Consider the following 72089-nt stretch of genomic DNA (forward strand, 5'->3'; position numbering starts at 1 on the left):
TTGGTTGGCGAACGAGGAGTCGCCAGCCAATGAGGGGGCTCTTCACGAGTGCTTCGCCAACCAATCAGGTAGCGGTATTGACCTACCTTCCCCTACCATCCTAGGTTCCGCAAATTCGCGTTCCGCCCAGGCACTGCACGGAGAGACAGGGGAGAGCATCGAGACTGCAGCTCGTACAGCTGTTATTATGGTGATGTAATGTTGCTCCAGCGTCGGTGACTCCGGATGGCTGTGTGTGCCAGGCTCTGCGGAGTGGGCCAGTCGCGGCGGTGCAGGAGGCGACAGAGACAGAACCAGGGTCAGGACCAGGGGAGCGACGACTCGGACATGGACATGGAGGACGAGGAGGGAGAGGAGCGGATCGTGGGGAGGAAGACAGAGTCAGACACGGGGGTGGGCCCAGGCCCAGACAGCCCCTCTGCCGCCGGGGCAGGGCCCAGTGTGGCCCGTGAACATGTCAACAGACTTGGGTCCGGGGACACCAGAGGACCGCCGATGTCACCAGAGTCCCTGTTGGATTTGCCTCCGGAGCTTTTGGTGGAGATCTTTTCGTCGCTGCCCGGCGTGACGTTACCCAACCTGGCGCTGGTCTGCAAGAAATTCAGGCAAATCCTGAACACAGAAACCATCTGGAGGAGCAGATGCACGCAGGGTAATTATCATAAAAGAACAACGATTCTATTATATACATATTGATAGATTTGCTGATAGGTTGTTCAAAAGGGACAGTTTGCTGATGGGACGTGGGACGTATTGCTCTCTGGCCAGTGACTGTTGGTGCACATTGGTCTCGTGCTTTGGTCTCGAGAAAATCATTATAGGGAATTTAACTGAAAGCTTTTCTATCTGTCAAATGGTACCGAGAGGGAAACGTGGTTCCAATGAATGATCGGTGTATGCTAAATGATTAGCCTAAATAAAAATGCACACAGTTATTGTGACTGTCTTTAAAGCCTAACGTCAATATTCATCTAGTCATGTTGCCCTCCCCCTGCCTGTCCACCATTCCAGCTAAATGGTTGAAGTTATAACTTACCTGAGTGTAATCTGACTGCATTATGTTATAAGTTGGCACTGGGCCCCTCTTTTTGCCTATAGCCTTACAAGGTTCATTGTGCTTTCTGTTCAGATTGAACAAGTGCATACTGGTTGTTACTCTGGATCCAATTCAATTCAGTGCAACACAACATCTTATATATTACCTGATGGGAAATTAAGAAATGCATTGACAGATCACACATATGAATCATCTGTGTATAATACAGTGCACACACAGATATAATCACATCCCCAGAAATGCATCATCCCTTACCATATGAGATCTACCACCACCACCAGTCAAATACCCTCTTGGCTCAGGAGCTTACATCTTACTGCATCCATCTGTTTACAACTGAAGGCCGTGTTGGACAAGTTGTGTATATGACGCTTCCAACACCATATTGTTCAATCGTCACATTCAATATTTTGTGTAGAGGCTCTGTTTATTTTGAATTCGTTGTAAGGCTCATCTGTTCCAGGCCCAGTTCTCTTACAGGCCCAGTTCTCTTACAGGCCCAGTTCTGTTACAGGCCCAGTTCTTGTGGAGAAATGTGGATGACTCAAAGCCTCTCTCTCACACTCCCCCCTGGCTTTCAGTGTCACATTGTTGCCTCTCTCTCTCTCTCTCTCTCTCTCTCTCTCTCTCTCTCTCTCTCTCTCTCTCTCTCTCTCTCTCTCTCTCTCTCTCTCTCTCTCTCTCTCTCTCTCTCTCTCTCTCTCTCTCTCTCTCTCTCTCTCTCTCTCTCTCTCAGAGTTTGGCATGAGGGAGGACCTCCGCAAGATGGAAGTAGTGGGTGTGTCCAGTCGGGAGCTCTATGTCAAACGTAAGTCAGCCTAATGCTTCCTGCATCGTCCTACTCATTTGACATTTTTACATTTTTGGCATTTAGCAGACGCCTTATTCCAAAGCGACTTACAATCAATACATTTAGACTAAGGAAGTGAATCATCAATCCACCAGTCGTAGCAGGAAGAGTAATCCAGCTCAGGCCCGGGGCCATTGATAGAAGGAAAACCTTCTTCTATCACCTTTTTCTAAACCTAGGTTTTTTTGTTTTTTTTAATATAGACTGGAGAAACAGAGAAACAGTACAGTCAATAGAAGTTTTTAGGGGACACAGTAGAGGGGAAAAGCGGGTGTCTTCAGGAGACGCAGTGCTGGGGGGGCAGTAGATGTCTCAGGAGGAGCACTCACTCACTCAACCAACCAACCAACTCACTCCTTTCTCCATCATTGACGCTCTAGGTCTTCAACGTTTCTTCCCTTTAATTCATTCCCTCTGTGTATCCCCTCTCCCTTACCATTATCTTATTCATATTGATTAATGGATGGATTCAATCACGTCACCCCAGGATTCAAGCGGTACATTGACAAGTCCGGGAATAACGCCCTGCTCGCCTACCTGCATCCACTCTTTCTGGAAACCGTCAATTGACTTTGACAGTTCAAGTCAATTACCTAACATACTCTCTGCGCTCTTATTTCACTCTCTTTAATGGAATTAAAAACACCGGATAGATTTTTAGAACTGCTCTGCACCACACTCCTTTTTTTCTTTTGTTTTTATTGACTTTCAAATGTTTCCATACACACACAAAACAGAAACTGTCACGTCACGAAACAAACAACAACGAAATAAATAAATACATAAAAAAACAAGCACTCAACACCGTACACCAATTATTGCGTACCTTGTCCAGAAAGAAACTTCACTAGAGGTTCTCAAACTTTTTCAAACTCCTTTGCCCTCCCCCTCATCATATTTAGATGATGTTAGAATAATTAAGGTTCTATCTCAATTTTTGTAAAAATTGAGTTTTTTACATAATCTGATCTATTAGGTGTTTATTAATGCCTGTGTGGTGTTATTTTTAAAATTAATATGTTGACATTTTTTAGTTAGTAATTAATAAAACACAAAGGTTCCATCTCACAGAACATAATGGAATGTAAAAACTTTGACGCTCAATATCTCTGAACTGCCCTAAACGGAGATAGAACCTTATCATTCTAAGCTCACGATATACCTCATCTTCTCCAACAAAACGCAGGACGACATCTATCTCCCTCACCCACAAATGAGTTGAAGGCATATCCATCTGTTTCTAATATAAAGCTATCAACCTCCTGGCCTGTAAGAGTCCAAAATCAATTAAAGTAGAGTGCCTCGAGCTAACAACAAAGGCATCTGGATATATATACCTAATACACAGAGTTTTGCTTGGTGTGGTACCTTCAGTCCAACAATTTCAGATATCTTATCAACAATTGCTTTCCAATAGTTTTTCCTGCACCACACTCCTAGTAGGAAATACCTCAGCTGTGTCACTGTAGTCCTGTGGTAGTGCTGTCCACTCATGTGGTGTACCTGTCCACTCATGTGGTGTACCTGTCCAGGTGTTGACCCTCGGGTGAAGTCTGGGCGCTTTGTGAAGCTCCTGCCTGACTATGACCACGAGCGCGTGGACTATCGGGATGTGTACAAACACTGTATGTACTGCGTATGCTTAACTGTCTTGACACGTGGCTGTGGCTTGTAACACTCGCGATTGTGCAAGGCTTGTGCACAGGCTGAACTCACCGTATGAAGTACGCTTTGACCAGATTATTCGGCTCACCTGCTTAGCTTGAAAGGGACGTCTTGACCACTGGAGACGGGACTCGAACAGTGTGTGTGTTGTGTGCCTGTGTGTGTGAGAAGCGTGAAGTATCTAGAGCAACCTGCAGAGTGACGTCACCCGTTTTTAAGTATTGATATCACACACTTTAATCTGTTTGGGTCGTGAACTTGATGTGTGCATTCACTAACAGTGTTGTTAACACAGTGTGTTTTGCCTCTGGAGTACCTTGGAGTGGAGTCACGTATTCAACCAGTAACATGGCCTTTTGAGTTGTCATGTCCTCAGTCCAAACTCTGCTATTGCACTGTTTTATTGTTTTTAACCCTTTGTGGTACACTTGTGTTGCAGTGCTGCACCCATACAGACACATCCTGGGTCTCTGGCAGCCTGACATAGGCCCATATGGTGGGCTGCTTAATGTGGTGGTACGTACACACACACACACACACACACACACACACACACACACACACACACACAGACAGACACACAATCAAGTTTGTTGTTAGTTAGTTTCTCTTAATAAGTTACAAACACAACAGAGAGCAGTGTCACAAAAAACATGTATCGGTATCTTTCCCCATTGAAACGTGTGTTTTTGTCTTGCGCCACCCATACCTCTCCAGGTTGACGGGCTGTTCATAATCGGTTGGATGTACCTACCACCCCACGACCCTCGCGTGGAGGACCCCATGAGGCAACGGCCCCTCTTCCGCATCCACCTGTGGGAGAACAGTACGGCCTCTGTGGAGTGTATGTACGGACACAAGGGTCCTCACAAGGGAGACATAGAGGTGAGTCTGCACAGAGCACAGTGTAGGGGAGGAGGACGGGACGTTTGCCAGTTTAGATTAGATCAGAGTCAACTGTATTGTCATTGTGGAGTACAGGTAGCAGACAACGAAATCGAAAACGAAAACGAAAGCATTTAACCCGAAGTGCAAATAGTGATATCAAAACATGATATACAAACATGAGATGTAGATGAGCTGATAGTAGTAAAGAGAGTGAACTAGATACTTAGGAGCTAGCACAAAGGGCTCTGCATGACCCTATTCTGGTCTAATGATCCTCTCTTGGAGACTGTTTCTCTGACACCATCTCTTCTCTAACATGCTAGCAGAGCCTCGGACTTGAGTTGATTTGGGGATTTAAAGCTGAGATCTCTCTTCCCCAGACAGGGAAGAAGGACGAGTTCTCAACCAAATGCAACCAGACAGACCATCACCGTATGCCAGGGGGGAGACAAGAGGTGAGGGGGAGGCCGTGTGTGTGTGTGTGTGTGTGTGTGTGTGTGTGTGTGTGTGTGTGTGTGCGCGTGTGTGTGCGTGTGTGTGTGTGTGTGCGTGCGTGTGTGTGTGTGTGTGTGTGTGTGTGTGTGTGTGTGTGTGTGTGTGTGTGTGCGTGTGTGTGTGTGTGTGTGTGTGTGTGTGTGTGTGTGTGTGGGTTCTGTTGACGATCTGCAGCAGTGAGGCTGTTGTAGTGGGTGTCGTCAAAACTCTTCCCGTAGAAAAGATGCACTGTCAGCAGATGGTCAAGAATGCTCAGGACTGATACAGTACTGTATACAATAGTTCGTTCCGACCAAGTAATTTGATTGGACAAGAGGCATTCCATGAGTGCCGATATACAGTATAACAGCACTGGGACTTTTAACTATTATGTATCACTCCGCCGCACAGGTGTTCTATTAAATTACTGTTAATTAGACTACATTAACGGTCGTTATGAGCAATGTACTATCTGTTGGCGGAGCCAAAATAAATGATTAAATAAACAAACAAATCCTAATCTGTTGTCGCTTATTGTTAACTAATAAATGGTGCTGTAGAACTGTTGTGGCCTACGACCGAATCACAGCCGTGCTGATGTTCAGTATGACAGCACTCCCTCTCGTGTGATATTGCTTAAGTATGTGATATGAAAATATATTGTAATGAAGTTTGATTTCCTCACGATGGCGTGGTTGTGTTTGTGTGTAGGAGTTCAGGACGTGGCTGGAGGAAGAGTGGGGCCGGACACTGGAGGACATCTTCCATGAGCACATGCAGGAACTCATCCTGATGAAGTTCATCTACACCAGCCAATACGAGTAGGTCCTCAGTATCACATTGTTTATACTCTGGAATAAACAACGTAACAGCCCTTTCCCTACTCCCCTCTCTGCTCTAGCCTTGCGTCATCGTCACTTCGACTGAAGTGAGAGGGTTACGTTTTATCGAGTGCACCCAGAGAAACCTGCGATCTGATTGGCTATATTAATAATCCAAACGGTGCTGTGGTGTTTTGCCAGTAACTGCCTGACGTACCGGCGGATCTACCTGCCCCCTCGACTGGCCACCGACCTGCTGCAGCCGGGCCTCTTCAAGGGCACCTACGGCAGCCACGGCCTGGAGATCGTCATGCTCAGCTTCCACGGACCCCGAGCCAGGGCCACCAAGCTCACCGTGAGTCACCTGGGGGCCGTTCCACAAAGCGCGATTAGAGATAATCCAGATTAGTTTGGATAGTTCCATTCCGTGAATGTGGCTCAAATAATTCGCTGCTTGGTTGCCATGCAACCAATCCATCAGAACAAACCTGGTAGCGACCGGTCTGGTTTAAGTAAGATGTGTGTCAAAAATGTCTCACAGGCGGAAACTAAATCCAGAACAACAGTTCCGTCAAGTGTCTTTTTGGAAATATTAGTTCCCACCTTTTACCAGATAGATAGATAGATAGATAAAAAGAGGTAGTAGATAGATAAAAAGGTGATGCATCGACTTTCATCGAAAATAGCACAGTGGTGTGTTTGGCACAGGGGTTAGGGCAGCCAGCTAGCAATCCAAAGGTTGCTGGTTTGATCCTTGCCTTGGGTGACAGTTGACTTTAATTTAATGTTTTGTTTTGTTTTTTACATTCAAACGAAGCCTTCATGCAAATCGATACAATAAATACATATGTCTAAGTAAGTGAATCATCTATCCATCAGTAGTCATAAGAAATAATAATCTATGCCAAATCCGGGGTCCAGTTACAATGCTAGAAGAACATCATTTACTAGTCAGAAAGGCTTCATAGAGCAGTGTTGTTGCTTTCCAACATTGTTTTGCATTGTGATATTCCTATTAGACACCTGACCAACTAAATAAACACAGTTTGACTGATATTCTAGCCACAGCTCTGTTTATTAACTTATTCTGAGAGGCACAGTCTGGGAGAGGCTTTTGTTTCAACCATACTTTGGAACACCAGATTCAAAGAATCATTAAGTGCAGAAATTCTGCAGGCTGTTATCTTCCTGTTCTGCTTCCCTCCAGGGGGACCCTAACGTCCCTGCGGGCCAGCTGACCCTAGACGTGGACCTGAACCGGCCCGTGCAGCTGCCCGACCTGGAGCACCAGCGCAGCGTGGAGGAGCTGTCCCGTCTGGTCCTGGGGGTGCATGTGGAGGCGCAGAGGGAGGCGGAGGCGCAGGGCGCAGCCGCAGCCCCAGCCCCCCAGGGGCCAGCAGAGGGAGCTGAAGCTGGCGTTGGTGAATCTGGGGCAGAGGGGATGACAGAGGCGCCTGCCATGGGAGCCTGCTCACCGAGCACCCAGCCTGGGCCCAGCCACAGCAGTGTGCCATCCAAGCCCCAGCCCTTCGTCCTGCCTCTGGGGGTCATGGCCCGCAACGAGGTGTACCCCCGCACCTGCAAGATGTGGTGAGTCACTGTCTCCCTCCTGTTCAGGCTTCTGTTCTCGCCCAGAGGGCCTGGCGAATGTAGACGCATCGTAAGATACGAACCTGTATGCACAATGGACCTATCGCTAAGCCATGCCCCCTTGGGGACAAACAAACAACGCTTCACTGACAGTGACTGACTGACCGACCGTGACTGAATGACATTCAGTGACTTACAATGGCGGGAGTTGGCAAATTTCTGATTTACCACAGCAAGTAATAGACATGTTTTTTTTTTTAAAGATGACAAGAATATTTAGTCTAGAAGCTTTTCACCATCAAATATTAGCAAGTTGTTTGTCCGAGTTTTCTGCCTGTCGTGACTTTTGCTGTGATATGATTGGACATGTCGATTACTTACTTGTAAATCAGAAATTTGAACTCCCGCCATTTTAAGTCATTAAATGTCATTCAGTCACGGTCAGTCAGTCAGTCACAGTCAGCACTGTGAAGCATTTGAGCGAGCGTTGTTTGTTTGTCTGAGTTTTCAAAGGGGGCGTGGCTTAGCGATAGGTCTATTCAGTTTTTATAAGCATCATGTACCTGGACAGGCACTATTATGAACCCTCTTATCTACATGCATTGTAATTGATTGATTGATTGATTCTTGCATTCAACCGCTAATTGATTCCAGCTTCTACGGGACGGGCCTCATCGCTGGTCATGGCTTCACCAGTCCGGAGCGAACCCCGGGTCTGTTCGTGCTGTTCGACAAGGACCGCTTTGGCTTCATCTGGCTGGAGCTGAAGTCCTTCAGTCTGTACAGCCGCCTGACGGACCGGCTGGCCCACGCCCACGCACCCAACATGGCGCACTTTGAGTCCATGCTGCAGAACATGCAGTCTTGGACATCCTGATGGACCCACACACACACACACACACACACACAAGCTCACTTACAACCCCTTCACGCACCCCACACGCAGTATACTCAGTATACAGTACTGTACTGTATACACAAACAGTCACTGCTCTTTCACACACATATTTATTTATCTATGTATTATACCCCCTCTCCCCCTCTCCCATAACAACCTCCAATGGCTTACACACTAATATCTGAAAACCTGACTTATCCCTGTCTATTTACACACAGACACACAGCTTGACGAATTCAGTTTCCACCATTTTGTCCCGTACACAGTCGTTACCCCCCCCCCTTCTTTGCTCAGCCCCACACGACTAGTGTTTCCGCTGCGGCATGTTGACAAGTCACATGACACACAAAGGCTTCCTCAACAGATTTTTATTTATTTATTAAATCTGAGACGAGGATTTTTATCATGTCTCATTCCACAAACTCTGCTGGAACGAACTGTCTGTGCCTCCAAGTCTAAGCTGTAACACCTACACCAAACATCTGTATTGAACAGAGTGCTAATGAGAAGGAAATGGCTCTTGTTTGCTCTACAAAAGCTGTCATGATTTGAACACCCTATGGATGCATGCTGTATTTTATTATTATTTAAGTTCGGCTGTTTCTAATGATTTTATTCACTATATGATAAAAACACGTTTGGTTTACAGTAAAGCAGCACTTTGATCTTCATTTAGTTTGGTGCGTCTCAGGTGCTTCTAATCTTTGTCACCCGGTCAAGGAAAGTGAAAAAACTGTGTAGTTAGTACTGTATTATAATGGGGCATGTGCATATGAAAGTGATATGGTTCATGTATGTGTAAAGTATTGGTCTAACGGGAGTACTGAATGGATGTGTCAGCATTAGTTTCTTTTCCACATGTTTGCAAGTTGGCTTCCGCTGCCTCATCACAAACTGTAGCTGCTGTAGCCAATCCCAGGCAGACTGATATCATATTGCCGTTTGAACATGGGTGATATAAAGATATTGCTACAACCCATATAATGATGTCCATATGTAACGGTAGCCCTCCATGTACGACAGACAACTTTACTAGGTGTCATTGCAATCCATTAATGTATTAGTCTTTAAGAGTTCTTAATGCAATATAGTTAATAATGCAGAAGTGGGATTTTTAATAAGCATTGCAGCAAGGAAGCTCTTGTGTTAAATTGCGTACCTCTGGTTTGATGAAGGTTTCCTGATGCCCTGCACTGTATTCTTGTCTCTGTCAGCTAACGCGCTCTGTCTGGCTTTCTAACTGGCAAGCTCTGATTTGCCATTTCCCCCCTCTTGTTGAAAGCTCTGGCCAGTCGTAACATCTGTACCATTCACAGGCCTTCATGAATGTTCACGTTGTGGAAAGTGTCTGTGTTTGTCTCCCGTGCCCTGGCGGTGGTGCCCAGTCGCTCTCCTATTCCAAGTGCACTTTTCTGGCCAGTATAGTGGGTAACTCGAGACGCGCTGGGCTCCATTAAAAGCAGTACTTTTGTATCGGACTGCAGCTTTACTGATATTTGCAGAAACAAACTCAGTAGAGAGTAAAGAAGTAATATATATATATATATATATATATATATATTAAAAACATGATATACTATTTAATAAGTGTATTTTACACTTTTATTTTGGGACAAAATATAAACATACTTTTTTTGGCATCATAACTCAAAAGTTAATTTGTGTTTTTGTAAGCATATCGCTAATTTGTTGTAATGCTTCTAATACTTAAGCGGTGTGAATGAATCACCTTTGTAAAGTCTTGCGCTTTGTAAATTGTCGATCCCAGAGGCTTGACTCTATCGTACTATGTTTAACCTGTTTGAACTGCTCACATCTAACTATGTTTAACCTGTTGAACTGCTCACATCTGACTTCAGGGAGCTTTGCAGCTTAAGCGCTCTTCTCAATAATAAACAGAAAGTTACTTCTGTCCTGTCTGTTTTTCCTCTCCCTTTTAATAACGGCTGCTGCATGGATTCACTTGTTTTGTATGATGCCCGGCCTGAGCTAGGAGCATCTGAGATTCTTTTTTGTTCATGCTGAACTGTCGATTTTCCAATTCTCAAGGTGGTGAGGGTGCCTAATGTAGCTGAACAGTCCCCTGTCACAGACTTAACAGTTACACAGTTCTGCCACCTCTTATACATAGTGTGCACTAGAGAATAGTTTACTCCCTCACTTTATACATTGAATTAAACTTTGGCAAAGCATTACAAATATACAGTAACATTTGCACATTGGCACCTGAATGAACTAATCTCTGTCTCACTTTTCCATTATATGGTTTGTTGAAGATCAGCTATTTAAGGAGTTAACATAATTTGCTGGACATTTCAACTGGGACCATGCAACTAAAGGCATGAGGGAGCTTAAAGGTGTGGTTCATATGTTGCCTGCCCAGAAAACACGCTCGTGCAGTTTATAACACATGGGTTGGACAATTAAAACGAGACCCAGGGAAGTGGTTGTCAAACAGTAGTATTTGTGGTCAAACATAACAACACTATATGCCATTTAGCCAAGAGTCAGTAAGGGTTTTGTGATGGAGCCCTAGTGCTGTTGACTCATCATAAGCATGTTTTATTGAGCTCATTAGTGGGCCCCTTTAACATCTAGCCCAGCACCTTGGACACTTCCAGCCCTGCACCTTGGACACTTCCAGCCCAGCACCTTGGACACATCCAGCCCAGCACCTTGGACACATCCAGCCCAGCACCTTGGACACATCCAGCCCAGCACCTTGCACCACAGTTCCAGCCCTGCACCATGGATTACAACACCCATCGCCTGACCCTTGCCTGACTCGACCAAGTCCTTCGCCTGACCCCTCAAACCTGTTTGCACTAATAAAGTCCCAAACCTGGGTTCATTGACATTCATTTATTTATATAGAATCCCTTAATGGAAAATGATCTATCTCATATCCATAATTTGTATTTGCAACAATTAATTCAAGTTGATATAGCAAAGGAAGTAGCTGGAAATGTGTTTATTTGGTTTGGTTTAAAAACTAAGCATTAAAGCGAATAGGGCGAAAATGATCTGTCATATCCATAAATACGTGAAATACGAAAATGATCTATCTCATATCGAAATGCATAGTAAACGGCGAAAATGACCTGTCATATCTATAAATACTGGAAACACATAGTGGGCGGCGATTTACGTGATTTGTTGTCTTCCTTAGCCACCGTAGTAAGGCGCCGTATGGTGACGTAGTAGGCGTGGTGTGGTGACGTCACGAACCAAATATGGTCTTAAAACCGGTTGAGACTCCTTGGGCATTTTAGGGTGGCCTTTAAATGCACTTATGTGCAATAATCATGCTGTCTACTCAGCATCTGGATATACCAGACCTGTCAGGTGGATGGATTATCTCGGCAAATGAGAAGTGCTCACTAACTCAGATTAAAAAAAAAAATTGAGAACACAATTTGAGAGAAATAGGCATTTTGTGTACATAGAAAAAGTCTTACGTCTTTGATTTCAACTCGTGAAATATAGGATTTTAAAAAAAAATGCATTTATGTGTGCATTTATATTTTTGTTCAGTGTAATAATGAAGCGTCATCCAATGTATTTGGACGAAAATAATTGTAATCGATTGAATAATTCGATTCTGAGGATGGTTGTCTCTGACACATTCACGCCCACCTCCTGGAGCCTGTATTCGATGTTCTAATGCAAAAAAAAATAATGCATCCATTGGGTGCATGTAAACAAAAACCTTTTGAGCTTATTCATGCTGACGATTTTGAAGTCGGTGAAAGATGAAAGTAGATGGATTCTTGTGCCTGCTGTTCCGATTGCCATCTGTCATCACAATCCCATAATAAATGACAATAAAAGTGCATAGTTTATCAATCCTGGCAGACAATAGTACTAGCAATTTATTGAATCCCACCATTCGTGTGAAATTGTAGTTTTATTTAGGTCACACACACATTGTGTGGAGAGCTATCTAGTAAACAGTCCGATACGTCGTTATTAACTTGTAACACGTCGGTGACGTTAGAATTATAAGGTTCTATTTCCATTTTTGTCAAAATTGAGTTTTTAACATAATCTGATCCATTAGGTGTTTATTAATGCCTGTGTGGTGTTATTTTTAAAATGTTGACATTTTTGAGTTAGTAATTCATAAAATACAAAGGTTCCATCTCACAAAACATAATGTGGAATGTAAAAACTTTGACGCTCAATATCTCTGAACTGCCCTAAACGGAGATAGAACCTTATCATTCTAAACGGAGATAGAACCTTATCATTCTAAACGGAGATAGAACCTTATCATTCTAAACTCACGTTGTAACACGTGTCCTCATGGCGACAGTTCACGGGGCACCCCTTCTGATCGGATTATGTGACGGTGTCCTCGACAAAGGAAAGGGGTCGTCATCTTATTTGACCAACAAAATCGGGGACCTGCCGGTAAGGTCTTAATACAACACTCTCGTCAAGCTTGTTTTAGTCTTTGGTGCTCAGACCACCCATGTGCAGCTAGCTGACATTAGCCATGCGTTGGATTTGAGAGGCGATCTGATTTAGCTAATAAACACTCTAGCTCATGTGCTGATTACACGTGTAGCCATGTAACCCATAACCGGTCAGCCATCGTATTGGGTTGGTCATGTCTGAAGTTTGGTGTTAATGATGTAAGATGTCCCTTTCAGATGTAGCGCGTTAGCTTGGCAGAGCTCTCATGTTGTCACATGTTGTTGTCACAAAAAGCTCCCTGGTTACTAACTAGGTTAGTGTTGTGTTACCCTCCGTGTTTTTACTGTAGTACTGTCATCTATAACAGGGAGACTTATTAGCATTTCGTTTTCATGACACTAAGCAACAATCTTTACAACGCTAAAGGTGAATAGTTTCTATTAGACATGTCATATAAGACATATAAGGCTAGATTCTCATCAACGTGAGCAAGCGGGCCAGTGGCGCAATGGATAACGCGTCTGACTACGGATCAGAAGATTCTAGGTTCGACTCCTGGCTGGCTCGTCTCTTTTCATGTCGTTTCAGTTATCAATAATCAAAACCATAATTAACAGCTAAATTATCCAAACATATATGTGACTAAATGTATATATACCCAAATGTAAAAGATACGCGGTTTATTGTAAAAAGAAATTGTTCTGTCATTGCGGTCAAATCCTAGTTTAAGTTTCTTGAAGACAAATAGCCTTGATTAGATTTAATGTAGCCTATATAATATTATGTGAATGTTATTTACAAACGATGACTGATGTATAGGTTTTGTTGTTGTTGACAAAAGTCTACTTTTTTCTCTCTTAGGACAAACTGCCAGTGATATCTTGGCAACATCCCTGCTGTGGTCTTTGCAGTGGGGCCCTTTCACATGTGGTGCAAGTGTACTGCCCTCTTGAGGCCTCTCCCTATCACCGAACCCTGAATGTGTTTGCCTGCACAAGACCCCAATGCTGTGGAAAACCAGAGAGGTAGAACTCAAGCAGCTAGTGAAAAAATTATGGGGCAGCCCTTTCTGCCTATTATCACATTCATTTGATGAAAGCACATTGTAATCAATAGCAATAGTATGCCTAATAGCTTTGGTGATGCCTTTCCATTGCCTGTAGCATGTTATGGTACCTATCTCTAACTTGGAAATAGGAGAAATATGTTTTATAGTGTAATCTAGACATATCTTGAGACTCACGCTACAGCTAATTTATCAATGAGTCAACAAGTAGTGGCCCCCTAACCCTCATATGTAATGTTAATCATGTGACACGTCAAACTATTTCGATTGCAAACTGTTTATGCTTCGCTCCCAGCTGGAGGGCACTGCGCTCTCAATGCCTGGAGTCAGACGTCAAAGCCGCCACTGTTCTACAACCGGCCAGTCCCATCCAGACCACAGAGGCTGCCCTAGCAACCACAGACTGGTGTGACGGCGCAGATGACTGGGGCATGGAGGATGAGGGGGGTCATGCAAGGGACATGTCCCCGGCCCACACCCAGCCTCAGGCTCAGGAGGAGGGGGGGGCACACTCTGAGACAGTCATGCCCCCCAGCGCTGAGCTGGATGTCAGTGGCAGGCTTCAGGGCCTTAGTCTGAGGGGAGAAGAGGAGGCCGCTAAGCAGAAAGTCGATACCTTCTGTCCCTTCTACATCACTGTGGTGGAGGAGACGGACCTGATGGGACAGAGCGACTTGGAGCACGCCCAGAGGCTGTTGAAGGAGTATGAGAAGAGAGAGGGCGCGGCTGTGGGGGAGCTGGACAGGTAACGCTTCTGTTCCTAGTAACTTACCTGGATGCATGGAAGTTCAGAGACCTATCTATCTACAGTATATTAGTATACCATTAACTAGGTTACATTTACAGGGTTCCCACAGTCCTTGAAATCCTTGAAAGTTAGTGAATTTGAGGGAAATGACATGGGTCATTGAAAGTGCTTGAATTCCCCCCCCCCCCCCCCTCTCTCTCTCTCAAAAAATAAAATAACAAATATTCTAAAATGTCTTACTTAGCTCGTCAACTAGTAATTAAGTCTCTGTATTGCTTAACTTTACACATATTTCACAATATATTGTTTTGCTGTGCTGTGGTAGAGAAGGCAAGAGACCATCTAGTGTTCACACATTCAAGCCTCTCTTTTTAATTGTTGTCTGTGAGCGGATAGTTCAAACTATGCCGTGTTGGGTCCTTGAGTCTTGAAAGTCCTTGAAAGGTGCTTGAATCTGATGTCTCAGAAGGTGTGGGAAAACTGCATTTTAGTCTTTTCTTCTATTTTCTTTCAGCATCGCAGGGGGAGGGGAGGAGAAGTATGAGAAGACCAAAGCCAGACATGGAGACACAACCTTCTCCAGATTCATGAAGAAGATCTCCCTGTGTCCCGAGCAGGTATTACGGTAAAGAGCCAGACCTAGCACCAACATATACAGCAGGTATTACGGTAAAGAGCCAGGCCTAGTGCCAACATATAGACTACAGTCTCTTAGACAAGTGCTCCAGGGTAGTTTTCCTGAAAGCATTGTTGCACTATGAACATCTTAACATCCATACTTCATGTATAGCGCCGCACATGGCAGCTATGGTTTTACAGTTTGTTGTGTTCTGTCTGCACTGCTGTTTGCATTGCATTTAGAAATGCTCTTACTGTAACGCCAAATCAAATTCCTATATGTGTATGCTTAATGTGTATGCATAAATGGCAATAAACGTTATCTCATCTCTACTGTGAACTTGATGATGATCTTAGTGCTGCAAAACCTTTAGAAAACTCAGCCCTGTACTCTTGACCTCAGGTCTTTTTTTAAAACTGTATTCCATAAGTAAACACTGTTCCGTGTACACTACACTTGATACTTCATTTGTTTCCATAAGGTACTGTTGGAATGGGTCACCTCTGTTCATCTCCGACCCCCCTTCAAACATGGCCCAGATGGTGCCTGTCTGTAGTCACTGTGGCAGCCCCAGAGTGTTTGAGTTCCAGCTAATGCCTGCACTGGTCAGCTTCCTGCAGAGTTCAGATTCAAGCTCAGGTGTGTAAGTGTACCGTGGGCTAGAGTGGTATATTAGAAGAGTGGTGTCAATGTGTTTCAAATGGTTCCATATAGCTTCCTGGTTATACGTCCTGATTTACCCCCCAATTATTTTTTTATTGGACTAACAACCGGTTGCCTGGCAACATACTCTTTTGGTATGACGTAAAGGATTTATTTGGAGTTGGCCAATACAAAATGTACCCCTTTCATTGGTGCCATTCTTTTTTTGCATGTTTGTCCCGCTTAAATGTTTCAGATCATCAAACCAATTTTAATATTACACAAAGATAACCTGAGTAAATAGAAAATGCAGTTTTTAAATGATGATTTCATGTATTACGGGAAAAATGCTATCCAATCCAATGACCAAGACTCATTGCCAGTTATCCAAACGTTTGCTTGCAGTTGTTGCCGCTAAGGGTGGCCCAACCAGTTATTAGGTTTAAGGGGCGATTATTTTTCACATGGGTGATATATGTTTTGAATAACTCTTTGACTTCAATAAATGGAATGATCATTTAAAAATGGCATTTTCTATTTACTCAGGTTATCTTTGTGTAATATTAAAATTGGTTTGATGATCTGAAACATTTAAGTGTGACAAACATGCAAAAACAGATGAAATTGGGAAGGGGACAAATACTTTTTCACAGCACTGTAGAACACAATTCCATGGACCATCTTTGGTTGTGTCATTGATTGCAAAACAATATCCTTTGGTAGAGCCAGATTAGATAAAGTGACTGTCCAAGTTATCCGGTTGTTAAGTCGTGACGTGTTTCCAGGTCCAAAGTTGGCTGAGGCGCTCTCTTCGAAATGCCGTAGTAATAATAATAATAAATTATATTTATATAGAGCTTTTCCAAGGCTCAAAGACCCTGACAATATGGGGAAAACGGGAAAGTGCTCTGTCCCTTGTTGTATGAATAGATCAGAGTCTAAAAAACGATTGAACTGTCATTCTACCGCTTTAGTACACTGGTACTCTGGTGCTTTAGTACACTGGTACTCTGGTGCTTTAGTACACTGGTACTCTAGTGCTTTAGTACACTGGTACTCTAGTGCTTTAGTACTCTGGTACTCTGGTGCTTTAGTACTCTGGTACTCTAGTGCTTTAGTACACTGGTACTCTGGTGCTTTAGTACACTGGTACTCTGGTGCTTTAGTACACTGGTACTCTGGTGCAGGGAATTTCTGGTTTGGACCCGGAAATTGCTAAACGTCACGTTTGACGTCAGACTTAACAACTGAATTGTGTTTAGTGCAGGACTGCACTAAATGAAATAACATTGACCCATCTCAATGGGTTGACTCCAACTCTATTTAGAGTGTCTGACTGTCAGATGTGATCAGTTTGTTGTGCTCGGTTTGTTTCAGACATGGTGATGGAGTTTGGCATCGTGCTGGTGTACACCTGCAGAAGCAGCTGTTGGAAGGCTGGCTCAGGCTCACCTATGGAGGAGTTCATTTTTATTCAAGCAGACCCTGACCAAAAACTATTCAAATGACAGTATTACAATAACAAAATAAAGATGCAAAAAATAACACAATCGACTCATGCATTCCTCTCCTCTCATGTATTGTGTTTTGTGTCAGCATAGTTAGCTGCTCATTTCAAATGCCGGCAGCAACATGTCTTCACTGAACCAAGCTGTGCTACAACCTCTACACCTACGACTTCACCCCCGTCCACCCCAGCAACTCCATCGTAAAGTTTGCAGACGACACCACCGTGGTGGGCTGCATCTCGGGGGGGGACGAGGCGGCGTACAGGGATGAGGTAGAGCAGCTGAGCAAGCTGTGCAAGGTTAACAAGTACTTTCTAGTCTGCTCTGGATAGGCATCATGCAGTACGACTTTGTAAGAAGACCTATGAAGTGACGTTTTGCTGCAGTGCTCTCAATCCCAAAACACAACGCAGACTGTTTGTAAAGACGTAGACGCAGACTCTTAACGCTGGCTGACATTTCTCAATATTGACGTATGGACATTACAGTATATGACAGTGCATTACAGTATGGTAAAACCTGCAACATAATCACCTTACTAGTGAATGATGAATAATAGTTGACATCAGAACTCAAGTTGTTGTGCGATTATTACGTTTTCATTTCATTTGTGCTGCTGTGTACGCCGCCTCCTCCTAACTCATAACAGCGTCTGATCTCCACAACGACACAGAGCGGATAACAGCAACTGGAGATTAAAATTCAATTTCTCCGTAAGCTGACAGGCAGTAAGGGTGACGGGAGTGTGTGTGCGCGTGGGTGTGTGTTTCAGGATTTAGGGCCAGACCTCAAGTGCCACCACACCCAAAATGTGTGATAACGCCAACAGGAGATTAAAATTCAATTTATCCATAAGCGGATAAGCAGAATGATGAGAGTGTGTGTGTGTATGTGTGTGTGTGTGTGTGTGTTTGGTAATTTAGAACCAGACATCAGATGCCACCGCACCCAAACAGTGTGAGTGGCAGTAAAATGGAGGGGAGGACATTGAGGTCGGAGGTCATGAGAGTGAGAGGGGAGGGGAGGACCAGCTGTGAATGAGGAAGGGTCAGCAGAAACCATTTTATGGTCTCATTGAACCATTTTATGGTTATTTAATAGACCCCATGTGTGTCACATTATGGTACCCAGCTTGAGTAAACAATATTCATGTAGGCCCACTGTTAGCAGGTCCATGTGACAAGCAGCAACTTGCAATATGTTATAGATAAAGTTGCATGACACAGAATGACAGAATGACAGAAACAGATCAGAGAAGACTGCCCACGACCGCACACTCATGTTCAACCTCTCACCATCTACCTGCTACAGTATACCAGGGGAGGCTGGTGGAGGTAGGAAGGGCTCATTGTGATGCAGGGAATGGAGTCAGGAATGGTATTAAACATGTTCCATTCCATGCATTCTATTCCATTCCATGCATTACTATGAGCCCGTCCTCCGACTTCTACCTCCACCAGCCTCCACTACAGCATGCCCACTACTAGCATATGGTTCACATCTGTTGTTGTTTCACAGACATTTTCAGAGGGGGAGATGCTGAGCAGAGGTTTGGGATTGTGTGGCTGTTGGGCAGTGTGGGTTTTTAGGAAAATATGAATTCAATTAGGGCGGTATCCATTTGTACGCACGCCTCACGCACTCGCCCACACACGCACACACACACACACACACACACACACGCACACACACGCACACACACACACACACACACACACACACACATACACACAGACACACACACAGACACACACACCAGGGTACCCTACATGAGGCATGCAGCTGTGGAGCCGGTGGCTCCATTCACAACCACACTATTGACGTTAATCTACACCAAAGCTAACTTTGAGAGAGTTTGTCAAAGTCAAGCTACTTTAAAAATGAGACATGGGATCGGGCCTTGAAATACAATGCACTCTGAGCACTTTATAGCTGACATGATGGAAATACTTAATCATAGATAACTGTGCACAGTTCAAAATAATCCTAACTGCCTTTGTGAAATAGATATTCCTATGGGGGTTGTGTATGGGTGTATTCACAAAGCTAACAGCTGATAAAAGCAGTAAAGGGAATCCCTTATAGCTAAGCTTCTTACACCATCTAGGGGCCAAGCGCAAGATGTGAGAGAGAGAGAGAGAGAGAGAGAGAGAGAGAGAGAGAGAGAGAGAGAGAGAGAGAGAGAGAGAGAGACTGTGTGTGTGTGTGTGTGTGCATGTGCAACAAGTCAAATTTGATGGTGAATTTGCTAAATTACTCACTTTAATTTCTGTGTTGGATCAGCTTAAAAAGTTGTGTAACCTTTATACTTCTATTTCATTCAATGTCATGTGATCCTTGGTAGTGACTTCATCTCTTAATGAAAAACAAACAAAACTTCAAATGCAATGAAAACATTTTATTTACGGTATATAAAATATATAAATATATAAATGGAGTAAAAGAATACATGAATTGTGGTGGGGCAGAGACAGGGGGTTGGGGTGTTGGGGGTAAAGGATGGGTGTTGGGGGTAAAGGATAGGTGTTGGGTGGGAAAAATAAACCAAACAAAAGCATCACAGTAGATGCCTGCAACCGTGAGAGGTTTGCACAGTTCACCAGATCGGCAGCTCGGCCCCGGGGCTGTGATATGAGATTTGTGATATGTGATATGAGGTCTGGATACATTCCTCTGTCTTGTCAGCCATGACCTTAGCCTGAAAAAAGGGTGAAAAATAAAATAAAACACCTTTACAAAAAAGCTATAAACACACTGGGTATTCCTGCTATCTTTTTACAACTAGTTGTTATCACCCAAGTTGTTTTTTTTACAGTGAATACTGAGGTCATTGCATTCACATTTTTCAATGTGAATTGAAATGAACAATTCAATGAACAACAAATCCTGAAACTAACTATTGATCCATATAACAAATAAAGATGAGTAATGAGTTTGAATAAAGATCTACAATGACAATAAACAGTACAACAGTGTAACAGAGAGGGACAGTAGGAGTACTGCTTACAGATTTGTCTTTTCCTCGACCTCTTCGAATGGCACTCCAGAGGCCACAGAAGCATCCACCTCCTCTCTTTCTCCCTTTCGTCTTAGGCTTGACCAGGGTGGTGTCAAAAACTGCAGCAGACTTGAGGTCCTGGTTAGGCTGAAGCAGACTGGCTGCAGGCTGGCTGCACTTGAGGTCCTCACTTGCCTGGAGCAGGCTGGTGTCAACCACGACCACAGGCTTGACAAGGTCCTCACCAAGGTGGACCAGGCTGGTAACAGAACCGCTCTCCTCATGTTCCTCTTCCAACTCCAGCAGGAGTTGAAGAGTAGCCGAGTCCATTTTCACCATGGGCTCCCTCACCATGCTGTCAAGGCCTGCCTCACCTGAGGCTCCAGGCTGGATGGAGGTGGTCACCTGAGCCGCTGAAGCTGGCTTGAGGTGCTCGCCAGAAGGCAGCAGGCTGGTACCAGACCAGAACTGTTCATACTCCTCTCCCATCGCTAGGAGGAGTTGAAACTCAGCAGAATCCACGGTCATCTTCGTCTCCCACACCATGCTGTCAAGGGCTGCCTGGCCAGCAGTGAGCAGGTTGGCCTCCAGAGTGGGGGGTGAGGCTGGGGAACAGTCATCCAGAGTGGGGGGTGAGGCTGGGGAACAGTCATCCAGAGTGGGGGGTGAGGCTGGGGAACAGTCATCCAGAGTGGGGGGTGAGGCTGGGGAACAGTCATCCAGAGTGGGGGGTGAGGCGGGGGAACAGTCATCCAGAGTGGGGGGTGAGGCTGGGGAACAGTCATCCAGAGTGGGGGGTGAGGCGGGGGAACAGTCATCCAGAGTGGGGGGTGAGGCTGGGGAACAGTCATCCAGAGTGGGGGGTGAGGCTGGGGAACAGTCATCCAGAGTGGGGGGTGAGGCTGGGGAACAGTCATCCAGAGTGGGGGGTGAGGCGGGGGAACAGTCATCCAGAGTGGGGGGTGAGGCTGGGGAACAGTCATCCAGAGTGGGGGGTGAGGCTGGGGAACAGTCATCCAGAGTGGGGGGTGAGGCTGGGGAACAGTCATCCAGAGTGGGGGGTGAGGCGGGGGAACAGTCATCCAGAGTGGGGGGTGAGGCGGGGGAACAGTCATCCAGAGTGGGGGGTGAGGCTGGGGAACAGTCATCCAGAGTGGGGGGTGAGGCTGGGGAACAGTCATCCAGAGTGGGGGGTGAGGCTGGGGAACAGTCATCCAGAGTGGGGGGTGAGGCTGGGGAACAGTCATCCAGAGTGGGGGGTGAGGCTGGGGAACAGTCATCCAGAGTGGGGGGTGAGGCGGGGGAACAGTCATCCAGAGTGGGGGGTGAGGCGGGGGAACAGTCATCCAGAGTGGGGGGTGAGGCGGGGGAACAGTCATCCAGAGTGGGGGGTGAGGCGGGGGAACAGTCATCCAGAGTGGGGGGTGAGGCTGGGGAACAGTCATCCAGAGTGGGGGGTGAGGCGGGGGAACAGTCATCCAGAGTGGGGGGTGAGGCTGGGGAACAGTCATCCAGAGTGGGGGGTGAGGCTGGGGAACAGTCATCCAGAGTGGGGGGTGAGGCTGGGGAACAGTCATCCAGAGTGGGGGGTGAGGCTGGGGAACAGTCATCCAGAGTGGGGGGTGAGGCTGGGGAACAGTCATCCAGAGTGGGGGGTGAGGCTGGGGAACAGTCATCCAGAGTGGGGGGTGAGGCTGGGGAACAGTCATCCAGAGTGGGGGGTGAGGCTGGGGAACAGTCATCCAGAGTAGGGGGTGAGGCTGGGGAACAGTCATCCAGAGTGGGGGGTGAGGTGGGGGAACAGTCATCCAGAGTGGGGGGTGAGGCGGGGGAACAGTCATCCAGAGTGGGGGGTGAGGCTGGGGAACAGTCATCCAGAGTGGGGGGTGAGGCGGGGGAACAGTCATCCAGAGTGGGGGGTGAGGCTGGGGAACAGTCATCCAGAGTAGGGGGTGAGGCGGGGGAACAGTCATCCAGAGTGGGGGGTGAGGCGGGGGAACAGTCATCCAGAGTGGGGGGTGAGGCTGGGGAACAGTCATCCAGAGTAGGGGGTGAGGCTGGGGAACAGTCATCCAGAGTGGGGGGTGAGGCGGGGGAACAGTCATCCAGAGTGGGGGGTGAGGCTGGGGAACAGTCATCCAGAGTGGGGGGTGAGGCTGGGGAACAGTCATCCAGAGTGGGGGGTGAGGCTGGGGAACAGTCATCCAGAGTGGGGGGTGAGGCTGGGGAACAGTCATCCAGAGTGGGGGGTGAGGCTGGGGAACAGTCATCCAGAGTGGGGGGTGAGGCGGGGGAACAGTCATCCAGAGTGGGGGGTGAGGCGGGGGAACAGTCATCCATCCAGTATAGGAAGTCCTCACAGACTGCTGGGGCATAGAAATACTTCTTTCCTCCCAGTATTTCAGCATAGCACTGACGGATGTATTCGCTGTCAGGCTCTTTGAGGGAATTGAGTAGCATCATCCTCTTATATGACTCTAAAAAGAAAACCATTGTAAATTAGATTTACAGCAGAAGTACAGCATTTTTTTACTCACAAAAAAACCGAAACATTGGAAACTCTTCAGGTATCAAAAACTACAGTAGTATTGTCATTATGACCCTTACAGCGTTTTTTTCTTACTTGATGTACTTGGTATGTTTAAGTTGATAGGTAATGACAAAAACAGTGAACAGTGATCTTGGCTTCTTTTATAGACTTTCACTGATATTCCATTTCGACTCAGACTTATATTTTCAATAAAATATATAATTTTTAGACCTTAATTAAAATAATAATGTCATCATTCTCACCTGAAAAGATGTCGTCCTCACTTGCCTGGAGCAGGCTGGGGTGAACCACGACCACAGGCTTGACAAGGTCCTCACCAGGGTGGACCAGGCTGGTAACAGAACCGCTCTCCTCATGTTCCTCTTCCAACTCCAGCAGGAGTTGAAGAGTAGCCGAGTCCATTTTCACCATGGGCTCCCACACCATGCTGTCAAGGCCTGCGTCACCTGAGGCTCCAGGCTGGATGGAGGTGGTCACCTGAGCCACTGAAGCTGGCTTGAGGTGCTCGTCAGAAGGCAGCAGGCTGGTACTAGAACAGAACTTCTTCCCTCCCAGTATTTCAGCATAGCACTGAGCGATGTTATCGCTGTCCTCTTTGAGGGAATTGAGTTGCATCACCCTCTTATATGACTCTAAAAAGAAAACCATTGTAAATTAGATTTACAGCAGAAGTACAGCATTTCTTTACTCACAAAAAAACCCAAACATTGGAATTCTTCAGTCATTAAAAACTACACTAGTATTGTCATTTATGACTCTCACAACTTTTTTTTTACTTGATGTACTTGGTATGTTTAAGTTGATAGGTAATGACAAAAACAGTGAACAGTGATCTTGGCTTCTTTTATACAACAGTTAGTTCCGACCAAGTAATTTGATTGGACAAGAGGCATTTCATGAGTTACGATATACAGTAACAGCACTGGGACTTTTAACTATATGTATCACTCCGCCACACAGATGTTCTACTAAATGACCGTTAATTAGACGACATGTTTGTGTTCAGGTTACTAGGCAACAGTCCATTTGAAGTTCAGTTGCGGAACTATTTTTTGTTTATTTTTATGATTAAATAAACAAACAAATCATAATCTGTTGTCGCTTATTACTGTTAACTAATAAATTGCGCTGTAGAACTGTTGTATAAAAGCAATATCACACTCGAAGTCGTGCTGTTATACTGAATATCAGCACGGCTGTGATCATCTTCGGTACTCGGCCTGCGGCCTCGTAGGCCTACCTACGACCGAATCACAGCCGTGCTGATATTCAGTATAACACACTCCCTCTCGTGTGACATTGCTTAATTATAGACTTTCACTGATATTCCATTTCGACTCAGACTTATATTTTCAATAAAATATATAATTTTTAGACCTTAATTAAAATAATAATGTCATCATTCTCACCTGAAAAGATGTCGACCTCCATTATGTCGGCTGCAGGCTGGCTGCACTTGAGGTCCTCACTTGCCTGGAGCAGGCTGGTGTCAACCACGACCACAGGCTTGAGGTCCTCACCAGGGTGGACCAGGCTGGTAACAGAACCACTCTCCTCATGTTCCTCTTCCAACTCCAGCAGGAGTTGAAGAGTAGCCGAGTCCATTTTCACCATGGACTCCCACACCATGCTGTCAAGGCCTTCCTCACCTGAGGCTCCAGGCTGGATGGAGGTGGTCACCTGAGCCACTGAAGCTGGCTTGAGGTGCTCGCCAGAAGGCAGCAGGCTGGTACCAGACCAGAACTGTTCATACTCCTCTCCCATCGCTAGGAGGAGTTGAAACTCAGCAGAATCCACGGTCATCTTCGTCTCCCACACCATGCTGTCAAGGGCTGCCTGGCCAGCAGTGGGCAGGTTGGCCTCCAGAGTGGGGGGTGAGGCTGGGGAACAGTCATCCAGAGTAGGAGGTGAGGCTGGGGAACAGTCATCCAGAGTGGGGGGTGAGGCTGGGGAACAGTCATCCAGAGTGGGGGGTGAGGCGGGGGAACAGTCATCCAGAGTGGGGGGTGAGGCGGGGGAACAGTCATCCAGAGTGGGGGGTGAGGCGGGGGAACAGTCATCCAGAGTGGGGGGTGAGGCGGGGGAACAGTCATCCAGAGTGGGGGGTGAGGCGGGGGAACAGTCATCCAGAGTAGGGGGTGAGGCGGGGGAACAGTCATCCAGAGTGGGGGGTGAGGCTGGGGAACAGTCATCCAGAGTAGGGGGTGAGGCTGGGGAACAGTCATCCAGAGTGGGGGGTGAGGCGGGGGAACAGTCATCCAGAGTGGGGGGTGAGGCTGGGGAACAGTCATCCAGAGTGGGGGGTGAGGCTGGGGAACAGTCATCCAGAGTGGGGGGTGAGGCTGGGGAACAGTCATCCAGAGTGGGGGGCGAGGCGGGGGAACAGTCATCCAGAGTGGGGGGTGAGGCGGGGGAACAGTCATCCAGAGTGGGGGGTGAGGCGGGGGAACAGTCATCCATCCAGTATAGGAAGTCCTCACAGACTGCTGGGGCATAGAAATACTTCTTTCCTCCCAGTATTTCAGCATAGCACTGACGGATGTATTCGCTGTCAGGCTCTTTGAGGGAATTAAGTAGCATCATCCTCTTATATGACTCTAAAAAGAAAACCATTGTAAATTAGATTTACAGCAGAAGTACAGCATTTTTTTACTCACAAAAAAAACGAAACATTGGAAACTCTTCAGGTATCAAAAACTACAGTAGTATTGTCATTATGACCCTTACAGCGTTTTTTTCTTACTTGATGTACTTGGTATGTTTAAGTTGATAGGTAATGACAAAAACAGTGAACAGTGATCTTGGCTTCTTTTATAGACTTTCACTGATATTCCATTTCAACTCAGACTTATATTTTCAATAAAATATATAATTTTTAGACCTTAATTAAAATAATAATAATGTCATAATTCTCACCTGAAAAGATGTCGTCCTCCTCACTTGCCTGGAGCAGGCTGGGGTGAACCACGACCACAGGCTTGACAAGGTCCTCACCAGGGTGGATTGAGGTGGTCACCTGAGCCACTGAAGCTGGCTTGAGGTGCTCGTCAGAAGGCAGCAGGCTGGTACTAGAACAGAACTTCTTCCCTCCCAGTATTTCAGCATAGCACTGAGCGATGTTATCGCTGTCCTCTTTGAGGGAATTGAGTTGCATCACCCTCTTATATGACTCTAAAAAGAAAACCATTGTAAATTAGATTTACAGCAGAAGTACAGCATAACAGCACTGGGACTTTTAACTATATGTATCACTCCGCCGCACAGATGTTCTACTAAATGACCGTTAATTAGACGACATGTTTGTGTTCAGGTTACTAGGCAACAGTCCATTTGAAGTTCAGTTGCGGAACTATTTTTTGTTTATTTTTATGATTAAATAAACAAACAAATCATAATCTGTTGTCGCTTATTACTGTTAACTAATAAATCGCGCTGTAGAACTGTTGTATAAAAGCAATATCACACTCGAAGTCGTGCTGTTATACTGAATATCAGCACGGCTGTGATCATCTTCGGTACTCGGCCTTGTTTATTTTTAAATAAACTGCGGCCTTACCTACGACCGAATAGCCGTCTGATATTCAGTATAACACACTCCCTCTCGTGTGACATTGCTTAATTATAGACTTTCACTGATATTCCATTTCGACTCAGACTTATATTTTCAATAAAATATATACTTTTTAGACCTTAATTAAAATAATAATTTCATCATTCTCACCTGAAAAGATGTCGTCTTCCATGATGTCAAATTTCTGATATAGTTGTCGAAAAACGAATACAAATACAAACTGTTTGCAATGAAGTTATCCGTAAAGCTGTGTCTTGGTTGTCTCGCAAAGAAGAACTGAATGTTTGAGAGTTTGTCAGAACTAAAGAAGGTGCGTCTGCGTGACGTACTCTGTCAGAACCTTTTTAATTCCAAACACTAGAATGCGATTCGGCATTTCCCAGACAACGACTTCCAATTCGCCTACACGATACGTTGATGAAATGATAGGTCTAAAATCCTCTTGTCACAGTTTACAAAACAGAAATAATAGTCTATATTGCAAATAAACCCGCTAACTTTGATAATCATACAACCTATTGTCTACCTTCACCATATTTACGTTATTTATTATTTCACCAAGAACATGCTAGATGTCTCACAAGAAAGGAACATTGAAGCAAACATGTCTGTGTGTGCGTAAAACATAGGACCGTGCGTAATGGTGCGTAATGGTGCACCGCGGGGCAGCGTCTTCTTGAGCGCACTGTGGACTTTTCACGAAGGTGTCCGTTTCCTTGAGACATACTTGGAACTCCCACGTCGCTTGGAACAAGATCATTTTGAGACAGGTCTTCGAAGTGGGATGCATAAGACGCATCTTGGAAAATGTAGCCTAACCATCAGGCACGCGGGAAGGTATTTTGACTGGGGGTGCTGAGGTGCTGTCTATATACGCTACAGGGAAAAAAATTGCCAGGGGAAAAAGTATAACGATTTCTCTACCATAGGGACTGGGGTTGGAATCGTATGGTGAACAACCTCTAAGCTAAGCAGCGGGCAACAGGTCATCTAAATAATACAGCCTGTGACGTTTTGGTTCTGGTCCATACTGTACTGCGAATCGTGCAAAACTGTTTAAAGTCGAGTCAAGAGAGCGAGTGAGGTGCAACCAAGTGGAAAGATGGGGGTGGTAGGGCATTTTGTATTCCAAGGGCTGTACTGTTAATTACAATACCTTTTTGTTTGCTGTGTAATTTATTTATTTCTGGTGAGTATTGACAGTAATTAGCGATAACGCTACATGGCAACAACAACTAAAAACACTACTAACGAATCTACCACCAAGCTACAGCGAAATGTAGTTAAACTGATAGTTGAGCTACATGCAGTGGAACTACTCCACATATGAGTCTAGAATGCGCATGTTACACTGTACATACTTTGTGTTTTGTCCCCCGCCCCCACCTGTGGTGTATGTCCCCACCTGTCCTACCCGCTGTACATACCTTATGTTTTGTTGTATTGTTCTTCCCATGATAGATGTATGTTTATCTTGTAGATAGTAATAGTTATTTGTCTGTATTATCTTGTAGATAGTACTAGTTTTTTTGTCTGTCTTACATGTAACGATGAATTGAGAATCAAGGACCCCAATTGAAATAAGCCAGTGGCTTTCTTGGGTTTTTATCCTGTTAGTTGACCTTGTATGTAATATGTACTTTCATGTACCTACTTCTGCAAATCTTCTAATAACGTTTTCAATCAATCAATCAATAGCTTGACAACGTGTTGTACAGTTTACTACCGCCACCCAGTGGTGAACAACTGCATGTCAAATAGCCAAGCAGGCACTGAACTGTAGTTGGTGGACTGCACACTACTGCATCTAGTTGTAGTTGTCAGAGTCTTTCTGTCTGCATGAATATCCTGATAACAGTGTAATTGCTATTGTCGTGTATTCTTATTGGTTATGAATCAAAAAACAGTTAGTTTAAGACAATTTAATCAGACAGATATATACATTACATGCGTTCCCCATGGACTTCGGCTAGAAAGAGAACGCTCTCTCTCTCCCTCTCCCCGTTCCGCTCCAGAGGGGAGGGGCCAGCGTGCATGTGTGTCCCTGCCCAACCCCCAAAGGTCCCTGTTGGTCATCTGGTTGCCATAGAACCCTCACCGTTAGAGGGCATCATGTCCCCGCATGCCCTGGTATGTGTGTGTGTTCAAAACATACTACATATTCATACATAGATCATACATACTACAGAAATATACGACACATCCCCCCTCGGACCACCCAGAGGGTGTTCCGAAACTAAACTACCATAAAACAAAAACAAAAACACAAAACCCCACAAAACATCCCCAAAATTTTTTTTTTTTAAATAAAATTAAAAATTAAAAAATAAACAACAACAGACAGAAAAACTACACCAACACACAACACAAGAAGCACAATAACACAGACCAACCCAGGACCAGTATTAGGAACCAAAGATATCATAAACAAAAAATAAAAAACAACCAATAATAAAAAGAATTTTGAAAATAACAATCACAATTAAACTAAACACAGTTCATCATGCACAAATCAATACAGAAACTTCCAACGACCGATGTTTTCTTTGTCCTTGAAGCGTCAGGGTCAGAGGTTACTAGCACTTGTACCCAGTTGGAGAACAGCCTTTACCGCTGTCTCAGATTGATAACACTTTCATAGTCAGCAGCTTCCATTTTCGTTGCGCTAGGAACAGAACCTCTTTCCTATCCTATCCTATCTGCATAACCACTACATCACTTCTCAACTGACATCAATCACATACGATATAGAAATAAACAAACAATACACAAATAATGACATTCAGTTATCATAACACATAATTCTCCAACAGTAAGCATAGGACAAAGGGAATGCATTAATGCATAGATCTTCACCTCAGGTGAGGACTAGTCTTCTGAAAAGTTCATTAACGTGGACTGAGTGACTGATTTTCCAAAAACAGTCAATGAGGCCCTGCCTCCTAAGAAAGTCAAAAATCATGTCTGCTATAATAGGTGCTCCTATCTTAGCAAAATAAGTTTCCCATGCCCCTAAGACCGTTTCCAGCCATGCTATCATCTGCTGTCCATTCCCGTCGTTCCCTTTGATCTGCTGCTTCACTACCCTATTCATAGTCTTTAATCTTTTCCTAACTGGTCGTCGTCCGTCAGTGTCATTGAGGTTCAGGCAGCCGCCTGGTCCCCTCCCACGCTGATCAAGGTCTGGGGAGTCGCCCTCAGCATCATCTGAAGCATGGTGCAGGCACTCGCCAGCATCCCCAGTAGCACAGGTGTCCAGGCTTTGGACACTCCCAGGCTGGACCTCCAGACTGTCAGCACTCTCTGCTTCGTTGGTTTCTGGTTCATTGGCATCTGGACAGCTTTCCACTGTCCCCTCGGTTTCAGGCACTGCCGGTAATGTCACTGGCTGTAACACTGGCATTGCCACTGGCTCTGGCAACACCACAGCATCTCCTCGTAGCTCCTCCTTCTCAGGTTCTCTGGGGACCTCGGCACCTGTTGGCACAACATCCTGCCTACTCTGTACATCCACCCCCCTGTCCACCACCCGTGGCCCTATTGGGGTAGGGATATGCCCAGACACCACTGGTGTACCCACTCTGATGTTGTTTCTCCAACAGACCCCACATTGACCTAAAGCATGGTCAATCTGTTCCATCAAATATGGACTCCAAAACCCATATTTCTTGGTGATCTTGCGTCTTACCTCCCCCCTAGCCACATGTGCTAATCCATGAGCTTCCTGTATTAACATGCCTAATAAATCTGAGGGTGCTACAACCAACCCCTCATGATTCCTCCATAGACCTGTGTCATCCTGACTTGCCCCCCTTGCTAGCCAAACGTTCTTGTCTAACGTAGTTACTCTACTCTGTAACATCAATAAATCCTCAAGTGTGACCATGCCCTGTAACTGCTTTTCATGTGTGACCAGAAGACCTTTACCTGCCTTGTCTGCTCCTGTAATGGCTTTGGCTGCATCCTCTGCAGCCCTGTTACCTTGTGTGACATGTGATGAGTCAGACCTGTGTGTGGCACACTTCACTATGGCTAATTCCTTTGGCTTCATCATGGCTTGTAACAGCTTCATGATCTGTGCGTGATGCTGTATAGGCGTACCATCAGTTCTCTTAAAACCCCGCCCCCTCCATACAGCTCCATTAAAATGACAAACATTATGTGCATAGGCAGAGTCGGTGTACACTGTCACTCTCCGTCCGGTTCCCAAGTTGCATGCTTCCGTGAGGGCAATCAACTCAGCCAACTGAGCCGAGCAAGGCTGAGGAACTGCCTCAGCCTGTTCTACAATAAACTTTGAATTTTGTGCTTTAACTAAGGAATACCCAGCGCACAAAGTTTCTCCTACCCCGTAACAAGACCCATCAACCCAATATTCTATATCAGCTCCCTTTAAAGGCAAAGCTTGTAGGTCTGTTCTATGCTTAATCACTCTGGCTGTCGATGGAACCTGAGCACCGGATGGCATCGTCACCTGACAGCCGTCAGGTGTGCATTTTACTGTACAGTTCAATTGGCATAGAGCATCTCTCCCTAGCAGCCCTGTTGGCGTGTGTTCTGACACAAGTGTTGACAGAGTTGCTCTCTGTCCCTTGTACTCTAAGTCTACAAGCTCAGTTGTAGGAATCAGCTGTTTAATTCCCTCAAATCCGATTGTCTTCACATATTCTCTAGACATAGGGAGGTGCGTGGCGCCTTCAGGCTTCTTTGTCACCACCAGCTGGCACCTCCCACTCGGATCTTCCGGGCACCCCTATAGGCCAGCTGCTGGGCCTCCGTAAGGGTTCATCACTCCTGGAGCAGGTGTAGTAGGGGGCCAATATCCTCCTCCTTGGCTCCCCCCTGCGCCCCCCTGGGGCCTGTTGCAGCAGGCACAGGCTAGATGTCCATTCTGGTCGCATTGGCATGGTTCTAGCATCTCCTTCCCTGCTGCTGTCCATCCCCCTGGTGGTGGTCCTTGGCCAGGCTGTGTGTACATCTGGTATGGAACCGCTTGCACCCCTGGTGGCCCTTGTGGGTATGGATACCCCCCTTGTGGCCCCTGTGGGTAGGACTGGTAAGTAGCAGGATACCCCCCTTGTGGCCCCTGTGAGTAGGACTGGTAAGTAGCAGTCTGCACTCCAGGTGGCTGTTGCTGTGGGGCTAAAGCCTGCACTCCCTCTATGTTCCTCTCGCTTTCAGTCAATTGCAAATGAGTCAATATTCTGAGGGATTCTTCGTCTCGTGCCTTCTGTATCTGAATGTTCTTTCGATATAACTCAACTTGATGAGCTACGTGGTCTATATAAACAGCTTTGTTCATGTGTCGTAGCCCCACCACTTCTGCTAGCTTATCCTTAACTGGGGTAGGAAGCCCTTCTTGTATTTTTTCCCTGATTATGGATTTTTCTAAGGGGTTATCTTCAGCGTCTTTCCCTGTCACACTTCTCCATTGAGAGTGCACACGGGCAACATAACCCCTGGGATTCTCATCCCCCCCCAGTGGCTTCACAATGATATTGTCTGGGTGAATGTGAGTAGGGTAGGTCTCTCTGATTGCTTTCCACAGCCTGCCTCTGTTTGCTGCGAAGAGCTCTGGATCATAAACTGATGTATTGATATATCTATGAAGTCCTGCCTTCATCAATATTTCCTGCATTGTATCCAATCCTGCAATAAAAGCTAAGAGTCTTTTCAGGTCTCCCATCGCGGCCTGCGTTCCTGTCAGTATCACGTCGACCTCTCGCGTCCACGAATGTCCTCCCTCTTGAAGAACTGGGAGTTTCTCGATCACTTCAGACAAATCTGTATGATGCCACGGATGATATTCCATCTTGTTACCCCGAATCAGCACTGGACAGTTCTTTAATGTATTTGATGACATTCGGTGACAATCTCCCTCTTTCTCCGGGCGTCTTCTCCCACCTTTCCTTTCGGCTGTGGCTATCATCTTCCTGACCTGCGCGTTGTAGCCTCCATCTGCATTGTCGTCATCACTTGAGTCTTCACTGCCATCTTCGCTGTCATCTTCCTCGTCACTCCTGTCGTCCCCTTTTCCCCTTGGCTCCTTCTTCTTCTTCTGGGAATGATCCTCCAGTGCCTTAGCATATGGAGGGGGACTGGAGGCAGGACACAGGTCTGGGGATGAAATGTTCAGTTTCTGTTCCAGTGTTCTGGCCAATTCTTTTTTCTTTTCCGGTTCCATCTGAGCTATTTTCTGTCCCTCTACCTTAAATAGATCTAAAATAGCTAACTCTAACTTGCGTTTCTCTGATCTAATCTTTCCTCCTTGATGTGCTTTGTGCCCATTGATAAGTATCTCCAATGTTGCAATTAATTGTAAATTAAGGCTGCCCTCTTTCGGCCACGGCTGTTCAATGTATGCCCAACGGCTATTCCATTTCGTTGACATTTTTCTAATTTCCCTAACAAGAGGATTCATTTTTTCCACTACAGCCATAGGGGATAACGTAGCCAACATTCCACGATGTTCACTAATATCTTTTAACAGCTTCGTGGAATTCGACCCCATTCTACTTGCTCAATATGCTGACAATATTCTATATTAGATAAGGTGTACGCTTCTTACAACCCACCTTCCTATTGTCTTGTTTGCTAAACAAATGCTAGTCCAATATAACTGTATTAACCGTCCCCACAAAACCCTGCAACTCAGAATAACAGATTTGCCTCTTGTGTATGTCAGTGCAGTATTAACTTAAATCTAATCTCTGCGTAAGTACTTTATACTTAAATGTGTTTCCTAATTGTTTATGAATATGTGTCACTTAATTACTCATTCAATACTAATTACAGTTCTGGTCAACACAATTATTAAATCACAAAGGCTGATCAACACCTAAGTATTCACTGATTTACAAAAACCCTTTTACTGCTCAACTATCAAATATGTACTATTCTACTATTCCTAATCAAAAGCTGTGGACATGACCTAACTAAAATAAAATATGTAAATTACAAATATTAATTACAACCTGTAAATAAATCAACTGTTAAATGAAAGGAATGAATGATTAGTTATTAATTACAATCTGTAAAGAAATCGACTTGTTAAGTGAAAGGAATGAATGATTAGTTAGAATCATTCATTGACACTTCATTGATGTAAACCTGTAAAGTCAATTAGCTATTATCAACATATCATTAGATTGTCACAAAACAATTGATCAAAGTTTTGTGAAAACAGAGAAATAAAATGATCTGAATAATTAATTCAATCAATTTGTAATTAATTAAATTAATTAAGGTAATGTAATACATTACAATCATTTATAACCATCTATTTATTAATGTATCGGACTGTTTCATCGACCTCAGCTGTATCTCCCTGAGGATTTAGTGTTTTAAAATGTCTTGTCGTATTTAGTCCAGCAGGCGGCGCCAAGTAACCGACTTGCGTATCGATTGCGCATGCGCCAGTTCTTCCGTGTAAAGTGGAGTAGGGGAAGGAGGGGCTAGTCTTTGTCCTTCTCCTGTGAGGGGAAACCCGCTGTGGACTCCCAGATCAATCTTTACAACATAACATTGCTTTTCCACAATAATGCCATCTTCCACGACACAACAACCTCACGATTATCTTTCAATCCAGTTAAACTATTATTTATCTCATTCAAATATTCTACAATGCAGTCTCTTCACAGAGATATCTAGGCTTCTTCTTCTTCTGTGTCCGCGTGTCTGCGCGCGTGCCCGAGCGTGCGTGTTATCGCTCCGCTTACACAGGACAACACAAATGGCGTCTACGCTCTGCTGACAGTACACTGCAAATGGCCGCCCACACAATGGCGTCCCTTCAAACAGACAAAAGACCTCACATGTTCTCCACTGCTACAACACAAAACAGACTACCCAGTCCACCCACACTCCAACACATAAACACAACCTCACCGAATTTTACACAGACACACACGATATTCCAATACCGTACAAACAAACCTTACCATCAAACACTATATTTTACAAAAAACGGGCTTCAAAGTCCGGCTCTCACCACCCACCCATCAAAGATTATGAAAAGTTTGCTTCTATTCCAACAAGATTACCGTTACACAGATTCTTTTGACTATAACTTATCTGAGATTTACAGTCTATTTTAAACACACCAATCGACTAGAGAGAGATCTCTGCAGAAAATCTACCTTCTTCTTTAGATTGAAGTTTGCAAAATACTGTAAATTAAGCTATATTATCTCCGTTGCTTGCTCGCCATTACTGTCGTGTATTCTTATTGGTTATGAATCAAAAAACAGTTAGTTTAAGACAATTTAATCAGACAGATATATACATTACATGCGTTCCCCATGGACTTCGGCTAGAAAGAGAACGCTCTCTCTCTCCCTCTCCCCGTTCCGCTCCAGAGGGGAGGGGCCAGCGTGCATGTGTGTCCCTGCCCAACCCCCAAAGGTCCCTGTTGGTCATCTGGTTGCCATAGAACCCTCACCGTTAGAGGGCATCATGTCCCCGCATGCCCTGGTATGTGTGTGTGTTCAAAACATACTACATATTCATACATAGATCATACATACTACAGAAATATACGACACTATCTTCAATACATGCATTGTTTGCATTTTGTTGGTGCCCTGCCATGCAGAAACCACTGATAGTGCTATCGCTATCGCCCATTACTTTCTATTGATTAGCAGCAACTCCATAACATACAGTAGCCGACACCTTAATGTTACTAGAGGTGAGATAAAAAAAATAAAAAAAAATAATTAGAGATTAGCTTTGTAATTAATTAATCAAAATGTATTTCATTTTAATCGCATATCAATATTTGACACGAGAAGCAACAGTTTTCAATTCAAATGGATTTGGTATACGAGTGAATCAATGAATAGACATATCCATAAGTTTAAAGCAGCAAAATCCTGTTTGTTTTAGCTACACAGACCAACAGATCACACAACGTACCTAACCTAATGTTACACTAACCCTCCCCACCCTCCCCTACCCACCCAAATATCCTTGGTCAAAATAATAAACAGACCAACGGTTTAACATAAAGTCACAAGTGCCATCTAAAATGGTAACAAAAACAAACAGTACCCTTCACAGTAACAACAAACCCATTGGTCTCAGGATCCCTCTAAGCCTGCTACTTCTTCTGCTTCTTCTCGTTCAGCCAGTTGCTGAGACAAACTAGCCTGTATATATTTTCAGAGTTCAAGGCTGCCCTCTTTTTTTGCACTATGTTGCCTGCAAGGGAGAAAAGTCTCTCACAAGGGACAGAAGTGGTAGGGCGCGTGTGTGTGTATGAGTGTGTGTGCGTGTGAGTGTGTGTGCGTGTGCGTGTGTGTGTGTCTGTGAGTGTGTGTGTGTGTCTGTGAGTGTGTGTGCGTGTGCGTGTGTGCGTGTGAGTGTGTGTGCGTGTGTGTGTGTGTCTGCCCTGTGCCTCTATGCTCCCCCTTACTATGACGGCTAATTGAATTACTGTTGGTCACCTCAGGTTTTTCACCATTCGGGCATCTGTGACTGTGGCTGTGAGGGCCAGGGACCGCATTTCCCATGATGACCCAGTTCCCTCACTTTCCATTAGGTGGGCTTGTGTCATCATTGCCACCGCCACCGCCACCGCCGCCGGGCTGAGCGCTGAACTCCCAAGCTGCTGACCAGACCAGTGGAGTCTGAAAGAGATTTAAAAAGGTATAAATATGCATTAAAATGCTATGTGTGGATGGCTGCGCGGGGGAAAGTTAATAGTATCACAATCACATAAACACATTTAGACACAAAAAGGTTTCTTTAGGTCAAGATGAAGAGAAGAGGAGGAAGAGGAGGAGGAGGAGGAGGAGGAGGACAACGACTCCCCAGAAGAAAACCAAGCTGACAGGAATAACAAGGGGAAAACATGTGCAGGTTTTTTAAAAATGGCATTTTCTATTTACTCAGGTTATCTTTGTGTAATATTAAAATTGGTTTGATGATCTGAAACATTTAAGTGCGACAAACATGCAAAAACAGATGAAATTGGGAAGGGGACAAATACTTTTTCACAGCACTGTAGAACACAATTCCATGGACCATCTTTGGTTGTGTCATTGATTGCAAAACAATATCCTTTGGTAGAGCCAGATTAGATAAAGTGACTGTCCAAGTTATCCGGTTGTTAAGTCGTGTTTCCAGGTCCAAAGTTGGCTGAGGCGCTCTCTTCGAAATGCCGTAGTAATAATAATAATAAATTATATTTATATAGAGCTTTTCCAAGGCTCAAAGACCCTGACAATATGGGGAAAACGGGAAAGTGCTGTGTCCCTTGTTGTATGAATAGATCAGAGTCTAAAAAACGATTGAACTGTCATTCTACCGCTTTAGTACACTGGTACTCTGGTGCTTTAGTACACTGGTACTCTAGTGCTTTAGTACACTGGTACTCTAGTGCTTTAGTACACTGGTACTCTAGTGCTTTAGTACTCTGGTACTCTGGTGCTTTAGTACACTGGTACTCTAGTGCTTTAGTACACTGTTACTCTGGTGCTTTAGTACACTGGTACTCTGGTGCGGGGAATTTCTGGTTTGGACCCGGAAATTGCTAAACGTCACGTTTGACGTCAGACTTAACAACTAAATTGTGTTTAGTGCAGGACTGCACTAAATTAAATAACATTGACCCATCTCAATGGGTTGACTCCAACTCTATTTAGAGTGTCTGACTGTCAGATGTGATCAGTTTGTTGTGCTCGGTTTGTTTCAGACATGGTGATGGAGTTTGGCATCGTGCTGGTGTACACCTGCAGAAGCAGCTGTTGGAAGGCTGGCTCAGGCTCACCTATGGAGGAGTTCATTTTTATTCAAGCAGACCCTGACCAAAAACTATTCAAATGACAGTATTACAATAACAAAATAAAGATGCAAAAAATAACACAATCGACTCATGCATTCCTCTCCTCTCATGTATTGTGTTTTGTGTCAGCATAGTTAGCTGCTCATTTCAAATGCCGGCAGCAACATGTCTTCACTGAACCAAGCTGTGCTACAACCTCTACACCTACGACTTCACCCCTGTCCACCCCAGCAACTCCATCGTAAAGTTTGCAGACGACACCACCGTGGTGGGCTGCATCTCGGGGGGGGACGAGGCGGCGTACAGGGATGAGGTAGAGCAGCTGAGCAAGCTGTGCAAGGTTAACAACCTTCTGCTAAACCAGTCAAAGACCCAGGAAATCATCGTGGACTTCAGGAGGAAAAAATCTGAGGTCCAGCCCCTGCTCATCGACGGAGGGAGCGTGGAGAGAGTCTCAACCCTCCGATTCCTGGGGGTGCACATACAGGATGACCTGTCCTGGAAGAACAACACAGCAGCCATCATCAAGAAGGCACAACAGCGGCTCTTCTTCCTGAGAGTCCTCAGGAAAGACCAGATTGGACAGGAGATGCTGGTGGCCTTCTACCGCTGCGCAGTGGAGAGCATCCTCACCTACTGCATCTGCAACTGGTTCTCCAGCTGCACAGCCGCAGAGAGGAATGCGCTACAGAGAGTCGTGAGAACGGCCCAGAAGATCACCGGCGCCCCCCTCCCCTCTCTGGAAGAGCTGTACAACACACGCTGCCTCAGGAAGGCCTCCAAGATCTCCAGAGACCCATCCCACCCTGGGTACGAACACTTTGCTCGGCTGCCCTCAAACAGGCGGTACAGGACCATGTTCGCAAGGACAAACAGACTGAAGCTCAGCTTCCACCCCAGGGCCATCCAGGCCCTGAACACAGCAAAGACCTAGGTTCTGGGCCCTGGACAGTCTGGACGGATTGATGGCAGCTGCTGGATTGAAAATCAGGTGTAGTGCTGAGGCACAAATGTGTACATTTCAAGCCTGCAAACTGCGACACTTTGAATGAATGTGCAATAACACTATGTGCAATATGACAACCCTAGGGTACATAAGGTTGCAGAGAATAGGAAATGTTAGAATAGGTATAGCATAGCATAGAGTACAGCAATAGGTTAGAATAGGTATAGCATAGCATAGAGTACAGCACAGTGTTTTATTTGTACAGTATAGCATAGTGGATAGTGTACATAGCCTTTATTTGTGTAAACCAGCTCCTTTCCCTTCTTTTTTGTTGTTGTTGTTGTTGTTTTTTCTTTCCTAGCACCAGGGGAGCCCCCCCTCCCAAATGTCGTTGTTTGGTACCTGTACTATAGCAATGACAATAAAGACCATTCATTCATCATTGTGCATAGATATTTTGTAACACGTCTACACAAAATAACAGGTCTTATGCCTGGGGGGCATTCCATCAACGTCACTAAAGGAAAATCCAGGGTTATAAATATGGCAGATTTTTGGGGATAAACCTTTAGCAAAATAAGCCTGGATTTTCCTTTAGCAACGTTGACGGAATACTCTTCTTAATCTGGAAAGGGATGGGCTTTGAGTAATTCCACCTGTAAAAGACCAATGCTCAGTGAAAATAAAATGTATGCCTTGTCGAATGCAAACCTGGGAACACACATATACTTCTATGCAGCATGCAACTCCTAGTTGACAGATATTTGACACAGCTCTGAACAGGACAGTCAACCGTTCTCAACAGCATCCTGCTAGTCGGGTTTATGGAAGCATATAGCTGACTAAATTCAAATGCTAATGCAATATGAGATTGCAATTGCATGTTCCACTTTTGCATGCATTCTTTCAGACAATATTCAAATTCAAATGCAATTCTAATGATTTGCATTTTCATGTACCCGATGTGCACATTCGCTGTCAATATTAAAATTATAATGCAAAGCCATTTGACATTTAATTTCCAAAGTCATGCGCTGCTTTGTAGCTGACAAAATTCAAAAGTTCATTCTAATGTGCAAATGACTTTGCAATCCCAAAATAGCATATTCATTTGCCACTTTTGCCTGCGTTATTTGAGTCAATATTCAAATTGTAATGCAATAATGTGATTCGCAATTGCATTTACATGTTCTAGTAAACACATCCGCTTTGTAGCTGACAAAATTCAAACTCTATGCAATTCGGTGATACGCAATTGCATTTACATGTTCTAGGAAACACATCCGCTTTACAGCTGAAAAAATTCAAACTCTCTATGCAATTCGGTGATACGCAATTGCATTTACATGTTCTAGGAAACACATCCGCTTTACAGCTGACAAAATTCAAACTCTCTATGCAATTCTAACGCATCCGGGTACTTTGCTCTCCCGTCATGTCCACGCCCCTTTTTGGGTGATAGAAGGGGAGAAGTTTGACTGGCGGTCAATGGAAATTTCTGGTCTTTGCTACTTTAATCCGATAAAATAAGAAAACCGTAGTGCTTTTTAGATATTAGGAGCCCAAATCCGATGGCCAGTTAGGCAAACTATTATATAGTGTCGTTGCCGATCAATGATCGACGTCGACTCGTTATATAGAGAAGATTAATGAAATAGGGGTTGATTCATCAGAGCAGTCATACGTCATCTCCCTGTCATCAGGGATTTGTCGATCTTTGATTTGATTTGCCGTGTAAATCCCCAGATGAGAGTGTTACATTAGTTTTCTTAAGATAGGATAATGAATAAATCTGTTCAATTGGCATAAGCAGCCAATGACACAGAGGTATTCTTTGCAGCATGACAGTGGGCTCAGAAATACATGAAGACTAATTTCCAAACAGTCTTGTTTACTGATGAGTGCTGTGCAACCCTGGATGGTCCAGATGGATGGTCCAGATGGATGGAGTAGTGGATGGTTGGTGGATGGCCACCATGTCCCAACAAGGCTGCGACGTCAGCAAGGAGGTGGAGGAGTCATGTTTTGGGCCGGAATCATGGGGAGAGAGCGGGTAGGCCCTTTTAAGGTCCCTGAAGGTGTGAAAATGACCTCGGCAAAGTATGTAGAGTTTCTGACTGACCACTTTCTTCCGTGGTACAAAAAGAAGAACCGTGCCTTCCGTAGCAAAATCATCTTCATGCATGACAATGCACCATGTCACGCTGCAAAGAATACCTCTGTGTCATTGGCTGCTATAGGCATAGGAGAGAAACTCATGGTGTGGCCCCCATTTTCCCCTGACCTCAACCCTATTGAGAACCTTTGGAGCATCCTCAAGCAAAATATATATGAGGGTGGGAGGCAGTTCACATCAAAACAGCAGCTCTGGGAGGCTATTCTGGCATCCTGCAAAGAAATTCAAGCAGAAACTGTCCAAAAACTCACAAGTGCAATGGATGCAAGAATTGTGAAGGTGATATCAAAGAAGGGGTCCTATGTTAACATGTAACTTGACCTGTTAAGATGTTTTTGTTTGAAATAGCTTTTGATTTCAGTAAATATGACCTCCTAATATGACCTCCTAACCCTAAATTCATCAAATTACCATTTTTAGTTCTTTACAACCTATAAAATGTTTTGAAACTATGTTGTGCATAATAATTTGGAACAGTGCATTTTGAGTTTTTTATAAAACAAATATAATACTGTTATCATTGGGAGGTTTGTTCAATAAAATTTGAATTATACTCTAACGGTTGCTGAAAATTATACTGATTGTCATTTGCATCGACTATTTAGGAAAATCTGAGAAAAATATAATTTGCATAATAATTTGGAACGTGGTGTATAACCATCCTCAAGACACTACTGTAGGCTAATCGATTTGCACCTTCCATAGGGTCCTGTAGGGGGGGGGCGGGGGGCTGTGAATGGGTGGGGGGTGGTGGGCGGGGGGCTGTGATAGGGGGGGGTGGGTGGCGGGGGGGCTGTGATTGGGCGGGTGGGTGGGAGGTATCTGGCGGGAGGGACATTTGGGGGAGGAGGGGTAGGTGGGGAATTATTGGGGTAAAGGGAGATTGGGAAGGGAAGGGGAGGGGGGGGGGGGTTGAAAGGTTTATGCGCATTTTGTATTTGTACTGGTAAACCGTATTTTTGTTATTCTATTTTCTCCTTTGTTTATTTGTACGTTACCACTCCCCTGGTTTTACTCCCTGAAATAATAATAAAAAATTGATCACAAAAAAAAAGTGCCTAGGATACTCATAATGAGCTGTGACAATTTTGTAGAGGTTTGATGTTGTTTTAGTAGTGCAATTTGCAATGTAATCAGGAGACCTGTTTTCGACGTCTTTGCTCTTACATCACCAACCGAAAACCAGAGCACCCATCTCTGAGCGGTCCCAGAGCGCAGTGCTCTGAACTTTGGAACTGTGTTAACAAAGTCTAATAACAAATTAATAAATATTAGCATCATAAAACAGTCTGTTTGTATTCTCTGATGTTGTCTGAGTTTGTTTAACACTCATAAACAGCATTTTTATTCACATTCACATGGCTTTTCTGCTCTCTGGTAAACTAATGATAATGATAACTAATAAACTAATGATTCCAACTGCCCAGTTAAATCAAATCCATTATTTGGCATTCAGTGACATGCTTTTTAAATGATATAACACAGAATATTAGTCAACATTAATATTCAGGGAAGAAAAAAAGCCAACATTTTTTTGATGGGGGGCGGTAAGAGACCTGGATAATGGACAGGGGGGCGCTGGCCCAAAAAAGGTTGAGAACCACTGGGTTAGACTGAGCATGTGTGTATGTATGAGCTAGACTGGTTAGACGGAGCAGTTAGGGAGAGCCAGAGCCCACCACTTGAAATAGAATCCTACAATCACATTCAGGGCTGTGAAGTGTAGCCCACGCTTTAGTTGTAACTTAATTTTACCAATGCATTGTAATGCAAAGGACACATACTAGGGTGATGCAGGCCTCAAAGCGCTTCAGTGACATCGATTGACAGTTGCCATTTGTAAACACAGCTGCAGTTAAGATTTATCGATGTACACTGGCACAACTCAATCAAGCAGAATCATTATTACACTGTTATTAACTGCAGCGGGGTTAACCACGACGTCAGTGAGTGACTAACTCAGTCTGGCACAAAATGCTGGGCTGAAATGAAAAAACCTACCATTTTGGCGATAGACCTCCTGATTTTTCTGCTGAATGCTGATGAAGAGACTTTCAATTGTCTGCTGCATCTTCTTCTGTTGGTCATCAGCTTCAGAGGTGGCAGATGCTGTTTTTTTATGAAAGAGATAGTGCTCTAGAGTGCTGGAGTGCACTAAATGCTCCAAAAGGGTGATGCTCTCTCAAACAGCAATTCTGATGGTACTCAATTGTAAATTAACAAATGCTACCAATTAGGGTTGGCATGATGTATGCCAGATTAGTCTTACATCTTTAAAGATTTGCAATGAAAGCAGCAGCATTCAATAATTTTATTGATTTTTCATGTGTGGTGACCATCTGATTTGGTGGCAGCCTAAAACACAATGGTCAATTTATGGCAAATACTGAATTACAATAACAAGTGACTTACTTGCAATTGCCCACTGCTGTACATCATTAACCCACTCATCTGCCTTCTCCCTGGTGCAACCCAGGGTAGTCTTCAGTTCCTCAAGCCTCTCCGTAACCTCGCTTAACTTTTTGACAGTCTGGAAAAATACACATTACAAGAGGTTGAGACTGTAACTAAAGATTATCGACGCAATCAAAAGCCTCTAGCAATTTAATGTGCTATAGGACTGAATAATATATAATTTCATAGCAGTATTAATAATAATTGAATAACAAGTAATACATACATTTCTAGATGAAAGTGTAGTTAGCATAAAAAAAGTCTGTAAGTGAATCAATGAACGACAAAATAAAGGAATAAAAAAGGATGACTTCAAGGTCATTAAAACTATCTGGTAGCTGCAATGAAACTGTTAGAATGGTCCTTTAATACACATTTCAGTTCAACAGCAACCAAGTTAAAGTAATATGGAGTGAAAGTGAGTTTGCAATACTAAACATCAACCAGAATAAGCAAACTACCAACATGAATCTGTATAGAATATAAACTACTGTCAAGCTAGCCAGGTACATGAAGGATCAGGATGGCTGGAGTCTTGGATTGGAGAGCCATCTGAGGGCGACTTAGTGCACTATCCACAACTTGTGTCCAAAATAACTATATTTTCCAATAGAGCAATGTTTTAATGGGGAAATTAGTCAAGGGCCACTTCACAAATGTTTGCAACCTTAATCCTGTCGTTATGTCGTGAGGACATGAGATAATCAGACGAGTCACGAGAGCACCCATCCATGGTAAACTCCCCAGATAATGTCAACCAGTAAAGAAAAACTAATTCTAGTGTACACATTCTTCTAGTATACAAATTCTAGTATACACTTGTTCTTGTTTTTGCCCTCACAACAGAAAGATAGGATTACAGTTCAAAAGACATCTTCATACCTTCCAGTAACGTGCAGCCAAGTATTTGTGGAGCTGGTCCTTCTTCCTTGCATTCCAACTGATGACTTGGAGAGTGATCATATCTGTACGTGCTGATAACCCCCCAAAAACAATGTCTGTTATCTACTGTGAAAATGAATAGACCGTATGCAATGTAAACAGATCCCAAAGTACCAACACTTACCAGCTTTTGTCATGTACTTTGTGGAGAGAGCAGTGCGGGACAGAAAGCTGTTTACTTGCTCCACTTCTTCCCCCAGTGTTGTTCCTGCCCCCTGTTGGTTTTTGCCTCCCCATGCAACCTCCAGAGAGGGAAACAATTAAGTCTCGTCATATGTATTCATAAAAAAAATACCATTCACAATGTCTGGTGGAACGTCTGTTTTACAAAAGTGAGAAAAGGGTGTTGAGATAGGTTTGCTGTAACTAAAACAACATGTACAGTTACCTCACATTTCCAAGTATGGGCCTTAGCATGCATCACTGACAGCAAGGGTTTCATGTCCAACATAGTCTGGAGGTCAGGAAACTCCTTGGTGACCTTCTGCAAGTATGGGAAGTATTTGCATGCAATGTCCATACAGAAAAAGCGAATTTTTGCCATTTTTGCAACTTCTCGCTGGAGGTACATTGGATAGGCATAGATCTCCCCTTGAAACATATTAAGCCCCTTGAGGAGGAAACCATGACGACACACAGCAATTTCTAGGCCTTCTCTCTTTCTCTCTCCCTCCCACTCTCCGTATTCCCTCTTCGCCCTCTCTCTCTTTCTCTCTCCCTCCCTCTCTCCTTATTATCTCTCCCTCTCTTTCTCTGTCTTCTCTCTCTCTTTGTCTCTGTGTCTCCCTCCCTCCCTCCCTCTCTCTGGAGACAAGGGCAGAGGTAACGAGTGCAGCAGAGACTAAACATTTGGAGAGGAGAGGAGGAGCGAGGGAGTAGGTAGAGGAGAGGAATAGAAGGCCCTCCTCCCTGGGCATGCTGTGGCCAAGCTGTAACCTCTGCTGCTGAAAAGTGGATTGCGGTGAGGTCACAGAGCAGACAGCCTATTCCAGAGCAGACAGCCGATTACAGAGTCCAACACCATGATCAACTTATTAGTGAGGCTCTGGTTGGTCGCTATGACTGGAGGCTGCGCCACAGAGAGAGGTACAGATCCTGTACACCACTGGGCCCTCCTCTACTCCTACCACAACAACCTGACCAAGGCTGGTTCAGCCGCAACACGTCAGTCCTTAAAGAAAAATGGCATTAGGCCATGACAATAAAGAAAGTGCATGGATGACTACTCTTTAAGTGGTTCGCCCTTTTACATGGTTTCTTTTGTGTCTGTTTAAGTACCTCAGTGCTGAGACATGAGGAAGGAAGATGGTGTCTGAGTGTAAGTGCTACATAGTGTATAACAAAGATGGTGTATAACAAAGATGGTGTGTGTTACGTCCTCCCTCAGATGTAAGACTAGGGAGGAGGGAGGACTGCAACATAGCCTGTGTACAAGCACTGGAGAAGCAACTGACCGCGTGTGTGGTGCTCAAACACTCTCAGACCGACAACAAGGTAACCTTAAAGAAAAGGATTTATTTTTGCCACTAAATAATAATAATAGTAATAAACATGGGCATCCATGGACATACAAATATACATGAAACAGGGGGGGGGGGGAGGATAATACAAAAACTAAACCGGGTAAAATAAACAGAGGGTAGGAAGGGAGGGAGAAGGCTGCGAACGGTGTCACAATAAAACCACAGCCCTATGCTTCCCTACACCTCTAATCTAGCATATCTACTGGAGTACAGAACTGCTAACTAATCTACCCGGAACCTAAACCTAACTGCTACAAAGGATGAGTGACATCCGCTCGTTCTTACCTAGTGTGTTTAACAAACAGTTACCTACATGATGTGATGTAAACCCCAGGGTATCTTACCTAGCCCTCTCCCAGGATAAGGCAACCGGGGACCATAGGTAACCAAACAAACACTAGACAGACAAATGTAGCAACCAACTAATATACTAACAAAACAGAATGAAACAGAATTACTCAAAATAGAAGGCAACAAATGAAACAAACATAACCTCACCCCTCTTCCCTCTAACCTACACAAGTAACAAACAGCCACATATATAGGGAACAGGTAGACAGGTGATTGGTTGACAGGACAGGAACAGGAACTCCCAGTGACCTGCGGCGTTCCACAAGGAAGCATATTGGGACCTTTACTGTTCCTAATATATGTGAATGACATGTCATCAGCATGTGATTGCAATTTGTTCCTGTTCGCGGATGACTCGGCTCTGCTGGTCTCTGACAGGGACATATTGCAGGTGGAAAAAGCGCTAAGCACTGAACTGAGTAGAATCTGCATCTGGCTAGCTGACAATAAACTATCAATACACCTAGGTAAAACTGAAACCATCCTATACGGATCCCCATCTAAACTCAGAAAGGCTGAAAATTTTAAAATAAAAGTGGGTAACATTAATATCACAAGAAAAGAGGATATTACATACCTGGGCTCCATCTTAGAGGCAAATCTTTCCGGAGATAAAATGGCAGCAAAAGTAATCAAAAAAGTGAACCAACTAGATTCTTGTACAGGATATCCTCACTTGTCAGTAAAAACACACTGAGGACCCTATCAGGAGCTCTCATTCAATGTCACTTCGACTATGCCGTAACATCATGGTACTATAGAACCACAAAGGCCCATAAAACAAGACTCCAGACAGCCCAAAATAAACTGGTTAGGCTTCTGCTAGGCCTCAACCCTAGGACACATCTAACCGCTGCTCATTTTTTGAGCCTGGATTGGCTACGAGTAGTTGACAGAGTGCAGCAGCTTGCACTGGGCCTGGTCTTCAAGATACGCTACACCACAAAGACACCCAAGTACCTGTCAACATACTTCCAAAAAGTGAACAACGTCCACACATACAACACCAGAGGAAGCTCCACGAACCACGTTCAACCGCGTTGCACCACAAACAAGGGGTTAAACTCGTTTGCAAACTATGCAGTAAAAATGTGGAACGCCCTTCCTATAATCTTAAAGGAGTGCAAAACACTGCCCACCTTCAAAACCACTGTCAAAAAACATTTACAGGAGGCTGCAATCCGTAACTGGACCCTCTAAATCAAAAATCAGATTAAAAGACCCGAACTACCCACTGTACATACTTTGTGTTTTGTCCCCCGCCCCCACCTGTGGTGTATGTCCCCACCTGTCCTACCCGCTGTACATACCTTATGTTTTGTTGTATTGTTCTTCCCATGATGGATGTATGTTTATCTTGTAGATAGTAATAGTTATTTGTCTGTATTATCTTGTAGATAGTACTAGTTTTTTTTGTCTGTCTTACATGTAACGATGAATTGAGAATCAAGGACCCCAATTGAAATAAGCCAGTGGCTTTCTTGGGTTTTTATCCTTTTAGTTGACCTTGTATGTAATATGTACTTTCATGTACCTACTTCTGCAAATCTTCTAATAAAGTTTTCAATCAATCAATCAAACACAGGTGGACTTGATGATGGATGATTAACAGGGAGACAATCAAGGGATCACGAACACCTGGGAGAGAGAGAGAGAGAGACACAGACACAAACACAAAGCAAAAACAGACAGGGACGTAACAGTGTGGTACTGTAATTACTACATATAACATGGTGTCATACTGTAAGTATTACATATTGTAACAAAGATGGTGTATAACAAAGATGGTGTCATACAGTAAGTACTACATGCTGTACTGTACAAAGAGGGTGAGTTCCCTGAGTTCACCTACAGCATCTCTTATAGTAGCGATTAGTGCTGTTCCAATACCAGCTTCATTTCTACATTTCATCAGAGTGGACATTTTTCATCATCCCCCCTCATCGTGTCTTCTCTAAAGCAGGGGCCAAGGTGAACATAAAATATAATGGACAGGGGAGGGGAGAGGGAAGGGGAGAGGGGGGGTAAGGTCGAGGGGGTAGGGGGACTTACATTTTTCATGCCCCGAGGGTGAGATCACTCTACAAGGACTGTTTTAACAGCCAACGAACGAACCCTGCACACACACACACACACACACACACACACACACACACACACACACACACCCACAGCTCCAAAAGGGATCGATGCACATTAGTGCAGCTCTGCATGGGACTCCAGTCCTAGACTCCCTGGGTTTGCCTGGGTCTCATCTGCTGTGTCAGAAAGCAGCCCTGTGCTGATAATGCAAGACAGACTACAGTATATCTACAGTATATGGACCGCAGTGTTTCTGAATCGCTGTGTCGCTGTATGTGTGAGAGTCCATGTGTTAGAAGAACAAACAGTAACAAGAAAAACAGTAGATGTATAGGTGTGGGTGGTTTGGGTGGGAGTTGATAGAATCTACATGATGTAGATTGATGATGATAGCCTGTGTCCCCTTGTGCCGGGGGCTATGGAGGAGGCTGTTTGTCTTACACTCTGGGGAGAACTGGGGAGGGGAGACGAGGGAGGACGTTGACCAGCAGCTGGGGAGATCTAATGACCTCCAGGAAGTGAAATGGTTTATTAAGTTGGATGCAAAGCCTCTGGAGGCTGGGGGCAAATCGAACAACGAGTGCATCAGTGAACTCAACATGCGCATCATGTAAAGTGTCAAATCAACTCGCTATATAAGTCAGTCCATTTAACCAAATAACTAAACTCAAAAGTTGATTTGTCATATAGGACTTATGCTGAATACAGCCGTAGACGGTGCAATGAAATGCGTAGGGCAAGCGGTCTCCTCCTCAACGAAGTAATAATAATAAAAACGATAACATAAAGTGGCAAGCAAGTATTGATCTCTATTCATGATGTATGGCTTTCTCTGACCGGGGCGTGTGTGTGTGACCTTACCCTCCACTAGATCGTCCAGGCTGGCCACCCTCTTGCCGCTTTCCACCACGTACAAACACCGGACTCCCTGGGGCAGGTGAACGTTGTCCGAGAGAGACCGGGTCAGGTCCATCAGCAGGGCGTCCAAGGACCTAAAACGGTCGTTGGAGACGGCGTACACCAAACCGTTTAAGTATTTGTCCCCGTTTCGATAAAAACGCACTTTTTTCGCTTTCTTCTCCAGACTGTAGCGTGCGCGTCCGGTAGAAGCTGCAGTGCGCGCTGTGCGCCGGGCTGGGGGCCAGACCCACCCCTCTGGAGCCGCCACCCTGGGACCCGGACCCGTTAACCCTGGACGAGCGGTGCGTCTTGTCCCGTTCCTCGAAGTGTTCCCATTCTTTACTTCTGCTGAGCGACATGTTTGTTTATTGACTTTTTTTTCTTTTCAAAATACGAAAATCCCAAGCGGAGCACTGCTCCTACAGTCACCGGTCCAAGAGAAGTCCCGTATTGTCAAGCTCGTCCCCAAATAACGGACCCTAACCGGCGATACCGTATCTTCAAGGAAAGTAAAGTGCACTTGTACAGTATCTCCCCGCTCTGGTACAGTCCAGATACAATGTTCTGCCGGTGCAGTATCCAAATCCACGGTTACCAATCTTACCTGGCCTAAAAAGTACAACACGGACAAACTCGTTGTCACTGAAATATCAGGAGGAACAAACAAAAAAACCGATGGAAGAGTCCCACTGAAATCCACCGGAACACCAGAATGAATCCCAGGTGCAGAGAGAGAGCCCCGTCTTAATTAAGCCGACAGTCGCGCAAACCGTTGTTTATCAATAACCACAGTCGGGAAAAACACACTGTTCCAAACAACGTGAAATAAACGTGTCCGGTAAAAACCTAGAAAGTTAAATACAGAGAGGGCATTGCTCCGAAAACAAACCATATGTGACATCCACATAAATCCACAGGATCTAACAAAGCCGCATGCTTGCTCCGAAAACCGCAAGCCTCCTCCTGGTTTATCTGCCGGCCAGCCGCTCCACACTGGGTCAGAAGCCTGGGTCCTGTAGTACTAGTCAACACGGAGGGGGGAGGAGGGCGCTCCTGGGTCCTAACGACACCCGCCATCTCATTGTTCAGCTACTGGAACAATGTCACATTGTCTGCAAATGAATGAATGAATGAATGAATGGTCTTTATTGTCATTAATATAGTACAGGTACCATACAACGAAATTTGGGAGGGGGGGCTCCCCTGGTGCTAGGAAAAAAATGTCAATTTTAAAGAATGACGTTTATTATTGTTGTTAGCTATTTATTTCAATTATTCACTATCTGACATCATGATGACAGAGTGGTGTTTTTCCAAAGTTATTGACTATTCTCGCCCTGATTGGCATAACAGGTGCATCTTATAAGACCGTTATAATGCATTATATTGTCTACTGTTTGCATCATCAGAATCAAACTGAAATAGGGCCCCCAGACATGTTGTTCAGGGTTGATGTGGTTTGGCAGCTATGATAATGACTATACTACAATGTACAGTACGGTAAGCACAATGCCTACCCTAACTCTCACTGACGTTTGTACCAAGTTTTTGGGACAACGGACAATGAAATGGTCAATCTAACTGACTAGCCATTGAGTATGTGATTGTGACCTCAGATCTATGTAATTGTGCTATCTTATGCTATTGTTTTTATTATTATAAAACAGGGCTCAGGAGGTTCAACACCTGGCGGGGTGGTGTGCCGCCAACAACCAAGCCTTCAACACCAAGAAGACCATCAAGACATCACTGTAGGTAATGAATTTAGATCATTTCAAGACCTGCAATCTCACTTTAATTTACCTGGCACCTCTTTCTTTTTCTACCTCCAGCTCTGCAGTGCCCTACGGGCATACGGAGTCCCCTGGGGAGAAGACTTGAAGGTACATCCCATCCACAAAATGTTTGTTGGTAAACCTACCACAGCCTTAGTCTCTAACCTTTACACACTTATGATCAAATGTGCAGATATCCCTCTACAAATTAACTTGCGTTGGAGCCATGACCTTTCTATCTCACCATCTACAATCAATTGGACTACGGTTTGGACTAAGATCAACTTAGCATCTCGCAACCCAAATCATCAGATGATTCACTATAACTTTGCACACAGGCTATACTGTACACCCCGCAAACTTTTTTTGATGAAATTAACACCCTCGCCAAACTGTCAGTTATGCTCATTAAACACAACAGGAACTTTCATCCATATGGTGTGGGATTGCCCTGGTGTTAAATCATTCTGGGGTATGGCCATCAATAAGATGTCTGAGTTTCTTGGGTCCTCTATCCCCTGCTCCCCAATAATTCTACTACTGAATGATTTTACCAGTTTAAATTGATCAATGATGCACCAACGCTGGCTTCTGGTAGGCCTCACAGCCGCCCAAAAACTGGTAGCTCAGAGGTGGAAAGACCCCCATGACTTGTCCTATCAGCATTGGTTAAACACTGTGTTAGATCTAGCCAAACTAGAAAGGTCCGTGGCCAGCATGCATGGCGCTCAAGAAAAGAATATTAGTTTATGGACTTCCTTTATAGAATGTATGCAGAGGTGATATGCATAACTTATGGTTTGTAATGGTGTGGGTATTGATATTTGAATATTATAGTATTTAATGTTTTATGTTTATCCTATTATGTTTATTTATTTTATTTGGTGGCATTTATGTTGAGCTGGTTTAAATCCTTCTTGAGGGTTTTTGGGCGGAGTAAGACCTTGGTGTGGGAGGGTGGGTAGGGGGAATGTATGCAGGTATGAATGTTGTGTATTTTGGTAATTGTTTTGTCATTGTCCTCTGTGTGTTTGTATATAAAATAAAATAAAAAATTTGATCACAAAAAAAACACACCAAGAAGACCAAGGAACTCATTGTGGAAAACCAAAGACAATGGGAACACAACTCCATGTGGAGTGTGTTTCCAGCTTCAAGTTACTGGGTGTCCACATCTCTCTTGGACCCTCAACTCCTCCACCATGGTCAAAAAGGCGCAGCAGTGTCTATACTTCCTGAGGAGACAGAAAAAAGTTCAGCTCTCCCTGGACTCTGGTCAATTTCTACCCACACAAATGCTCACCTGCATCATCACCTGGTGTCCACACTGACATCATCACCTGGCGTCCACACTGACATCATCACCTGGCGTCCTCCTCCACACAGACCTGCATCATCACCTGGCGTCCACACTGACATCATCACCTGGCGTCCACACTGACATCATCACCTGGTGTCCACACTGACATCATCACCTGGCGTCCACACTGACATCATCACCTGGCGTCCTCCACATGAAGGAACCTGGGCAGCAGCTCCATGACAACGGATCAGGGAACCAGGAAGCATCACAGGAGTAATGTTGCACTTCAAGCTGCCAAATCTGCCTACTACTCCACCCTCATCAACACCTCCAATCGAAACCCCCGCACCCTCTTCTCCACTGTCAAGACACTACTCCAACCCCCGGACAACAACACAACTTCCTCCCCTGACCTCTGCAACTCCTTTCTCCACGCCTTCAACAGCAAGATCTCCCACATCAATAGCTCACTGACTGCCTCCATCTCCAACTCCACCACCCCCGCCCCCCCTGCTGTCATCTTCCCCCCTCCTGACTACCCTTCCCCTACTCCTCTCACTACTTTCTCCCCTATTGACTCCTCCCTCATCACTACTATCATCACCGCCTCCAAAACAACCACCTGCTCCCTCGACCCCCTCCCTACCACCCTGACCAAGGCCTGCCTCCCTGCCCTCATCCCCCACCTCACTGCCCTCTTCAATCAGTCACTATCCCAAGGCCACGTTCCCTCAAGCTACAAACTTGCCGCTGTCACCCCCATTCTCAAAAAGCCCACTCTTGACCCAGCCAATCTCTCCAACTACCGCCCCATCTCCAACCTACCATTCCTTTCCAAAACCCTAGAGCGCGTTGTCGCTGCCCAACTTCACTCCCACCTCCAATCCAACAAACTGTATGAACCCCTTCAATCTGTCTTCCGCCCACATCACAGCACTGAAACAGCCCTGGTCAAAGTAATCAACGATCTCCTCACCTCTGCAGACTCAGGTGCCCTCAACATCCTAGTTCTACTAGACCTGAGCGCAGCCTTCGACACAGTGTCCCACTCCATCCTCCTTCAAAGGCTGCGCCAACTGGGTGTTGAGGGTACCGCCCTGGACTGGCTCACCTCCTACCTCACCAACAGACACCAGTTCATCTCCCTCTCCGGTCACACCTCCTCCTCCTCCTCTGTCACACAGGGGGTCCCACAAGGCTCAGTCCTCGGCCCCCTGCTCTTCCTCTGCTACACACTCCCCCTCGGTCACATCATCCGCCAATTCAACCTGGACTTCCACTGCTACGCTGATGACACACAGATTTACATCACCACAAACTCCACCCAGAACCCACCCCTCACTCACATCGAAACCTGCATCTCCGCAATAAAAACCTGGCTCACACACAACTTCCTCAAACTGAACAGTGAAAAGACCGAAGTCATCCAAATCCACCCTCAATAAAACCGGACCCATCACACTCACCATTGACGACACTACCATCACCCCCTCCCCCCTGGCTCGCAACCTCGGCTTCATTCTGGACCCCACCCTCTCATTCGATCCCCACGTCAGTTCCATTGTCAAGACATCCTACTTCCACCTCCGAAACATTGCAAAAATCAGACACTGCCTCTCCCCCCCCGCTGCTGAATCCCTCATCCACGCCTTCATCTCCTCCCGCCTCGACTACTGCAACTCCCTACTCACCGGCATCACCTCCCGCTCCCTCCATAGACTCCAGATGGTCCAAAACTCTGCTGCACGCCTCCTCTCAAACACCCGCTCCCGTGACCACATCACTCCTGTCCGCCACTCTCTCCACTGGCTCCCCATCAAAGAACGTGTACAATTCAAAGTCCTCATCCTCACATACAAAGCCCTCCATAGCCTGGCCCCCCCTTACCTGACTGACCTCCTTCTCCCCCACCGCCCTACCCGTACCCTCCGATCCTCATCCATTGTTCCCCTCACTGTCCCACCCTCAAAACTCAAAGGCTTCGGTCACCGTGCCTTTTCACGAGCCGCACCCCGCCTCTGGAACTCTCTCCCTCAACCACTCAGAGACTCACCCTCACTCCTCACTTTTAAATCCCACCTCAAAACCTACCTGTTCTCCCACGCCTACAGCCTCCCCTACCCCTAGCCATCTCCCCCATCCCTGCCACCCCCGGCCCCCCCCCTGGACATGCATACAACCTCCCCTATCCCTAACCATCTCCCCTAACCCTGCCACCCCCCTCCCCCCATGGACATGCATACAACCTCCCCTTCCCCGTTCGTTAACTCAGTGTTCTATGTGCTCATGTTATCTGTTGCTTGTTGTTTCTGTGTTTTCCGTTTTCCCCATATTGTCAGCGTCTTTGAGCCTCGGAAAAGCGCTATATAAATCTAATGAATTATTATTATTATTATTATTAATGTCTAATGTCTAGTCAAATGCAGCAAAAGCTCTTGAATGCCCCCCAGAACTATATTGTATTTATTGTCACTAGCTCAAAATATGGCTACCAGGTATGTAAGCAAGGGAATTCAATATCCCCAAACTATATTGGTGATACGATCCCAGCTAAGGCACAAGGGAACTAATCATCATTTGTATTTTGGGTGAACTATCCCTTAACTCTTTCTGTAGAGAACACAGACATCAACACGTTGTTGCCACATTGTCAGGATCAACCAGAGAACCTGAGGACACAGGTCAGGGTGAGTGTAGAACGTCAACAACACACACACACACACACACACACACACACTGAGACACAGACACACACACAGACACACACACACACACACACACACCTGTCCCGCTGTACGCTGTCCTCTCATGACTGACAATGCCTTGATGTGTGTGGGTGGATAAGACAATCAGTGAGTTGACCTCAACTTGACCCCCCCTGCTCCCTGGCGGCCTATCCCGCTGACGTTGCTTCCAACACACACCTGTTGTCAGCCCATGTTGGGTTTACTCCCACAGCGGACGCATTACATAATAACAGTATCTTGTTTGTTTGTTCGTTTCTCTCCTATGTGCAAATTAATTCAACTAAAACTCTGTTCAATAATGTGTATTGAAATCCAAAGACACACACGCTCACGGATCTCTCCGGAATCAAAAACAAGCACGTCGGCTGTGTCTGCGGCATTGTTTTGGTAATTCCTCTTGTGAGGGGAAAGAAAATGGGGGAATGAGGAAAGCATCCAGTCGGAAAACAAAATAGGAAGTGTGTGTCCTCCTGAGAGAGGGAGGAAATCCTGTACACAATGACTAAGCAGAAAATCCCCCAAAAGACCAGAAGAATCCCTTTTTTTTTGAAAAATAAAAGAGGATGCGGGATAACAATCAAGGGGAAGATAAAGGGCAGGCGTCCCTCAAGCGGCCTTTTATTACGTTGCATAATGGGGACTTTCAGAGGATTTGAGGAGGAATTCAGTCAACGCCATTTTTTTCCTCACAAACCTTGAAGTACTTTCTAGTCTGCTCTGGATAGGCATCATGCAGTACGACTTTGTAAGAAGACCTATGAAGTGACGTTTGGCTGCAGTGCTCTCAATCCCAAAACACAACGCAGACTGTTTGTAAAGACGTAGACGCAGACTCTTAACGCTGGCTGACATTTCTCAATATTCACGTATGGACATTACAGTATATGACAGTGCATTACAGTATGGTAAAACCACTGCAACATAATCACCTTACTAGTGAATGATGAATAATAGTTGACATCAGAACTCAAGTTGTTGTGCGATTATTACGTTTTCATTTCATTAGTGCTGCTGTGTACGCCGCCTCCTCCTAACTCATAACAGCGTCTGATCTCCACAACGACACAGAGCGGATAACAGCAACTGGAGATTAAAATTCAATTTCTCCGTAAGCTGACAGGCAGTAAGGGTGACGGGAGTGTGTGTGCGCGTGGGTGTGTGTTTCAGGATTTAGGGCCAGACCTCAAGTGCCACCACACCCAAAATGTGTGATAACGCCAACAGGAGATTAAAATTCAATTTATCCATAAGCGGATAAGCAGAATGATGAGAGTGTGTGTGTGTATGTGTGTGTGTGTGTGTGTGTTTGGTAATTTAGAACCAGACATCAGATGCCACCGCACCCAAACAGTGTGAGTGGCAGTAAAATGGAGGGGAGGACATTGAGGTCGGAGGTCATGAGAGTGAGAGGGGAGGGGAGGACCAGCTGTGAATGAGGAAGGGTCAGCAGAAACCATTTTATGGTCTCATTGAACCATTTTATGGTTATTTAATAGACCCCATGTGTGTCACATTATGGTACCCAGCTTGAGTAAACAATATTAATGTAGGCCCACTGTTAGCAGGTCCATGTGACAAGCAGCAACTTGCAATATGTTATAGATAAAGTTGCATGACACAGAATGACAGAAACAGATCAGAGAAGACTGCCCACAACCGCACACTCATGTTCAACCTCTCACCATCTACCTGCTACAGTATACCAGGGGAGGCTGGTGGAGGTAGGAAGGGCTCATTGTGATGCAGGGAATGGAGTCAGGAATGGTATTAAACATGTTCCATTCCATGCATTCTATTCCATTCCATGTATTACTATGAGCCCGTCCTCCGACTTCTACCTCCACCAGCCTCCACTACAGCATGCCCACTACTAGCATATGGTTCACATCTGTTGTTGTTTCACAGACATTTTCAGAGGGGGAGATGCTGAGCAGAGGTTTGGGATTGTGTGGCTGTTGGGCAGTGTGGGTTTTTAGGAAAATATGAATTCAATTAGGGCGGTATCCATTTGTACGCACGCCTCACGCACTCGCACACACACGCACACACACACACGCACACACACGCGCACACACACACACACACACACACACACACACATACATACACACAGACACACACACAGACACACACACCAGGGTACCCTACATGAGGCATGCAGCTGTGGAGCCGGTGGCTCCATTCACAACCACACTATTGACGTTAATCTACACCAAAGCTAACTTTGAGAGAGTTTGTCAAAGTCAAGCTACTTTAAAAATGAGACATGGGATCGGGCCTTGAAATACAATGCACTCTGAGCACTTTATAGCTTACATGATGGAAATACTTAATCATAGATAACTGTGCACAGTTCAAAATAATCCTAACTGCCTTTGTGAAATAGATATTCCTATGGGGGTTGTGTATGGGTGTATTCACAAAGCTAACAGCTGATAAAAGCAGTAAAGGGAATCCCTTATAGCTAAGCTTCTTACACCATCTAGGGGCCAAGCGCAAGATGTGCTCGAGAGAGAGAGAGAGAGAGAGAGAGAGAGAGAGAGAGAGAGAGAGAGAGAGAGAGAGAGAGAGAGAGAGAGAGTGTGTGTGTGTGTGTGTGTGTGTGTGCATGTGCAACAAGTCAAATTTGATGGTGAATTTGCTAAATTACTCACTTTAATTTCTGTGTTGGATCAGCTTAAAAAGTTGTGTAACCTTTATACTTCTATTTCATTCAATGTCATGTGATCCTTGGTAGTGACTTCATCTCTTAATGAAAAACAAACAAAACTTCAAATGCAATGAAAACATTTTATTTATATAAAATATATAAATATATACATGGAGTAAAAGAATACATGAATTGTGGTGGGGCAGAGACAGGGGGTTGGGGTGTTGGGGGTAAAGGATGGGTGTTGGGGGTAAAGGATAGGTGTTGGGTGGGAAAAATAAACCAAACAAAAGCATCACAGTAGATGCCTGCAACCGTGAGAGGTTTGCACAGTTCACCAGATCGGCAGCTCGGCCCCGGGGCTGTGATATGAGATATGTGATATGTGATATGAGGTCTGGATACATTCCTCTGTCTTGTCAGCCATGACCTTAGCCTGAAAAAAGGGTGAAAAATAAAATAAAACACCTTTACAAAAAAGCTATAAACACACTGGGTATTCCTGCTATCTTTTTACAACTAGTTGTTATCACCCAAGTTTTTTTTTTTTACAGTGAATACTGAGGTCATTGCATTCACATTTTTCAATGTGAATTGAAATGAACAATTAAATGAACAAAAATTCCTGAAACTAACTATTGATCCATATAACAAATAAAGATGAGTAATGAGTTTGAATAAAGATCTACAATGACAATAAACAGTACAACAGTGTAACAGAGAGGGACAGTAGGAGTACTGCTTACAGATTTGTCTTTTCCTCGACCTCTTCGAATGGCACTCCAGAGGCCACAGAAGCATCCACCTCCTCTCTTTCTCCCTTTCGTCTTAGTAGGCTTGACCAGGGTGGTGTCAAAAACTGCAGCAGACTTGAGGTCCTGGTTAGGCTGAAGCAGACTGGCTGCAGGCTGGCTGCACTTGAGGTCCTCACTTGCCTGGAGCAGGCTGGTGTCAACCACGACCACAGGCTTGACAAGGTCCTCACCAGGGTGGACCAGGCTGGTAACAGAACCGCTCTCCTCATGTTCCTCTTCCAACTCCAGCAGGAGTTGAAGAGTAGCCGAGTCAATTTTCACCATGGGCTCCCACACCATAATGTCAAGGCCTGCGTCACCTGAGGCTCCGGGCTGGATTGAGGTGGTCACCTGAGCCACTGAAGCTGGCTTGAGGTGCTCGCCAGAAGGCAGCAGGCTGGTACCAGACCGGAACTGTTCATACTCCTCTCCCATCGCTAGGAGGAGTTGAAACTCAGCAGAATCCACGGTCATCTTCGTCTCCCACACCATGCTGTCAAGGGCTGCCTGGCCAGCAGTGAGCAGGTTGGCCTCCAGAGTGGGGGGTGAGGCTGGGGAACAGTCATCCAGAGTGGGGGGTGAGGCTGGGGAACAGTCATCCAGAGTGGGGGGTGAGGCGGGGGAACAGTCATCCAGAGTGGGGGGTGAGGCTGGGGAACAGTCATCCAGAGTAGGGGGTGAGGCTGGGGAACAGTCATCCAGAGTAGGGGGTGAGGCGGGGGAACAGTCATCCAGAGTGGGGGGTGAGGCGGGGGAACAGTCATCCAGAGTGGGGGGTGAGGCTGGGGAACAGTCATCCAGAGTAGGGGGTGAGGCGGGGGAACAGTCATCCAGAGTGGGGGGTGAGGCTGGGGAACAGTCATCCAGAGTGGGGGGTGAGGCGGGGGAACAGTCATCCAGAGTGGGGGGTGAGGCGGGGGAACAGTCATCCAGAGTGGGGGGTGAGGCTGGGGAACAGTCATCCAGAGTGGGGGGTGAGGCGGGGGAACAGTCATCCAGAGTGGGGGGTGAGGCTGGGGAACAGTCATCCAGAGTGGGGGGTGAGGCGGGGGAACAGTCATCCAGAGTGGGGGGTGAGGCTGGGGAACAGTCATCCAGAGTAGGGGGTGAGGATGGGGAACAGTCATCCAGAGTGGGGGGTGAGGCGGGGGAACAGTCATCCAGAGTGGGGGGTGAGGCTGGGGAACAGTCATCCAGAGTGGCGGGTGAGGCTGGGGAACAGTCATCCAGAGTGGGGGGTGAGGCTGGGGAACAGTCATCCAGAGTGGGGGGTGAGGCTGGGGAACAGTCATCCAGAGTGGCGGGTGAGGCTGGGGAACAGTCATCCAGAGTGGGGGGTGAGGCTGGGGAACAGTCATCCAGAGTGGGGGGTGAGGCTGGGGAACAGTCATCCAGAGTGGGGGGTGAGGCTGGGGAACAGTCATCCAGAGTGGGGGGTGAGGCTGGGGAACAGTCATCCAGAGTGGGGGGTGAGGCTGGGGAACAGTCATCCAGAGTGGGGGGTGAGGCTGGGGAACAGTCATCCAGAGTGGGGGGTGAGGCGGGGGAACAGTCATCCAGAGTGGGGGGTGAGGCGGGGGAACAGTCATCCATCCAGTATAGGAAGTCCTCACAGACTGCTGGGGCATAGAAATACTTCTTTCCTCCCAGTATTTCAGCATAGCACTGACGGATGTATTCGCTGTCAGGCTCTTTGAGGGAATTAAGTAGCATCATCCTCTTATATGACTCTAAAAAGAAAACCATTGTAAATTAGATTTACAGCAGAAGTACAGCATTTTTTTACTCACAAAAAAACGAAACATTGGAAACTCTTCAGGTATCAAAAACTACAGTAGTATTGTCATTATGACCCTTACAGCGTTTTTTTCTTACTTGATGTACTTGGTATGTTTAAGTTGATAGGTAATGACAAAAACAGTGAACAGTGATCTTGGCTTCTTTTATAGACTTTCACTGATATTCCATTTCAACTCAGACTTATATTTTCAATAAAATATATAATTTTTAGACCTTAATTAAAATAATAATGTCATCATTCTCACCTGAAAAGATGTCGTCCTCCTCACTTGCCTGGAGCAGGCTGGGGTGAACCACGACCACAGGCTTGACAAGGTCCTCACCAGGGTGGATTGGGGTGGTCACCTGAGCCACTGAAGCTGGCTTGAGGTGCTCGTCAGAAGGCAGCAGGCTGGTACTAGAACAGAACTTCTTCCCTCCCAGTATTTCAGCATAGCACTGAGCGATGTTATCGCTGTCCTCTTTGAGGGAATTGAGTTGCATCACCCTCTTATATGACTCTAAAAAGAAAACCATTGTAAATTAGATTTACAGCAGAAGTACAGCATTTTTTTACTCACAAAAAAAACCAAACATTGGAATTCTTCAGTCATTAAAAACTACACTAGTATTGTCATTTATGACTCTCACAACTTATTTTTTTACTTGATGTACTTGGTATGTTTAAGTTGATAGGTAATGACAAAAACAGTGAACAGTGATCTTGGCTTCTTTTATACAACAGTTAGTTCCGACCAAGTAATTTGATTGGACAAGAGGCATTTCATGAGTTACGATATACAGTAACAGCACTGGGACTTTTAACTATATGTATCACTCCGCCGCACAGATGTTCTACTAAATGACCGTTAATTAGACGACATGTTTGTGTTCAGGTTACTAGGCAACAGTCCATTTGAAGTTCAGTTGCGGAACTATTTTTTGTTTATTTTTATGATTAAATAAACAAACAAATCATAATCTGTTGTCGCTTATTACTGTTAACTAATAAATTGCGCTGTAGAACTGTTGTATAAAAGCAATATCACACTCGAAGTCGTGCTGTTATACTGAATATCAGCACGGCTGTGATCATCTTCGGTACTCGGCCTGCGGCCTCGTAGGCCTACCTACGACCGAATCACAGCCGTGCTGATATTCAGTATAACACACTCCCTCTCGTGTGACATTGCTTATTTATAGACTTTCACTGATATTCCATTTCGACTCAGACTTATATTTTCAATAAAATATATAATTTTTAGACCTTAATTAAAATAATAATGTCATCATTCTCACCTGAAAAGATGTCGTCCTCCATTATGTCGGCTGCAGGCTGGCTGCACTTGAGGTCCTCACTTGCCTGGAGCAGGCTGGTGTCAACCACGACCACAGGCTTGAGGTCCTCACCAGGGTGGACCAGGCTGGTAACAGAACCACTCTCCTCATGTTCCTCTTCCAACTCCAGCAGGAGTTGAAGAGTAGCCGAGTCCATTTTCACCATGGGCTCCCACACCATGCTGTCAAGGCCTTCCTCACCTGAGGCTCCAGGCTGGATGGAGGTGGTCACCTGAGCCACTGAAGCTGGCTTGAGGTGCTCGCCAGAAGGCAGCAGGCTGGTACCAGACCGGAACTGTTCATACTCCTCTCCCATCGCTAGGAGGAGTTGAAACTCAGCAGAATCCACGGTCATCTTCGTCTCCCACACCATGCTGTCAAGGGCTGCCTGGCCAGCAGTGAGCAGGTTGGCCTCCAGAGTGGGGGGTGAGGCTGGGGAACAGTCATCCAGAGTGGGGGGTGAGGCGGGGGAACAGTCATCCAGAGTGGGGGGTGAGGCTGGGGAACAGTCATCCAGAGTGGGGGGTGAGGCTGGGGAACAGTCATCCAGAGTGGGGGGTGAGGCTGGGGAACAGTCATCCAGAGTAGGGGGTGAGGCTGGGGAACAGTCATCCAGAGTGGGGGGTGAGGCGGGGGAACAGTCATCCAGAGTGGGGGGTGAGGCTGGGGAACAGTCATCCAGAGTGGGGGGTGAGGCTGGGGAACAGTCATCCAGAGTGGGGGGTGAGGCTGGGGAACAGTCATCCAGAGTAGGGGGTGAGGCTGGGGAACAGTCATCCAGAGTGGGGGGTGAGGCTGGGGAACAGTCATCCAGAGTGGGGGGTGAGGCGGGGGAACAGTCATCCAGAGTGGGGGGTGAGGCGGGGGAACAGTCATCCAGAGTGGGGGGTGAGGCGGGGGAACAGTCATCCAGAGTGGGGGGTGAGGCGGGGGAACAGTCATCCATCCAGTATAGGAAGTCCTCACAGACTGCTGGGGCATAGAAATACTTCTTTCCTCCCAGTATTTCAGCATAGCACTGACGGATGTATTCGCTGTCAGGCTCTTTGAGGGAATTAAGTAGCATCATCCTCTTATATGACTCTAAAAAGAAAACCATTGTAAATTAGATTTACAGCAGAAGTACAGCATTTTTTTACTCACAAAAAAAACGAAACATTGGAAACTCTTCAGGTATCAAAAACTACAGTAGTATTGTCATTATGACCCTTACAGCGTTTTTTTCTTACTTGATGTACTTGGTATGTTTAAGTTGATAGGTAATGACAAAAACAGTGAACAGTGATCTTGGCTTCTTTTATAGACTTTCACTGATATTCCATTTCAACTCAGACTTATATTTTCAATAAAATATATAATTTTTAGACCTTAATTAAAATAATAATGTCATCATTCTCACCTGAAAAGATGTCGTCCTCCTCACTTGCCTGGAGCAGGCTGGGGTGAACCACGACCACAGGCTTGACAAGGTCCTCACCAGGGTGGATTGGGGTGGTCACCTGAGCCACTGAAGCTGGCTTGAGGTGCTCGTCAGAAGGCAGCAGGCTGGTACTAGAACAGAACTTCTTCCCTCCCAGTATTTCAGCATAGCACTGAGCGATGTTATCGCTGTCAGGCTCTTTGAGGGAATTTAGTTGCATCACCCTCTTATATGACTCTAAAAAGAAAACCATTGTAAATTAGATTTACAGCAGAAGTACAGCATAACAGCACTGGGACTTTTAACTATATGTATCACTCCGCCGCACAGATGTTCTACTAAATGACCGTTAATTAGACGACATGTTTGTGTTCAGGTTACTAGGCAACAGTCCATTTGAAGTTCAGTTGCGGAACTATTTTTTGTTTATTTTTATGATTAAATAAACAAACAAATCATAATCTGTTGTCGCTTATTACTGTTAACTAATAAATCGCGCTGTAGAACTGTTGTATAAAAGCAATATCACACTCGAAGTCGTGCTGTTATACTGAATATCAGCACGGCTGTGATCATCTTCGGTACTCGGCCTTGTTTATTTTTAAATAAACTGCGGCCTCGTACCTACGACCGAATAGCCGTCTGATATTCAGTATAACACACTCCCTCTCGTGTGACATTGCTTAATTATAGACTTTCACTGATATTCCATTTCGACTCAGACTTATATTTTCAATAAAATATATAATTTTTAGACCTTAATTAAAATAATAATTTCATCATTCTCACCTGAAAAGATGTCGTCTTCCATGATGTCAAATTTCTGATATAGTTGTCGAAAAACGAATACAAATACAAACTGTTTGCAATGAAGTTATCCGTAAAGCTGTGTCTTGGTTGTCTCGCAAAGAAGAACTGAATGTTTGAGAGTTTGTCAGAACTAAAGAAGGTGCGTCTGCGTGACGTACTCTGTCAGAACCTTTTTAATTCCAAACACTAGAATGCGATTCGGCATTTCCCAGACAACGACTTCCAATTCGCCTACACGATACGTTGATGAAATGATAGGTCTAAAATCCTCTTGTCACAGTTTACAAAACAGAAATAATAGTCTATGCATGCATATTGCAAATAAACCCGCTAACTTTGATAATCATACAACCTATTGTCTACCTTCACCATATTTACGTTATTTATTATTTCACCAAGAACATGCTAGATGTCTCACAAGAAAGGAACATTGAAGCAAACATGTCTGTGTGTGCGTAAAACATAGGACCGTGCGTAATGGTGCGTAATGGTGCACCGCGGGGCAGCGTCTTCTTGAGCGCACTGTGGACTTTCCACGAAGGTGTCCGTTTCCTTGAGACATACTTGGAACTCCCACTTCGCTTGGAACAAGATCATTTTGAGACAGGTCTTCGAAGTGGGATGCATAAGACGCATTTTGGGAAATATAGCCTAACCATAGGGACTGGGGTTGGAATCGTATGGTGAACAACCTCTAAGCTAAGCAGCGGGCAACAGGTCATCTAAATAATACAGCCTGTGACGTTTTGGTTCTGGTCCATACTGTACTGCGAATCGTGCAAAACTGTTTAAAGTCGAGTCAAGAGAGCGAGTGAGGTGCAACCAAGTGGAAAGATGGGGGTGGTAGGGCATTTTGAATTCCAAGGGCTGTACTGTTAATTACAATACCTTTTTGTTTGCTGTGTAATTTATTTATTTCTGGTGAGTATTGACAGTAATTAGCGATAACGCTACATGGCAACAACAACTAAAAACACTACTAACGATTTGAATCTACCACCAAGCTACAGCGAAATGTAGTTAAACTGATAGTTGAGCTACATGCAGTGGAACTACTCCACATATGAGTCTAGAATGCGCATAGCTTGACAACGTGTTGTACAGTTTACTACCGCTACCCAGTGGTGAACAACTGCATGTCAAATAGCCAAGCAGGCACTGAACTGTAGTTGGTGGACTGCACACTACTGCATCTAGTTGTAGTTGTCAGAGTCTTTCTGTCTGCATGAATATCCTGATAACAGTGTAATTGCTATCTTCAATACATGCATTGTTTGCATTTTGTTGGTGCCCTGCCATGCAGAAACCACTGATAGTGCTATCGCTATCGCCCATTACTTTCTATTGATTAGCAGCAACTCCATAACATACAGTAGCCGACACCTTAATGTTACTAGAGGTGAGATAAAAAAATAAAATAAAAATAATTAGAGGCTTTGTAATTAATTAATCAAAATGTATTTCATTTTAATCGCATATCAATATTTGACACGAGAAGCAACAGTTTTCAATTCAAATGGATTTGGTATACGAGTGAATCAATGAATAGACATATCCATAAGTTTAAAGCAGCAAAATCCTGTTTGTTTTAGCTACACAGACCAACAGATCACACAACGTACCTAACCTAATGTTACACTAACCCTCCCCACCCTCCCCTACCCACCCAAATATCCTTGGTCAAAATAATAAACAGACCAACGGTTTAACATAAAGTCACAAGTGCCATCTAACATGGTAACAAAAACAAACAGTACCCTTCACAGTAACAACAAACCCATTGGTCTCAGGATACCTCTAAGCCTGCTACTTCTTCTGCTTCTTCTCGTTCAGCCAGTTGCTGAGACAAACTAGCCTGTATATATTTTCAGAGTTCAAGGCTGCCCTCTTTTTTTGCACTATGTTGCCTGCAAGGGAGAAAAGTCTCTCACAAGGGACAGAAGTGGTAGGGCGCATGTGTGTGTATGAGTGTGTGTGTGCGTGTGAGTGTGTGTGCGTGTGCGTGTGTGTGTGTCTGTGAGTGTGTGTGCGTGTGCGTGTGTGCGTGTGAGTGTGTGTGCGTCTGCCCTGTGCCTCTATGCTCCCCCTTACTATGACGGCTAATTGAATTACTGTTGGTCACCTCAGGTTTTTCACCATTCGGGCATCTGTGACTGTGGCTGTGAGGGCCAGGGACCGCATTTCCCATGATGACCCAGTTCCCTCACTTTCCATTAGGTGGGCTTGTGTCATCATTGTCACCGCCACCGCCACCGCCGCCGGGCTGAGCGCTGAACTCCCAAGCTGCTGACCAGACCAGTGGAGTCTGAAAGAGATTTAAAAAGGTATAAATATGCATTAAAATGCTATGTGTGGATGGCTGCGCGGGGGAAAGTTAATAGTATCACAATCACATAAACACATTTAGACACAAAAAGGTTTCTTTAGGTCAAGATGAAGAGAAGAGGAGGAAGAGGAGGAGGAGGAGGAGGAGGAGGAGGAGGAGGAGGAGGAGGAGGACAACGACTCCCCAGAAGAAAACCAAGCTGACAGGAATAACAAGGGGAAAACATTTGCAGGTTTTTACCACAAGAGGGAGCTCCAACACATGTCTTCAACCAACCTGGTCTCACACGGCAGCCGTCAGGATTCGACGTCTGTCGTTCGTCTCCAAACGTCGAATTCCGACGAGAAAACGAGCTCTGAAAGCGCAGGGGTACGCCTGTTATGTGCGCCTGTCGGGCTGCACTTGCATTAATTAGTTACGCCACATTTTGAGATACAAGCGCTTCAACGTTCATTCATTTGGAATGGCGAGAATGAGTAACGTTAGCCCGATTGCACTTGCATTAATAAAGCGTTATATAAATATAATTAATTATTATTATTATTGCCTACAGCTAATTGTTACAAGGTGAGAGCTAAAATAACATACGTGTAACGTTAGCCAGCAATAGCTAGACTAGATATATTATAGCTAGATATATATAGTCACTATATAGTCTATGATAAGTGATATTTGACATTTCCGAAAATCCTTATATAAATTGTTTTAAACCTGGAACTAAGCCAACCAGTGATCTGATGACTCATGACCTTAATACCAGTGGTGTGCCGTCAGGGCCAGCAAGGCCTTCTCTGCTGGCCTAAACATCATCAGAATATACATTTTATTTTAATATATTTTTTCCACAAATATGTATTAATGATTCCCCATAGTCTATTCTCTTCATTTCATAGCTTTCCTCTTGGTTGCGCTGCTTCCAGTCTCCGATTGAGATTTGGAGGGCTGGCCTTTATGTTAGAGCTTTTATCCAATCAAAATGTGTTGCCAGGGGGCTCCAAAATCTGCCCGCCTGCACAATAAACGGTGCCGCGGATACGACCTGTAACTTAACGTTGAACGAGAACACCTGTGGCGTTCCTAGTGGAAACCTACGTAGATTTCGAGTTGGTGAGCAATAGCAACAACGGCGCCTGCTGTAAGGCTCAATGATGTCAGCACCCAGCACGTCTTTTGATTGGATACGCACTATTGATACGCACTATTGATATTCACTATTGAGATGCGTAACTATGCCGGTAGATGTGGGATTTTTGAACACCTTTGGGGACACGCGAGTGGATTTACAGCTCAACGAACAAGTGTCACCCTTTCGTTGACTGATGGATAATACTGATCGATTGTGTCCTGTTTTTGGGTAAACAATAACTTTCATTTAGGGGACAGGATGAAAGCGCCGAGTCCACAAACAGAGGAAACTACGTTGAGCTTTTCTTGCTGAAAACAACCCAGATTTACATTACCACCTGTCCACAAACAAAGTGTTTACTGGGACGTCAGGCAAAATACAAAACGACCTGATTTTTGCTATTGCTGAAGTGATGAGAGAAGAGATCAAAATGGAGATTAAAAAGGCACCCTTTGTCGCTATTATGGTGGACGAGACGACAGACGTGGGTAATGTAGCGATCTTAAATATGTTAGTTTAACACTCTTCATTGTAAATGCGGATTTATTGATTAAAAATGCTTCGGAAATATTAATATAACTCTGTTGTACTTGTCTGACTATGTTAAGGTGATGCAACGCCCGGTTATACTGTGTTTCTGTCTAGTTTCTAGAGCCATGGCGTCATAACGATGGTATTTGTTATGGTAGCACTAGCAAAAGAGTCAAGTGTGGCAGAACCCCAGAACAGACGGACACAAGAGGCAAACTAACAATAAAAGGATTAATTAAAATGATGGACAAAAGAATAAACCTACTCTAACGGGGCCTAAGTGGGGGGAATGTGTGGATGCCAGAGAACTGGATAATGTAAATGAGGTGTGAGTGGGACTGTACTCTATGTGTCTGGGTGTGAGTGTCTAGCGTGCAAAACTAGTGTGGTGTAGATATGTAGATGAGTGAAGTGTTGAAATATGTACGTGTACTAACCAGTCCAGAGCAGAGAGGGGGAATAGTCGGCAGGCAGGCAGACGGGGGGGGGTTAGGCAGGAGGAGTAGGCGGCAGGCAGGCAGGGGGTTAGGCAGGAGGAGTAGGCGGCAGGCAGGCAGGGGCATAGGCAGGAGGGGTGGTCGTTAGGCAGGCAGGGACATAGGCAGGAGACGTAGTCGATAGGCAGGCAGGGGGTCTAGGCAGGGGGAGGCAGGTTCCTTTGGGGAGCGAGGATCAACAAAGAAAACAACTAAGGTTAGCAAAATAACAAACAAACAAAACTCTGAAGTGAAACTACTTGAACGAGAATAGACAACAGGGAGAGCCAAACAACTAACCACATGGGTCAAAATAATCAAGCGTCGGAGGAAGGTTTCTGGGGCTTCTTATAGGGCTGCCTCCTCCTGAGTTGATAGCTGGACCCAGCTGTCTCCACTTGAGCCTGATGAGGCTCAACGAGCGCCAACGAGGCAGGAGGGGGCGGAGCCGATGAGGGATTCACAACAGTACCCCCCCCCTTAGGGGAGGCACCTGACGACCGTCCTGGAGCGTCCGGGTGGGCCTGATAGAAATCCTCCAGGAGTGTGGGGTCGGCGAGGTAGGACGGGGGCACCCAGCTCCGGTCTTCGGGGCCGTAACCCACCCAGTCCACCAGATACTGGAACCCCCGTCCCCTACGGCGGACAGCCAGTAGGCGGTCAACCGTCCACACCTGGTCGCCATCCTTCAGGACCCGGGGAGGTGGGGGGGCTGGAACGGGGGGGGACAGGGGGCTAGTGGAAACAGGCTTGAGGAGGGACACGTGAAATACTGGGTGGACCTTGAGAGCAGGGGGAAGGTTTAATCGAACCGCTGCAGGGTTAATAATCCGGTCAATAGTGTAGGGCCCAACATAACGGGGATTTAGCTTACGGGAGGAGGTCTGGGCGGTCTGGAGGGGCAGGTCCCGGGCCAACAGCCAGACCTTCTGGCCGGGACGATAGGCCGGGGCTGGCACCCTCCGCCGGTCGGCACAGCGACGGGACCGCTCAGTGGCCCGCAGCAGAGCGGTCCGGGTGGTCCTCCAGATGCGCCGACACCGGCGGAGGTGGACCCTGGTGGACGGGACTGCCACCTCCAGCTCCTGTTGGGGAAAGAGAGGAGGTTGATAGCCCAAGGAGCATTCAAAAGGGGACATACCCGTGGCGGAGCTCTCCATGGTGTTGATGGCATACTCCACCCATGGTAGGTACTTGGCCCAGGAGGCGGGGTTGCTGGTGGTGACACAACGCAGGGCTGCCTCCAGGGCCTGGTTGGTCCGCTCGGCCTGTCCGTTGGACTGCGGATGGTATCCAGAGGTGAGGCTGACCGAGGCCCCAATTCCCTTACAGAAGGCCTGCCACACCTTGGAGATGAACTGGGGGCCCCGGTCGGACACAATGTTGTGGGGAATGCCGTGAAGCCTCACCACATGGAGCGTGAGGAGGTCAGCAGTCTCGGCCGCGGAGGGGAGCTTGGGAAGGGCGACAAAGTGGACAGCCTTGGAAAACCTGTCCACAATGGTTAGGATGGTGTCCTTACCCTTGGATAAGGGGAGCCCCGTAACGAAGTCTAAAGCGATGTGGGACCAAGGACGACCGGGGATAGGGAGGGGACATAGGAGGCCCGAAGGAGGACGATGGGAGGCCTTACTCCGGGAGCAGATGGTGCAGGCACCCACAAACTCCTTAACGTCCCCCCGGAGTGTGGGCCACCAAAAACGTCGGCTGATAAACTCCGCTGTCCGGTGGGAGCCAGGGTGGCAGGCAAAGTGACTAGAGTGCCCCCACTCTAGCACTTGCGGCCGGACAGTGGAGGGAACAAAAAGTCTGTGCCGGGGTCCGGTACCTGGGTCCGGCTCGGCACGCTGGGCCTGTCTGACCACCGACTCGATGGCCCAGGTGACGACACCTACCACCCGGGTAGGGGGGAGGATGGTGTCTTGGGTCACCGGCATATCCGGGGACTCCCCCGGGAACAGCCGGGAGAGGGCGTCCGCCCTGACGTTCTTTGACCCCGGGCGGTAGGTGAGGGTGAAGTCGAATCGGCTGAAGAACAGGGCCCAGCGTGCCTGTCTAGGGTTAAGCCTTTTTGCCGTCCTCATATAGGTCAAGTTCTTGTGGTCAGACCACACAAGGAACGGCAGCTTAGCCCCCTCCAGCCAGTGCCTCCACTCTCCGAGGGCAGCGTGGATGGCCAGCAACTCCTTGTTGCCCACATCGTAGTTCCTCTCGGCAGGGTCAAACCGGCGAGAGTAGTAGGCACACGGGTGGACCTTCTGGTCCTCCTCCGACCGCTGGGTGAGAACGGCCCCGACGCCCGTGTCTGAAGCGTCTACCTCCACGATGAACTGCCTGGCTGGATCCGGGTGGGCCAACACCGGCGCGGTCGTAAAGAGGCCCTTCAGGGTGGAGAAGGCCGCCTCAGCCTCAGGGGTCCAAGAGAACGGGCGAACAGTGGAGGTACAAGCAGTGAGAGGGGCCGCCACCTGGCTAAACCCCTTGATGAACCGCCGGGTAAACCCGGCGAACCCGAGGAAGCGCCGGAGTTGTGTTCGGTCGGTGGGTCGTGGCCACTCTGCCACCGCCTTAATCTTAGCCGGGTCGGCGCGCATTTGCCCTTCTTCCACGACGTTACCCAGGTACGTCACAGAGGAGGAGTGGAAGACGCATTTCTCCGCCTTGACGAAGAGACGATTCTCCAGGAGCCGTTGTAGGACCAGGCGCACGTGTTGGTGGTGTTCCTCCATGGTCGGGGAAAAGATCAGGATATCATCCAGGTAGACAACCACGAAAATATTTATCATGTCCCTCAGCACGTCATTGACCAGCTCCTGGAAGACTCCGGGGGCATTGGACAGGCCAAAGGGCATGACCAGGTACTCGAAGTGACCGAGGTGGGTGTTGAACCCGGTCTTCCACTCGTCCCCCTCCTTGACCCTAACCAGATGGTAGGCGTTGCGGAGGTCAAGTTTAGTGAACACCCGGGCGTGAGTGAGGGGCTCGAAAGTGGAACTCATAAGGGGGAGTGGGTATTTATTCTTAACAGTGATGGTGTTTAAACTACGAAAATCTATACAGGGCCTCAGGCCACCATCCTTCTTCGCCACAAAGAAGAAGCCCGCCGCGAGGGGGGAAGACGATGGTCGAATTACACCCGAGGCTAGGGACTCGGCTATATAATTGCGCATTGCCTCCTTCTCCGGGACCGAGAGGTTGTAGAGACGACCCTTGGGAAGGGCTGCCCCGGGAAGGAGGTTGATGGGACAATCATACGGCCGGTGAGGAGGAAGTGAAAGGGCGCGGTCCTTACTAAACACCATGGCCAGGTCAAGATACGTAGAGGGGACACCAGTGAGGTCCGGGGGAGAGACTAAGGGCCTGGGACCGCTGGACGGAGAGAGGGCGGAGCGTAGGCAGTTGGCATGACAGGGGATGCTCCAGCCCAAAATCCGTCCAGTGGTCCAGGAGATGTGGGGATCGTGTCTCTCCAACCACGGCCTACCTAATACTAGGGGTGCAGTGGGGGCGTGGAGGACAAGAAAACGTGCCGTCTCGACGTGATTACCGGACATGGTGAGGGTGAGGGATTCAGTGCTATGCGTGATCCTACCTAAGGGCCTCCCATCGATGGCTTGGGGGAACAAGGCATGGTCGAGGGGAACGAGCGGGATGCCGGCCTGACGAGCGAGGGTGATGTCCATCAAGCACTCGTCGGCCCCGGAGTCAATGAGGGCGCCGGCAGAAATGGACTCCTCACCCCAGGAGAGGGTGGCTGGGAACAGCCGGTTGTGGTTCTTGATGGGTTGGGGGATCGAGGCACGGCTCACCAAAAACCCCTCCTTTAGCGAGGGACCGAGTGAGGGGGCCCCACGGCGCGTTGGTTGCGCTCCTGGCGGCGCTCCCGCAGGCGCTCATCCATTTGTAGGGACAAGGTGACCAGTTCTTGAAGGGAGCCTGGGCGGTCCCGGACGATAAGGTCCTTCACCGCCTCACTCAGACCCCGCCGGTAGGCGCAAAGGAGCGCTATGTCTCCCCACCCGCTGTCGGCGGCGAGGATCCGGAACTCTAGGGTGTAGTCCGCGACGGTCCTGGAGCCTTGCCGGAGTTCCAGCATCCTGGAGGCGGCGTCCGCGCCGTCAGAGGGGTGGTCAAACAAAAAGGAAAACTCCCGGCGGAACGCCTCGTAGTCCTGGGCAAGATGTGGGTCTCTGCCCACCACGGCTATGGCCCAGTCTAGAGCCTTGTCCACCAGGAGGGACATAACGAAGGCTACTTTAGCCTCTTCTGACCCATACTTGGACGGTTGGAAAGCAAAAAAAAGTTCACACTGGGTCAGGAACCCTCTGCCCAGATCAAAGTTCCCTCCAAAGGGTCGAGGGGTAACCAGGTTGGGCTCGGGTTGGGCGGGAGCTCGCCCTGGGGGGGCTGGAACCCCCGGTGAATCAGCAGGGGGAGCAGGGACTGCAGCTCCTCCAGGGAGCGTGTTCAGCCTCAGCTGGATGGAAGC

General features: G+C 46.0%; 2 protein-coding genes across 2 annotated transcripts; both read left to right on the forward strand.

Annotated features, from left to right (window-relative positions):
* Positions 1-217: 217 nt before the first annotated feature.
* On the forward strand, positions 218-9949 carry fbxo31 (F-box protein 31). The gene is made up of 9 exons (XM_080545015.1): positions 218-652; positions 1794-1865; positions 4012-4088; positions 4290-4457; positions 4841-4915; positions 5646-5755; positions 5957-6110; positions 6963-7345; positions 8000-9949. Exons 1-9 carry the CDS (start codon positions 226-228, stop codon positions 8220-8222), a joined length of 1689 nt encoding a protein of 562 aa, XP_080401141.1. The 5' UTR covers positions 218-225; the 3' UTR covers positions 8223-9949.
* A 2587-nt stretch (positions 9950-12536) lies between these two features.
* Positions 12537-17245, forward strand: pdcd2l (programmed cell death 2-like; the record flags this gene model as incomplete). Its single annotated transcript, XM_080545413.1, has 6 exons — positions 12537-12656; positions 13524-13687; positions 14024-14473; positions 14991-15101; positions 15577-15734; positions 17115-17245. Exons 1-6 carry the CDS (start codon positions 12549-12551, stop codon positions 17243-17245), a joined length of 1122 nt encoding a protein of 373 aa, XP_080401539.1. The 5' UTR covers positions 12537-12548.
* Positions 17246-72089: the final 54844 nt, after the last annotated feature.

This window comes from Nansenia antarctica (genome assembly GCF_963989245.1).
Source record: "Nansenia antarctica genome assembly, chromosome: 14".
NCBI lineage: Eukaryota > Metazoa > Chordata > Actinopteri > Argentiniformes > Microstomatidae > Nansenia > Nansenia antarctica.

Coding starts and splice junctions, on each gene's coding strand:
- fbxo31 (XM_080545015.1), top strand. CDS start 226: ATGGCTGTGTGTGCCAGGCTCTGCGGAGTGGGCCAGTCGCGGCGGTGC. Junction 4,089..4,289: donor GTGGGCTGCTTAATGTGGTG/GTACGTACACAC, acceptor ATACCTCTCCAG/GTTGACGGGCTGTTCATAAT. Junction 7,346..7,999: donor CCCCGCACCTGCAAGATGTG/GTGAGTCACTGT, acceptor AATTGATTCCAG/CTTCTACGGGACGGGCCTCA.